The sequence below is a fragment of the Carassius gibelio genome, chromosome B18 (genome assembly GCF_023724105.1).
Source record: "Carassius gibelio isolate Cgi1373 ecotype wild population from Czech Republic chromosome B18, carGib1.2-hapl.c, whole genome shotgun sequence".
NCBI classification, from domain to species: Eukaryota; Metazoa; Chordata; class Actinopteri; order Cypriniformes; family Cyprinidae; genus Carassius; species Carassius gibelio.
Window position 1 is genome coordinate 28,270,543 of NC_068413.1, and position 72,089 is coordinate 28,342,631.

Genomic DNA, 72,089 nt, shown 5'->3' on the forward strand with positions numbered 1-72,089 from the left:
GAATGGGCAAATGGAAGCAGAGGATAGCTGTGTAAGTCCCTCTACTGTGCAGGCTGTGATTGGAGAAACTACATCAACATCCACCATAGACATTGCAAGGACCATGGGTCCATTTAAAATCCCTGTGGTAAAGTCAAATGTTTAATGTGTATTTATTATTATTATTATTATTATTAAATAAAGCATAGCAAAATCAGTTGGATGCAGTGATGTTTGAGACATTTCTTGAAATAGTAACAATTTACTGTGTTTATGTGTTTAAATTAGTGTTTATTTATTATTGTTTTATAATGATGTAATTGTTATTCTTAGTCTCCAGTATTCAATTATGTTAATCTTTATCCATGTTGAAATACCATAAACATTGCTGTCTTAAAAAAGCATCAAAAGCAGTTTTTATTCTACTTGTCTAGTTTCAGACATGCTTCCAGAGTTTCAATGGAAGCTTAATAATTTCAATTTCAATTTAAGTTATTATTATTGTTGTTTCTTCTTCTTCTTCTTTTTCAGCTTAGCCATTCAGCAACTTGTGCATGTCTCAGTAATAGACAACAGTATCCATCCTTCTTCAGGACTATCCCCAGTGATCATTATCAGAGCAGAGCTCTAGCTAAACTGGTCAAGTATTTTGGCTGGACCTGGGTTGGGGCTGTGAGAAGCAGGGGGGACTACGGCAACAATGGAATGGCCACTTTTATAGAAGCAGCCGAGAAAGAGGGCATCTGTGTCGAATACTCAGTGGCCATTTACAGAACCGATCCCAGAGAAAAGTTTTTGGAAGTCATAGAAATTATTAAAAAATCAACATCTAATGTCATAGTGGCTTTTGCAGATGGCAATGATTTGGATATTCTCATAAAAGAGCTTTACTACCAAAATGTAACTGGTTATCAGTGGGTTGGAAGTGAAGGTTGGATCACATACAGGTATGTAGCGACCCCAATTAATTATGTTGTGGTAGGGGGAGCAATAGGCTTTGCTGTGCCAAATGCATATATTCCTGGATTGAAGGAATTTATTGCGAGTAGCCGTCCCTCCTTGAGACCAGGTAACACAGGACTGGTTGAGCTGTGGGAAAATGTGTTTAACTGCATTTTAAATCCAAACACACACAATGCCTCCAAGATATGCAATGGAGAGGAATCTCTAGCAAACACAAACATACGTTTCACAGATGTGTCTGATTCTAGTCTGCTAAACAATGTCTACAAGGCAGTGTATGCTGTCGCCCATGCTATAGAAGGACTGCTGACTTGTGACAAAGGGAAGGGGCCATTCCCCAACAAGACATGTGCAGAAAAAGGGGAAATACAGCCTTGGCAGGTGTGTTCTTTTCAGATTCTGATCTTAAATTTTTTGTAATTTAAAACTGATATTAAGAGACCATGGGTATTATTATATCATTATTCTGTATAGGTGCTGCATTATCTCACTCAAGTGAACTTTACAACTAAAAATGGAGAAAACGTTTACTTTGATGAGAGTGGTGACCCAGTTGCACGTTACACTTTGGTTAATTGGCAGATAAACTATGAAGGAATAATAACATTTAACTCAATTGGCTTGTATGATGCATCCAGACCAGAAGGACAACAGATTCAAATGAAAGATAACATTGATCCAGTCTGGGCAGGAAATCAGAAAAATGTATGTATTTAGCTACATTATGTATGTATGTATTTAAATAAATAAATGCATACATATGTAAATATAGCAAGCTTTTGATTAATAGTTTTGTGCACACTAGTTCTTCTCAGACTGTTTATGTATAGTTATGCTTTGTGTGTGTGTGTGTGTGTGTGTGTGTGTGTGTGTATTTAAGGTCCCTCGTTCTGTATGCAGCAAGACCTGCTTTGCAGGCACTCGCAGAGCCTTTCTGAAAGGAAAACCTATGTGTTGCTTTGACTGCATTAACTGTGCGGATGGAGAGTTCAGCAACACCACAAGTGAGATGGAGAGTCCTCTATTATTAACAGTGACACCCATCATGCTTCTGTCTTGTCAGCCCAAAATCTGTGTGGTTTTGGGTAGACTGTAAGGCAATGTCTTAAAATAATTTTGTTTCCTCTTGTGAAATTGTCTGTGCTTTCAGATGCAGTAACATGTGTTCCATGCCCACTTGAGTACAAATCTAATGGAAACAGAACACGGTGTGAACTCAAAAACACTGAATTCCTGACATTTAAAGAAGTAATGGGTAATGTACTAGTGACATTCTCTTTGTGTGGTGGATGTCTCACAGTCACAGTTGGGTTGATTTTCTTCTACCACAGACATACGCCAATAGTAAGAGCCAACAACTCAGAGCTGAGCTTCCTGCTGCTCTTCTCACTCACGTTGTGTTTTCTCTGTTCTCTTACTTTTATTGGTCAGCCCACTGAGTGGTCATGTATGTTGCGTCACACAGCATTTGGGATCACTTTTGTTCTCTGTATCTCCTGTGTTTTGGGGAAAACAATTGTTGTGTTAATGGCCTTCAGGGCTACACTTCCAGGAAGCAGTGTCATGAAATGGTTTGGGCCTCCTCAACAGAGACTCAGTGTTTTTGCTTTTACCCTTATACAAGTGCTTATTTGTATGATTTGGTTAATAATATCACCCCCATTTTCCTACAAAAACATAAATAATTACGAAGACAAAATTATTCTTGAGTGTAATCCAGGTTCAGCTGTTGGTTTCTGGGCTGTACTGGGTTATATTGGCCTACTGGCAGTCTTGTGCTTTATTCTGGCTTTCCTGGCTCGAAAGCTGCCTGATAACTTCAATGAAGCAAAATTCATCACATTCAGTATGATCATATTCTGTGCTGTATGGATCACATTTATCCCAGCCTATCTAAGTTCTCCTGGAAAATTCACTGTAGCAGTGGAGATATTTGCTATTTTAGCATCAAGTTATGGTATGTTGTTTTGTATATTTATTCCTAAGTGTTACATAATTTTACTAAAACCAGACATGAATTCTAAAAAACTTTTGATGGGCAAAGCTTCTTCAAGGGTTCTCTGATTAAAATGACTATTTATTATTACATGTTGACATAGTAAAAAATATCCATGGACAAAACATAATAAATTGACGTTCTAAAATGCATAAAATATGAGCTGTCAGTGGTTGAAATTTCTTGTGAATCCACAGTTTGATTGAAAAAAGAATTAACATAATATTATTTACAATGAGATGTAAAATAAATTTTATATATATATATATATATATATATATATATATATGTATATATCATGGTTTCTACGATATATATATATATATATATATATATATATATATATATATATATATATATATATATATATACATATATATATATATCGTAGAAACCATGATATATATATATATATATATATATATATATATATATATATATATATATATATATATATATATATATATATATATATATCGTAGAAACCATGATCAAGAAGGTGTGTCACCCTCAATTACTAAAGTTATTTATTAATTATTTATGGGTGCCCACTTTTAAGGAGTTTTTTTTTTTTAAACCACTTAACTTTGATGAATCAAGTCTTATAAATGAGACTCAATTCGAAAATAAATAAATAAAAAATAAAGAATAAACTTTTTGTCCTTTATGGGGAAAAAAATGGACACCCTTACAAAATTTATTTGAAATACTATGTATAATTCAGAGCAATAAATCCAACACTATGCAGATTGTAAATACATACCTGAAGTGGTGAGCCAATATTTTCAATGTGGTAAACACTCATACTCCCACTCAGACACACACATACACATACACACCGAAAATCAAAGCATTATTTATTTACAAAAACTGAATGAGTCAATGGCTGCATCCAAAACCAAATATTTCCCTCAAATTCAGTAGGCAAAAAGCAGTAGGAAAAGATTATGTATGAAAGAATCCTTAGTATTCATAAAATAGAAGGTGATGATTACCTGCATTGAGTACTAATGTTCGCAAGATTCGGACGTATGTATATTTAAGTATCTGAATATGCCTACTTACATTTACATTCAGTCATTTAGCAGACACTTTTATCCAAAGCGACTTACAATGAGAACGATGTACACGTGCTATATCAAGTCTCAGTTAACGTAACACAGTACACATAGCAAGGTTTTATTTAAATAATATAATAAATAAAAAGAAAACAGATAGAATAGAAAAAGAATAGAGCATGCTAGTGTAAGAGGACTTTTTTGCTTCTGTAAATTGTATAATAAATTAAAAGAAAACAGATAGAATACAAAATATATATCATTTTTAAATAATAGAATTAGAATAAAGAATCTAGCCATGGGGGTCAAAGTCCAGTGACTTCTGTGCCGGTCCCAAGCCCGGATAAATAGAGAGGGTTGCGTCAGGAAGGGCATCCGGCATAAAACATTGCCAAATCTAACCATGCGAATCATCAGTACGAATTGCATACCGGATCGGTCGAGGCCCGGGTTAACAACGACCGCCATCGGTGCCGTTGACCTACAGGGTGCTGGTGGAAATTGGGCTACTGTTGGTCGAAAAAGTAGAGAAGGGAGGAGAGTGCACAGACAGAGAGAGAAGAGGAAAGGTAAGAGTGTAGGACTGAGAATAGGAACTCTAAATGTTGGTACCATGACAGGGAAAGGTAGAGAGCTGGCTGATATGATGGAGAGAAGGAAGGTGGATATACTGTGTGTACAGGAGACAATGTGGAAGGGTAGCAAGGCTCGTAGTATAGGAGCAGGATTCAAGCTGTTTTATTATGGTGTGGATAGTAAGAGAAATGGGGTAGGTGTGGTCCTGAAGGAGGAGTTTGTGAGGAATGTCCTGGAGGTGAAGAGAGTGTCAGACAGAGTGATGAGTCTGAAGTTAGAGATTGAAGGGGTGATGTTGAATGTTGTTAGTGGTTATTCCCCACAGGTAGGTTGTGAATTAGATGAGAAAGAGAGATTCTGGAATGAATTAGATGAGGTGATGGAGAGTATTCCCATGGGTGAAAGAGTGGTGATAGGAGCGGATTTTAATGGACATGTTGGTGAGGGGAACAGAGGGGATGAGGAGGTGATGGGCAAGTTTGGAGTTAAGGAAAGGAACCTTGAAGGGCAGATGATAGTGGACTTTGCTAAGAGGATTGACATGGCTGTGGTTAACACTTATTTTCAGAAGAGGGAGGAGCATAGAGTGACTTAAAAGAGTGGAGGTAGGAGAACACAGGTAGACTACATCCTGTGTAGAAGAGGCAATCTGAAAGAGATTAGTGACTGTAAAGTGGTAGTGGGAGAGAGTGTAGCCAGAAAGCATAGGATGGTGGTGTGTAAGATGACTTTGTTTGTCTGTAAGAAGAAGAGGTCAAAAATAGAGAAGAAAACCAAGTGGTGGAAGCTGAAAAAGGAGGAATGTTGTGAGGAATTTAGACAGAAGTTGAGACAGGCTCTGGGTGGTCAGGTAGTCCTGCCAGATGACTGGGAATATACAGCAGAAGTAATCAGGGAGACAGGGAGAAAGGTGCTGGGTGTGTCATCCGGAAGGAGGAAAGAAGATAAGGAGACTTGGTGGTGGAATGAAGAAGTTCAGGATAGTATCCAGAGGAAGAGGTTAGCCAAGAAGAAGTGGGACATGGACAGGACTGAAGAGAATAGACAGGAATACAAGGAGTTACAGCGCAGAGTGAAGAGGGAGGTGTCTAAGGCCAAGCAGAAGGCATATGACGAGTTATACACAAGGTTAGACACTAGAGAAGGAGAGAAGGACTTGTACAGGTTAGCTAGGCAGAGGGATCGAGATGGGAAGGATGTGCAGCAAGTTAGAGTTATTAAGGATAGAGATGGAAGGGTGCTCACAAGTGCGGAGAGTGTACAGAGGAGATGGAAGGAGTACTTTGAAGAGCTGATGAATGAGGAAAATGAGAGGGAAAAAAGAGTAGAAGGGGTGAACTCTGTGGAACAGAAAGTAGATAAGATTGGAAAGGATGAAGTCAGGAAGGCTTTGAAGAGGATGAAAAGTGGAAAGGCAGTTGGTCCTGACGACATCCCGGTGGAGGTCTGGAAATGTCTAGGAGAGGTAGCTGTGGAATTTTTGACTAGTTTGTTCAACAGGGTTTTAGAGCGTGAGAGGATGCCTGAGGAATGGAGAAGAAGTGTGTTAGTGCCGATCTTTAAGAATAAGGGTGATGTACAGAGTTGCAGCAACTATAGGGGGATAAAGTTGATGAGCCATACAATGAAGCTATGGGAAAAAGTAGTGGAAGCTAGGTTAAGGAAGGTAGTGGAAATTTGTGAGCAGCAGTATGGCTTCATGCCCAGAAAGAGCACAACAGATGCAATTTTTGCTCTGAGAATTTTGATGGAGAAGTATAGGGATGGTCAGAGGGAGTTGCACTGTGTGTTTGTAGACTTGGAGAAAGCGTATGACAGGGTGCCAAGAGAAGAGCTGTGGTACTGTATGAGGAAGTCAGGAGTAGCAGAGAAGTATGTCAGAGTGGTGCAGGACATGTATGAGAGGAGCCGGACAGTGGTGAGCTGTGCTGTAGGTCAGACAGAGGAGTTCAAAGTGGAGGTGGGACTGCATCAGGGATCAGCTCTGAGCCCCTTCCTGTTTGCTATAGTGATGGACCAGTTGTCAAAGGAGGTCAGACAGGAGTCTCCTTGGACAATGATGTTTGCAGATGACATTGTGATCTGTAGTGAGAGCAGGGAGCAGGTGGAGGAAAACCTGGAGAGGTGGAGGTTTGCGCTGGAGAGAAGAGGAATGAAAGTCAGTCGTAGTAAGACTGAGTACATGTGTGTAAATGAAAGGGAGGGAAGTGGAACAGTAAGGTTACAGGGTGAAGAGGTGAAGAAGGTACAGGAATTTAAGTACTTGGGGTCAACAGTCCAGAGTAATGGAGAGTGTGCGAAAGAGGTAAAGAAGCGAGTGCAGGCAGGTTGGAATGGGTGGAGAAAGGTGTCGGGAGTTCTGTGTGATAGGAAAATATCAGCGAGAATCAAGGGGAAGGTGTACAGGACAGTGGTGAGACCAGCTATGTTGTATGGTTTAGAGACAGTGGCACTGAGGAAGAGACAGTAATCAGAGCTAGAGGTAGCAGAGCTGAAAATGTTGAGGTTCTCTTTGGGAGTGACAAGATTGGACAGGATTAGGAACAAGTACATCAGAGGGACAGCTCATGTTGGACGTTTGGGAGACAAAGTTAGGGAGGCCAGATTAAGATGGTTTGGACATGTTCAGAGGAGGGAGAGTGAATATATTGGTAGGAGAATGTTGGACATGGAGCTGCCAGGCAGGAGGCAAAGAGGAAGACCAAAGAGTAGGTATATAGATGGAATTAATGAGGATTTGAAGCTAGTGGGTGAAAGTGTTGAGGATGCAGAAGATAGGGATAGGTGGACAGAGATGATTCACTGTGGCGACCCCTGAAGGGAAAAGCCGAAAGAAGAAGAAGAATTAGAATAAAGAGTGCTAGAGTCAGAGGGTCAAATAAAGATAGAAGATATGTGTTTTAGCCGATTCTTGAAAATGGCTTAGGATTCAGATTCTCAGATTGAGTTGGTCAGGTCATTCCACCAGGAGGGAACATTTAAATTAAAAGTCCTTAAAGGTGATTTTGTGCTTCTTTGGGATGACACAATCAAGCAATGTTCACTTACAAAACAAAAGCTTCTAGAGAGCACACAATTCTGAAGTAATGAATTTAGGTAAAGGGGCGCAGAGCCAGGGTTGGTTTTGTAGGCAAACAGCAATTTATATTTATATACTTATCTACTATAGAGTAGGAGAAAACAGTATGCGAAGATAATAGTATGTCTGAAACCTCAGTATTCATAAAGGAGTGGGCAAGAAATCCCTCTATGTCCTATATGGTGTGATTATTATGTTTTTGTAATGGGGCTCTTTGAGAGAAAGGGACTGAGAAGAGCCAAGAGAGAGAAGAGGGAAAAACTATGAGGAGATGGGAAATACAAGTTTGGCAAATTAATTAACACGCTCAATGGTCCTGTTCTCTTTTGTTTTTAAATAAATGTATCATTTTATTCATAAGGATGTGTTAAATTGATGATGATGATGATGATTATTATTATTATTTTTATTATTATTATTATAATTATTATTATTATTGTCCTATATGGTGTGGATAACAGCAGAGGTTTGTGGGCTGCTAAAGACCGGAGATAAAGCATTCAGATCAGCAGATAAAGCAGCCCTCAAAACAACAAAAGCCAATATGTCCAGTGGCATCAAAAATGCAAAACAGTCTTATGCTCAAAAAATCACTTCACAGACAGCAGAGACACACGAAGCCAGTGGCCAGCCATTCAGACCATCACTGACTACAACTCCCCACCACAGGACTGTGATACTGAGACATCTCTCCCGGATGCACTCAACCACTTTTCTTGTTTTGACATGCAAAATGACACACCTGCACAAAAACAATGACCAGGGACTGTGTCTGTCTGTGACTGACGTAAGAAAGACCCTATTTAGGATTAACCCACGAAAGGCTGTGGTTCCTGACCATAACCTGGCCATCTATTGAGAGTCTGTGCTGCACAGCTGACAGCTGTCCTAACTAGTGTTGTTACGGTACCAAAAGTTCAGTATTCGATAAAGATACTATTGAAAACCAATGGTTCTCAGTACCAAAGCAAAACAAAAGCATGCTAATTATTATTTATTTTTTACTATACTAACATTTAATCCAAACTTTGTACATATTTAATTTTAAAGGGCTTTTAAATTTTTAAAGGCAAGAATAACAACTAAGTTAGCTAAAAAAATAAAAATAAATAAAGCCCAGAAATATATATATATATATATATATTAAGTCAAGTCAAGTCACCTTTATTTATATAGCGCTTTAAACAAAATACATTGCGTCAAAGCAACTGAACAACATTCATTAGGAAAACAGTGTTTCAATAATGCAAAATGACAGTTAAAGGCAGTTCATCATTGAATTCAGTGATGCCATCTCTGTTCAGTTTAAATAGTGTCTGTGCATTTATTTGCAATCAAGTCAATGATATCGCTGTAGATGAAGTGACCCCAACTGAGCAAGCCAGAGGCGACGGCGGCAAGGAACTGAAACCCCATCAGCAACAGAATGGAGAAAAAAAACCTTGGGAAACGAGGCTCAGTTGGGGGGCCAGTTCTCCTCTGACCAGACGAAACCAGCAGTTCAATTCCAGGCTGCTGCAAAGTCAGATTGTGCAGAAGAATCATCTGTTTCCTGTGGCCTTGTCCTGTTGGTTGTCTGAGACAAGGTCTTTACAAGGGATCTGTATCTTGGGCTCTAGTTGTCCTGGTCTCCGCTGTCTTTCAGGGATGTAGAGGTCCTTTCTAGGTACTGATCCACCATCTGGTCTGGATACGTACTGAATCCGGGTGACTGCAGTGACCCTCTGATCTGGATACAAACTGGATCTGGTGGCTACGGTGACCTCGGTATAAAAGAGAAACAGACTAATATTAGCGTAGATGCCATTCTTCTAATGATGTAGCAAGTACATCGGGTGTTATGGGAAGTGTTCCCGGTTCTGGTTTACATAATTAATGCAGCCTAAAAAATCTTTAACAGATTTGGATATTAAAAGCATATTAGTATGTTATTTGTAAGTTAGGTAAAGAGATCAGGGGTAAAGAGTAAAGGTAAAGTAAGTTAGGTAAAGAGTTCAGGGGCCAAATAGGAAAAGGATCTGCCGCCCGCAGTTGATTTTGATATTCTTTTGAGTTTTGAGAACATAGCGGACGTAGATTATAATGTAAAAGGAGCTCATTTAAATACTGAGGTGCTAAACCATTCAGGGCTTTAATATGTAATAAGCAATATTTTAAAATCTATACGATGTTTGATAGGGAGTCAGTGCAGTGCTGACAGGACCGGGATAATATGGTCATACTTCCTGGTTCTAGTAAAAACTCTAGCTCCTGCATTTTGGACTAGCTGTAATTTGTTTACTAAGCATGCAGAACAACCACCCAATAAAGCATTACAATAATCTAACATTGAGGTCATAAATGCATGGATTAACATTTCTGCATTTGACATTGAGAGCATAGGCATATTTTTGAGATGGAAAAATGCAGTTTTACAAATGCTAGAAACGTGGCTTTCTAAGGAAAGATTGCTATCAAATAGCACACCTAGGTTCCTAACTGATGACCAAGAATTGACAGAGCAGCCATCAAGTCATAGACAGTGTTCTAGGTTATTGCATGCAGAGTTTTTAGGTCCTATAATTAACACCTCTGTCTTTTCAGAATTTAGCAATAAGAAGTTACGTTATCCAGTTTTTTTTATATCGACTATGCATTCCATTCGTTTTTCAAATTGGTGTGTTTCACCGGGCCGCAAAGAAATATAGAGCTGAGTATCATCAGCATAACAGTGAAAGCTAACACCATGTTTCCTGATGATATCTCCCAAGGGTAACATATAAAGCGTAAAGAGTAGCAGCCCTAGTACTGAGCCTTGAGGTACTACATACTGCACTTGTGATCGATATGATACCTCTTCATTCACTGCTACGGATTGATGGCGTCATATAAGTACCATTTAAACCATGCTAATGCACTTCCATTAATGCCAACAAAGTGTCCAAGTCTATGCAAAAGAATGCTTGATAACAGCCAGTTTGAAGGTTTTGGGGATCTTTAACTTCTGGAAGTGTCATGATTCTGCCCTTATGTCCTGACTTTTCTCTAGTCTTGAGGCAGGATCATGACAGATCCGTGTTTTGTGTACAAGCACATGGCCTTGTCTTTGGGCCATGTGCTTGTGTTGTCTCGTTTCTTTGCCCCGCCCTCCTTGTTATCCTAGTCTTGCCGTGATTGCCGTATCTGTGCCACCTGTTGTGTCTTAATTAGTTCCCCTATTTAGATCCTCTAGTGTGCTCTGTCTTTCGTCGGTTCATTGTCTCTTTATATGTGTTTCTACTTGTCAGCCTCATGAGAGAGTGTGTATCCTTGTCGCCCCTTTGAGAAGTCTTTGTATATCCGTGAGTGTTTATTTGTAGTTAGTGTTTTGAGTCTTTGTTTATCATGTCAACATAGTCCTGTTAAGTTATTTTGAATCTGCCCTATTCCTTGTTTTCCCCCTCGTGGGTTTTGTTTTCCCCTTTTTGTGTTTAATAAACCCTTCGTGTTGTGATTCCTGTCTGCATTTGAGTTCCTCCTTGCTGAACCATGACCGGAAGCACCTCCTTTAGGAGCTTAGATGGTATAGGGTCTAACATGGATGTTGTTGGTTTAGATGATTTAACAAGTTTATACAATTATTCCTCTCTTATGGTAGAGAATGAGTGGAACTGTTCCTCAGGGGGTCTATAGTGCAACTGTAGCTGACGGCTGAATGGTTACAATTTTATCTCTAATAGTATTGATTTTAGAAGTAAAGTGATTCATAAAGTCATTACTGTTGGGAAATTGATGTTGGGAAATGTCAACACTTGTTGAGGCTTTATTTTTCGTTAATTTAGCCACTGTATTGAATAAATACCTGGGGTTATGTTTGTTTTCTTCGGATCTAGCAGTTTTTAATGCTTTTCTGTAGGATAGGTTACTTTCCTGCCAAGCAATACGAAATCCTTCTAGTTTTGTTTTCCTCCAGCTGCGCTCCATTTTTCAGGCTGCTCTCTTTAGGGTGAGAGTATGCTCATTATACCATGGTGTCATGCTGGTTTCCTTAACCTTCCTTAAGCATAAAGGAGCAACTGTATTTAAAATGCTAGAAAAGAGAGTCCATAGTTTCTGTTACATCATCAAGTTGTTCTGAGGTTTTGGATATGCTAAGGAATTCAGATACATCAGGAAGATAACTAATAAAGCAGTCTTTTGTGGTAGAAGTGATGGTTCTTCCATACTTTTAACAAGAAGTAGAATTTACCATTTTGACTATATGAAGTTTGCACAAAACTAAATAATGATCTGAGACATAATCTCTTGGCTGCATAATTTCAACACTATCAACATCAATTCCATATGAAAGTATTTAATCTAGAGTATGATTTCGACAATGAGTAGGTCCTGAAACGTGTTTTCTAACCCCAATAGAGTTCAGAAATTTCTATAAATGCTGTTCCCAATGCATCTTTTTCAGTATCAACATGGATATTAAAATCACCGACTATTAAAACTTCATCTGCAGCCAGAACTAACTCGGATGTAAAATCAGCAAACTTTTTAATAAAGTCTGTATGGTGCCCTGGTGGACTGTATACAGTAGCCAGTACAAACATCACAGGGGATTTATCATTAACATTTGTTTCTCTGTGTTACGAATGACTAACTAAAAGGTCTACTCAAAGACCTAATAAAAGTAACCTGTAACAATTAACAGGGATCCCTCTAGGAAAGATCCCTGGGGTCCCCGCTCTCATCCCCGTTAATCTCAACCACCACACAGAAATTAAAGAGTAGATAATAAATTTATTCAATTAGATAAACAAAAGAAACATCATAACTTCGGGAGGGGGAATATGCCAAAGTAAATTACAATAAACAAAACTAATTTTATATTCAAACTAACCTGAAAATCAAATAACAAATAAAACACAAATGCTTACCTCCCTGCCAACATAAACAGGAGAAAACGAACATAACAAACAGGCAGCCACCTCCCTACCAAGCGCCACTTAAACATGGAGGGGGAGCGAAACACCGGACATAAAGCAATATAACAATCAAGCCACTATTTGAGTGAATGGTTGACAACAAATGTCTACAACAGTGATCTATCGCTAACACGGATCACACCGCAAGATCAACTATAAAAACGCCAGGAGAGCGGGGAGCCAACTTTTCCTTCCGCCGGGTGGCTTAAATACTGCCACGATCCTTCCAGTCACCAACCAGCTCAGTCCCAATCAGCGACACCTACAATCAATTAAAGAGACAGCGGGAGAGAGAGAGAGAGAGAGAGAGAGAGAGAGAGAGAGACAGGGAGACACAGACAAGAAGAAAACCTGCACACACGCTGCGGATTACCCTGGCAACATGCGAATCTATTCGTAACACCTCCACACCAAAAAGATACAAACAAAAAGTTTGTATCACAATACAAAATCTTACACTTCAGCACCATGAACTCTGGACAGCGCATCGGCAACAATATTCTGCGAGCCCTTCTTGTGTCGGATATCCAAAAAAAACTCTTGCACCATTAATGACCAACGCATTAATCGTTTATTCGAATTACACATTCTAGCCAAGAAAACCAGAGGATTGTGATCAGTGTAAACAACAATTGGAGAAACACTTCCACTCAAATACACCTCAAACTGCTGCAATGCTAAAAGTAACGCAAGAGCTTCCTTCTCGATCGTACTATACCTGCACTGACAGGGCGTAAACTTCTTCGAGAAGTAACACACTGGAAACGTTGCCGGGAATTGACTAACAAGCTCCCTATCACAAACAGGAGTACTTGTCACAATCGGACAAGGAAACACCTTGCCACCAGCCAGGTCGTTTCCTAAAATTAAACTCACACCTTCTACAGGTAGTCTTGAACGTACTCCCACTTTTACAGGACCTGAAACTAGATCAGACGTCAGGAACACAGTATGAAGTGGGACCTTTAAACAGTTCAACTCTATTCCACGGACCAAAACATCCGTCCCTGTATAGGTCTCATTTGAAAAAGGTAACGCACCTTCAAGGATGAACGACTGTGCTGACCCTGTATCCCTCAAAATAGAGATGGATCTCACTGTAGAATCAGGAGAAACTGCTACATTACCCTTAAATACAAAAGGAGTAAAAGCAGATACATTCGAAGAGTCCTCATTCTGAACATTAACCATTGGTTCACAAACAACATTGGCAACACTTTTAGGTTTCGATGCAATGTTTTTCTTCTTCCAAGCTTTGCAGTCGACAATCAGATGACTAGGATCTTAACAATAAAAACATACTCTTTTATTCTTAGAACTCTTACCCTGTTCCTTATGCTGCTCTGCAGAGCGCGTCACAGGTTTCATAAAATGTGAAAAAGGTCTGTCGGTATTTGAAAACTTTGACATACCATAACTCTGACCTGTAGCAGAAGAAAAGGCAGTCTTGTGAGTGAGCGTGTATTCATCCGCTAATACTGCGGCAGCTGAAAGAGAATTCACTTTTTGCTCATTTAAGTAAGTCACCAAATTATCTGGCAAACCACTCTTAAAATCCTCTAACAAAAACATTTCTTGCAATTGATCAAACGTAGTCGTTTTAGATGCAGCACACCATTTATCCAACAACATTCTCTTATCGCGTGCAAAACCAACAAACGTTTGCTTCGTTGATTTGGTGTAATTACGAAACTTCTGTCTGTATGCTTCGGGAACAAGTTCATAAACTCTCAACAGCAGCTTTTACTACATCATAATTTAGAGAATCTTCAATGGGTAAAGCAGAACATACCTCTTGTGCCTTACTTACTAGACTACACTGCAGCATTAACGCCCACATATCTCTCGGCCAGTTAAGCTTAGTTGCAATTCGCTCAAATGCAATGAAGTAAGCGTCAACCTCTGACTCGCGAAACGGAGGTACAAGCTTAATGTGTTTACCAGGGTCAAATGGAGTACAGCAGCAGGTCTATGTACAACATCTTCTGCAGGCTGATCAATTTGAGACACACTTAGACGCGTAGGTGAAATAACAGTTCGCGCATATTCCCTTTCTTTATTTTTTTCTTCATAAAGCATTTCAAGTTCACGCAAATGTAGTCTACTATTCTCATGCTCTTGTCGTTTAATCTGTAATTCTAGCTCTTTTAATTTAAAAAGAAGCATAGGATCTGATTTAGATGAAGTAATATCAATTGCTCCAGCCATTTCAATTCCATCACTTTTTCCCTTTTCACCCTCTAAATCAGCTTCTGCAAACAATAAACCTTGTTCAACAAGTTTAGCGTACACTTCAGTTTTAATTACTTTTTTAGCTGCAGCACTTGATACAGAAATGTTCAAAATTTCAGCAATTTGCAAAAGATCTTTCTTACGAAATGCATTAAATTGCTGTATAGTAGGTTTGGAAATAAACGCTCCGATATCTGGCTCCATACTGACTAATGCTCTTTACGTTTTTACCAACAAGATAAACTATATATATATTTTTTTTTTACCCACTGAAACAGTTAAATCACGGTCCTTTTTAGACATTCGTTAAGAATTTGTTCAAAATAACAAAAAAAAAAAAAAAACGGACGAGCCCCCATTTGTTACGAATGACTAACTAAAAGGTCTACTCAAAGACCTAATAAAAGTAACCCGTAACAATTAACAGGGATCCCTCTAGGAAAGATCCCTGGGGTCCCCGCTCTCATCCCCGTTAATCTCAACCACCACACAGGAATTAAAGAGTAGATAATAAATTTATTCAATTAGATAAACAAAAGAAACATCATAACTTCAGGAGGGGCAATATGCCAAAGTAAATTACAATAAACAAAACTAATTTTATATTCAAACTAACCTGAAAATCAAATAACAAATAAAACACAAATGCTTACCTCCCTGCCAACATAAACAGGAGAAAACAAACATAACAAACAGGCAGCCACCTCCCTACCAAGCGCCACTTAAACATGGAGGGGGAGCGAAACACCGGACATAAAGCAATATAACAATCAAGCCACTATTTGAGTGAATGGTTGACAACAAATGTCTACAACAGTGATCTATCGCTAACACGGATCACACCGCAAGATCAACTATAAAAACGCCAGGAGAGCGGGGAGCCAACGTTTCCTTCCGCCGGGTGGCTTAAATACTGCCGCGATCCTTCCAGTCACCAACCAGCTCAGTCCCAATCAGCGACACCTACAATCAATTAAAGAGACAGCGGGAGAGAGAGAGAGAGAGAGACAGGGAGACACAGACAGGAAGATAACCTACACACACGCTGCGGATTACCCTGGCAACATGCGAATCTATTCGTAACACTCTGGATAATGTTAAATGAAGCATCATTACTTCAAACGAGTTATACTTGAAACCTGGCCTCTGAGAAATCCTGAAAACATTGTTATAAATTGAAGCTATGCATCTCGTCACCACGGTAAGCAGGGAGGGGACCAGAGCATATTACAGTGTCTGACATCATGCTTGCAACTTCATACACCTCTTTAATTTTATTTTTAGTGATCTCTGACTGGCGAAGTCGAACATCATTAGCGCCGGCATGAATAACAATATTACTGTATTTACGTTTAGCATTAGCCAGCACTTTTAAATTTGCCAAGCTGTCACGCACTCTGACTCCCGGTAAACATTTGACTATGGTGGCTGGTGTCTCTAGAAAGTGATAGTAAGATAAAGATTCTAGAGAAAAAAAAAACAGCTACATGGAGCTCTGATCAGCTACAGCAAGGGCAGCAGACCAACAGGAAGTGTACAAAAATTTCCAAAAGTTTGTACATTGTAACATTGGTGCTGAAACCCGGAAGGAAGGAGGGACACTCTGCCAAAGATTCACCGCTGTGGTGAATCCGCGGTGCCATCGATCATGGCGGAGCAGTCTGCCGCCGTGGACACTCGAGGCGGTCGGCTGGAGTGAGTTGCTGGGGGGACGGACAAGCTCGCTGCCGGCTGCCCAGTATGTGGAGGGATGTTTTTTTTTATTTATGCGAGTTTGAAAATCTTAGCATCTGCAAAGTTGGGAGGTGTATTTTTGAGCCATCGTGACAGTGATTACATCATCTGGTAAGTTATAATATCAGTTAGCCTAAGTAAAATAATCAGAGAAGCATTATAATTCTTTGCTGCCTCTGTCACGGTCTACACATCTTTGCATTCATTCATGTTTGTTTTGTCTGTATCCTTGTCACATGTTGGCAGTGCTTGTTGCTGGGGCAATGCTGATCAGCTGATAAGCTAATCAACTCAGTACACCTGAAACTCACCAGGACTGCTATTTATGTGGAGTGTTTGCTCTTGTCTTTTGTCAGATCGTTTGGTGTTCTCACCTGCTGTTTTTCTGTTCCATCCAGTTGGCTCTCCGGCTTCTTGTGTTATGTTTTGTTTCTATTTGCCGTTCTCTCTCTGGATTTCCCGGACATTTGCATCAGCAGTCATCGGCCAGCCCATTTCAGTCTCCTCACTGCCAAGGTCTGCTCATCCATCTTAGACCCACAATTCTGACCATCCTATCTATTTACTCTCTGCCTTCATTCAATGAACTGTCTACTGCATTTGCTGCTTGATTCAGAAATTATTTCCTGACATAACGTTCTGACCAAGATGAATCCAGCGACTGCTTCAGAGTTGAGAGAAATTATTTCTAGCAACAATGATAAAATGGAAAGACAAGAAGAGTAGATCTTTGCCATCGGACGTGCAGTCCAGACATTGGTAGCGCAGGTATTCAATTCAAGTTTTTGTAGAGCGCTTTTTACAAAACAAATCGTTACAAAGCAACTTTACAGAAAATTATGTTTCTACAATATTTAGTAGTAGCTAGTAGTTTGTGCACATTTGACAGGATTTTAGAAAAAAAAAATATTATTATAATAATAATAATAATAATAATAATACAAGACGTAGTCAGCTAGACGATGAACTATCAATATTATTAATTAAGTTATTATATGATTCAGTCACCCATTTAGCAATAATTGTTAGTTCTGTTTGTTGATTCAGGGTTAGCATCATCTGAGGTCCTCTGAGGGTCAGCATCATCTCTTCTCAGGTGTTCTGGATCCAGATTGGAGCTTGTGTAAATCGTAGTTACATAGAATAACATAGCAAAACATAGAAACAAAATACAGACATCATTAGCATAGCTGCTGATCCAACAAAGTAAAATTAGTTTAACCCAAGCTAATGAATAAAAATGCACCTTTAATCAGATGCAACTACACTCACAATTTAAAAGATACATTATTCGAATGCTTGGCGAAAGAGATGTTTTTAATCTAGATTTAAACAGAGAGAGTGTGTCTGAACCCCGAACATTATCAGGAAGGCTATTCCAGAGTTTGGGAGCCAAATTTGAGAAAGCTCTACCTCCTTTAGTGGACTTTGCTATCCTAGGAACTACCAAAAGTCCAGCGTTTTGTGACCTTAGGGTGCGTGATGGGTTGTAACGTGGTAGAAGGCTAGTTAGGTATGCAGGAGCTAAACCATTTAGGGCCTTATAAGTAAGTAATGATAATTTGTAACTGATACGGAACTTAATAGGTAGCCAGTGCAGAGACTGTAAAATTGGGGTAATATGATCATATTTTCTTGACCTCGTAAGGACTCTAGCTGCTGCATTTTGGACTACCTGTAGCTTGTTTATTGACGAAGCAGGACAACCACCTAGAAGTGCATTACAATAGTCCAGTCTAGAGGTCATGAATGCATGAACTAGCTTTTCTGCATCAGAAACACATAACATGTTTTGTAGCTTGGCAATGTTTCTAAGATGGAAGAATGCAGTTTTTGTAACATTGGAAATATGATTTTCAAAAGACCAATTGCTGTCTAATATAACGCACAGATTTCTGACTGTAGAGGAAGTAACAGTACATCCGTCTAGTTGCAGATTGTAATCTACAAGATTCTGTGTAGTGTTTTTTGGTCCAATAATTAGTATCTCTGTCTTATCCGAATTTAATCGGAGAAAATTATTTGTCATCCAATCTTTTTACATTTTTAACACGTTCTGTTAGCTTAGATAATTGGGAAGTTTCATCTGGTCTCGTTGAGATATATAGCTGAGTATCATCAGCTTAACAGTGGAAGCTAATTCTGTATTTTCTAATAATATTACCAAGGGGCAACATGTATATTGAAAATAGAAGGGGACCTAGGACGGATCCTTGTGGCACTCTAAATTTTACTTATGATAAATGAGATGACTCCCCATTTAAGTAAACAAAATGGTAGCGATCGGACAGGTAGGATCTAAACCATCTTAGAGCCTGCCCTTGAATACCTGTATAGTTTTGTAATCGATCTATGAGTATGTCATGATCTATGGTGTCGAACGCAGCACTAAGATCAAGTAAGACTAGAAATGAGATGCAGCCTTGATCTGAAGCAAGGAGCAGGTCATTTGTAATTTTAACAAGTGCAGTTTCTGTGCTATGGTGGGGCCTAAAACCTGACTGAAATTCTTCATACAGATCATTTTTATGCAGGAAGGTGCTCAATTGAGCAGACACAACTTTTTCTAAAATTTTAGGCATAAATGGAAGATTTGAAATAGGCCTATAATTTGCCAGTACACTAGGATCTAGTTTTGGTTTCTTAATAAGAGGCTTGATAAACGCCAGCTTGAAAGGGTTTTGGGGGGATAACGACGAGTTAATGATATTGAGAAGTGGTTCTTCGGCTACAGGTAACAGCTCTTTCAGTAATTTAGTGGGTTCAGGATCTAATAAACATGTTGTTGGTTTAGTAGGTATCCAGGTTAACTTCCCAGCTGCAGCAGATTAAGACTGAGGCTGCAGTGTCTCCCACTGTGCCACTGTTCCTTCCATTACAGAACACGCCATTTGTCATCTAAAGCTGCATCTACCAACATTCAGGTGAGCCACATTTATGTAGATAATTTTTGGCTAATTGCTCTGTTTTTTGCTCCCCAGCCATTAGCATTTCCTAGAGAGCAATCTAAAGTGGCGTTGTTGGTCATGCTCTTGTCTGGTCGAGCGGGACTTTAGGGAATGGCAGTGTGGGAAAATAAGTATCCATGTTGCTTGTCATTTCAAGCATTTTCTGATGAACTCAAAGTGTTAGACTGTGCATTCGTGAAGCGGCTTGCATGCTGGCGGATCTGAAGCAAGGAAGTCATTCTGTCACAATGTAAGGGAAACTGGTCAGTTTAGCTCAAAGGGAATCATTTAAGATTTTAAAGGGAATTTGAACAGAATCACTGTTTCATGGCTGATCACTGAGATGCCCTGCGATTTACTGAATGAGCCGTTTAACATCAAATCTGCGCAGGATATTAATATCCAAAGTATAGTGAAAACACTATCAATTAGAACAGTAACAAGATCGGCAGTTTAAGACATTAACTTGTAAGCACAAAACACAAGATACTTCTCTTTTCAATATGAATAAGGCTTTATTAGATAAATCTAACATATAAACGAATCTAGCACATAAACGCACGCACTCACACATTCACACAAGCAGGAAGATCGAAAGTTATGGAAAGATGAGTTTAAGAGAATGGAAATGTGGAATCCCAAGTTTACAGCAATACGTGAAATTGCATAGACATGAACAACCATCAATCACTTAATTAACCCTCGCATTGAGTTCCTCAATGAGGTTAAAATTATATTAAATTCACCAGTACAAATGTCTGAAGGTACATTGCCTGTGTTCCCGTTGTTGTCGTTGAAAGGTGTTTTTCCCGATGTTGCTGATTGGCTGGAAGTTCAGTAGTCGCTGAAGTGACGTCTTGGGAAGCCCGTGGTTGGGCGTTGGCTGAAGACGGGGTTGTGTGGCTGGTTGAAGTTGAACGGGCACTCGAGGTCAGACGTCGGAGACTCGACGTTACAAAACTTAACTCCGAACACTAAACTCTCAAACGGAAAAGAAAAGAAGTAAAGTTTGACGAGACTAGGTGGTGTTTCTTCTCATTGTGGCTAAGTAGCAGCAGGTGCAGCCCACACAATTCTGCGTCTTCAGCCAACGCCCAACCATGGGTTTCCCAAGACGTCACTTAAACGACTACTGAACTTCCAGCCAATCAGCGACATCGGGAAACGACAACTTTTCACAGGAGACACATGTAGTACCTCCAGACATTTGTACTGGTGTATCTAATATAATTTTAACCTCATTGATGAACTCAATGCGAGGTTTAATTAAGTGATTGATGGTTATTGATCAAATACTTATTTTATGCAACAACAAAAAAGGAAATTAATAATTTAAAAATTATACAATTATATTTTCCTTTTTTTTTTTTTTTTTTTTTTTTAAGATTCTCTCTCTCACAGTGGAGGAGTACCTACAATGAAAATTACAGATCTCTCCATTTTTCGTAAGTGGGAAAACGGCAGTGTATTGAATACTTATTTGCCCCACTGTATATAAAAATCATGTTGTATCATATGAATATTCATAAGAAAATTAATGTATAATAAAATGTATTTATTTGAGGTTATAGCTTTTAAGAGTATGATGATTTAAAACACACAATGAACATGTTGCATCCTTATGTAACAATGGATTATATATAGTTATAATGTATTATAAATCACATATCTTGCCATGTTACTTATGTTACTTTACATTTAAGCAGCAAAGACATAAATATCACTCAAGGTCGAACTCTGAGACACGGCATTAAGCAAAACGTAACTCAGAACATAAAACTCTCAATGGAAAAGAAAATAAAGTAAAAGAATAGAAGTAAAGTTTGACGAGACTGGGTGGCGTTTCTTCTCATCGGGGCTAAATAGCAGTGGGTGTGCGGGTCAAAGCATGCTGGAACAACGCTCAAAGAACAAGAAATATAATGACAAAAAGCATGGCTAAAAGATAAAAAGCTAAGAGCAAAAGCTAAGAGCTAAAAGGTAAAGCTAAGAGATAAATTTGATGGTGTCCTGAGTATTTTAACTGGGCTGTGGGACACCTCCCAAATGGTGTCTTAACCAATTAGATTTTGTCTTTGCTCAGGGCATTGCATATTTCTCCACATGTTTCAACCATGCTTCTTTTGTGAATGGTAACCAGAGGAGAGGCTGATGGGCCGATGACCCCTAGCAGATGGAAGAAGGCCTTCCACACATGGGAGATAAATTGAGGGCTCCCGGTCAAAGACTATATCTTCGGGTATTCCAAAATTCCTAAAGACGTGGGTGAACAGTTGTTCCACAGTTTCGAGGGCTGTTGGTAACCCAGGAGTTAACTTGCAGGCTTTTAAGAAACAATCCACTGCCACTTTGATGCATGTGTTACCATCAGATTCAGGTAGGTCAGTTACAAAATCAACTCCTATATGTGACCAGGGCCGAAGAGGAATTGGTAGGGGTATGAGCTTGCCCACTGGAAGGTGATGAGGCATTGATGACATGGCACAGATTGAGCAACTGTGGATATGATGGTTGACATCACGGGACATACTGTGGCACCAGTACTGAACTTGGAGGGGCAAGAGGGTCCATTGGCTGCCTGGATGTCCAGAGCCGGTATATTATGCACTGAGCCCAGCGGAGCAGGTTCGGCCTGAGTGGCAGCTCTGATGTCTTTGTCGATATTCCAGAGGATGGGACTCACTATGGGGGCTGGAGAGAGAATTGGTCCGTGATTTGATGGGTTGTCGAGAGAACGGAGGCAGGACAGGACATCAGCCTTACAGTTTCTGTTTCCTGGGTGGTAGGTAATGATGAAATTAAACCGGGTGAAAAATAGAGCCCAGCAGGCCTGTGTAACAGTTGGTAAACCATGGCCTCAGAATTTGCACTGTGGGTGGAGTTTGTGTGTGTCTCGCATCAGCACTGATTGTTTCATGTGGGCGTCTACGTTAATTGTTCATCTACACCAGCTGTTACTCATTACCCGATCCCTAATTATTGCCTTACTGTATTGTCTTTCATCTTGTGTTTGTCAGAGCATTGTTTGCAGTCCCCCGTGTTAATGCCTGGTCTCTCGTTCCTGTTCTCTGTGTTCTTCTTGTTGTTGGATCATCTTTGTCTTTGGAATCCCATCCACTCCTCACCTCCCACGGATTGTACCTTTCACCCCTCGTCTCGTTCATCTCAGTTCCTGTGTCACACTCTCCTGCTGCCATTCCTAACCGCCACTTCTTGGATCACCATCTGACATTGTTACTCCCTGGATCGCCATCATACTTTGCCTCATCCACCGGTTATCCTGGTTTATGTTACTTGTGTGTTTGACTGAGTTATTAAATATCCATTTACTTGCACTTGCTTCCTCACCATCTTTCACCATTACAGCTTGCCAAGGATTGAGTCTCTTGGAAAGGTCCAGTTCTAGGGCCAGTTTTATGGCCATCAACTCCTTGTTACCGAAATTTTAGTGTCTTGGAATAATATGCGAAAGGCTGAAGGCATGGAGGCTCACCGAAGGGTCCACTGAACGACATCTCTTAGAAAACATTTATTAGAGCTGGATGTGTTTATGACTCATTATTATGATGAATCTGTTATGTTCTACTTTTAGAATATGCATGTTTTAATGAGTACTGCTAACACTAATTTAGCAAATACATTCCTTATAAGCTTTCCATTGAAAAACAGCAATCTGTCGTGAATTTGTTGAGGCTTAGACTTTTAGAATTATTATTTATATATATATATATATATATATATATATATAGTGTGTAAAGATTAATTGTGTCTCGTTTTTATTTAATCTATTCATAAACAATCACACATGCAAACAAAGAGTGTTCATTCCTGATATATTGAGCCCTATAATGCACCCAATGCAATGCGACGCAAGGCACAGCGCAAGGTGCTTGCTAGTTTCAGTCCGGCAGTCCATTTTCCCATCCAGCGCCACGTCGTTTAATTAGAAAATGCATATGTGGTCATTTTTGCACCCATGGACATGCTGGTCTAAAAAACAGGTGTGTTCAGGCGCATTTCTGGCGCAATGCTTTTTATTAAGTCTTAAGTCTGGCACAATGTTTTTTATTTGTTATTTAAAGAGCGGGTTAGTTTAGGAAGGTCCACAACGCATGTGCAAGATGCTTATTAAACACAGGGACGCACAGCAGCACACAAACATGCCAAATATAAAAAATTAAACCATTGCGATGCATAATAATTTTTTGTAGATTAATTAAATTCCGCCCTGTAAATAGCAAATCCGTCATGGGACAAGCACAACTGGCTCTTAAAGGGAATGGAAGATGAGACTCTGATTGTTTTATTGCACGTTGCACCCAAAAAACACTCATCACTCATTAAGAGAATAAGGACAACTCGTTTAGACCATGCACCCGGTGGCGCCAACCGTTTTTCCGTCGTTAAAATAGCAAAAGTGGATTTGGACATGCCCTGAGTGCACCTGAGCCGTGCGCTTTACACAGTTTGCATTTAGATCATTAAAATATGTCCCATTGAGTCCTTGCTCCACCATGACAGAACGAACTGGAAAACATGAAGACTCTTAGAAAGAAGAGTTTGCATCGTCAACCAGCCTCCACTATCTCCAGCCCCCACTACCAACAAGACAAGTCACCTTTATTTATACAGCGCTTTAAACAAAATACATTGTCAAAACAACTGAACAACATTCATTAGGAAAACAGTGTTTCAATAATGCAAAATGACAGTTAAAGGCAATTCATCATTGAATTCATTGATGTAATCTCTGTTCAGTTTAAATAGTGTCTGTGCATTTATTTGCAATCAAGTCAACAATATCGATGTAGATGAAGTGACCCCAACTAAGCAAGCCAAATGATTGGCAGCGGCAAGGAATCGAAACCCCATCGGTGACAAAATGGAGAAAAAAACCTTGGGAGAAACCAGGCTCAGTGGGGGGGGGGGGGGGCAGTTCTTCTCTGACCAGACGAAATCAGCTGTTCAATTCCAAGTCAGATTGTGCAGAGGAATCATCTGTTTCTTGTGGACTTGTCCTGGTGGTCATCTGAGACAAGGTCTTTACAAGGGAACTGTATCTTGGGCTCTAGATTTCCTGGTCTCTGCTGTCTTTCAGGGCTGTAGAGGTCCTTTCAAGGTGCCGAACCACCATCTGGTCTGGATACGTACTGGTTCCGGGTGACTGAAGTGACCCTCTGATATGGATACAGACTGGATCTGGTGGCTACGGTGACCTCGGAATGAGACCGAAACAGACTAATATTAGCATAGATGCCATTCTTTAAATGATGCAGCAAGTTCATTGAGTGTTATGGGAAGTGTTCCCAGTTCCAGTTTACCTAATTAATGGATTAATGCATATTAGTATGTTATGTGTAAGCCAGGTTAAAGAGATGGGTCTTTAATCTAGATTTAAACTGCAAGTGTTCTGCCTCCCGAACAATGTTATGTAGGTTATTCCAGAGTTAAGGCGCCAAATAGGAAAAGGATCTGCCGCCCGCAGTTGATTTTAATATTCTAGGTATTATCAAATTGAGTTTTGAGAACGCAGCAGACGTGGAGGATTATAATGTAACAGGAGATCATTCAAATACTAAGGTGCTTAAACATTCAGGGCTTTAGAAGTAATAAACAATATTTTAAAATCTATATGATGTTTGATAGGGAGCCAGTGCAGTGTTGACAGGACCGGGCTAATATGGTAATACTTCCTGGTTCTAGTAATAACTCTTCCTACTGCATTTTGGACTAGCTGTAATTTGTTTACTAAGCAGCAGAACAACCACCCAATAAAGCATTACAATTGCTTGAGGTCATACAAACAAACCTTGAGGTCATAAATGTATGGATAAACATTTCTGCATTTGACATTGAGAGCATAGGCCGTAATTTAGATATATTTTTTGAGATGGAAAAATGCAGTTTTAGAAATGCTAGAAACCTGGCTTTCTAAGGAAAGATTGCTATCAAATAGCACACCTAGGATCTTAACTGATAACGAAGAATTGACAGAGCAGCTATCAAGTCTTAGACAGTGCACTGTAAAAAATGTACTGTAGAATTTACAGGATTTTACTGGCAAAAAAGTTGCCAATAAAATCCTGTAAAAATGATGTTAATTGCTGTAAAATGATTACAGGACATTACTGCAAAGCAAATTGCAGTTAATTGCTGTATGTGAAATACAGTAGTTTGTAGTATTTTTTACAGTAACATTGAATTTTACAAGTAGTTTATTTTACAGCAATATTTTGTAAATTCACTAAAGTACAGTATTTACCTGGCAAAAAAGTTGCCAATAAAGTCCTGTAAATATATTTTACAGCATTTTGTTGTAATTTCATTAAATTACAGTATTTAACTGGCAACAAAAGTTGCCAATAAAATCATGTAAATACCCCTAAATACAATATGATGTTGTAATATTTTTTAACAATGAAACTGCTTTAAAGAATAATTTTAACAGTAAACTATAAAATACTGATATAAATGCATTATCATGAGCTCTATCTTAATACATTTACAAATGAATGAAAACCAAGTCAATGATGATGCAAATAAGTATTTATTAAAACTGGCAGAAACACATTGTAAGGCTTTTACTGGTCAAATAAAATTTTTCAGTCTTTCAACAGTTAAATCTTATCATAAAAATAGCATAGCATCACAAATAACTGTTTAAAAAAAGCCATATTCAGAGTAGAGCATTAACTTTCTATAAAAATAAAGGTCAATCAACATAATTTGTATAATTTTTTTAAACATTTAAAAATGTAAAAAATATATGTTTTAAAGAAAAGGATTCAAATAAAATGCTGGAATCAACATTAAATCACAAATTCTGTTGTTTGAGCTTATGTTCTATTAAATTAAGAATATTCCTGCAAAAGACAATTTAATAAATACATACTGAAAGTCCATCAACTTTATGAGATGAGCACACACATGAGGGTTGTCCCTCTTCTGAGACTTTTCCACTTGTTTTGCCTCTATGTGTCCGTCTTGTATCCAGGGAGTGTAGTGATTCCAAGAAAACATCTGCACATAAAAACAAGCAAAAGCATCAGGATAAAGTTAAGTATCAAATGAAACTAGCTCAATAAAATAAATGTCCAAATGCCACTTATACAATACAATCAGCATCTACCAGTACTTAAAAGGTTACTCCACCCCAAAATGAAAATCTTGCCATTAATCACTTACCTCCATGTCGTTCCAAACCCATAAAAGCTTTGTTCGTCTTCAGAACACAATTTAAGATATTCTGAATGCAACTGAGAAGATTGTGACTGTCCCATAGACTCTCCAGTAAATACCAATATCAAGGCCCAGAAAAGTATGAAAGACATCATCAGAATAGTCCATCAGTGGTTCAACAGTAACGTTATGAAGCGACGACAATACTTTTTGTATGCAAAGAAAACAAAAATAACGATTTATTCAACAATTCGCCTCCTCTGCGTCAGTGTAGTGCCATTTTTGGAGAGTATCTGTTGGGCACACACTACATAGCCTGTTCTGTGTCAGCTGGGTCACATGGACACGCTTTTTATGTTTATTTACGCTTTGATTTGAACTAAAACTGCTATGATAATGACTTTGTTGAATAAAGTTGTTCTTTTTGTTTTCTTTGCATAAAAAAAATATTCTTGTAGCTTTGAAAAATTACAGTTGAACCACTGATGGCAGATGGACTATTCTGACAATGCTTTTCATACTTTTCTGGGCTTAGACATTGTTAATTGTTAACAGTTAACAGTGATGAATGACTACATTTCATTTTGAATAAGTAACCTTTTTCGCAAATGAAATTACTTAAGTAAAACTTTTTACCTTTGAAAAAATTAATGTGTGCAAAAGATGCCTGCTCCCGGGACACACAATGTTGAGGTATGAATTCACAACCATCTGACCCTCAAATAGTCAAAAGCCACTGGGTGGACCTGAAATGAATAAATATAAGCAATAATGTAACCTACAATGCAGTATTTCAATATAAAATGTAATCTAAATTACAAGTTTATCAAATTATTTAAATAATTAATATATTACCTAATAAAATCAGCTTCAGAGTCTTGAAGCATCGAACATTTCTCCACATCAGCTGCTATTCTTTGCACCTAAAAGACATAAAGAAAATAATCTTGTGATTTCTTTAAAGCATTATGTACTGTAAATGAGACCAAAATTAATACCCCAAAAGGCATATATATTAGAATAAACAAACTATTATAAATTATATAATTTATAATTATAAATTGTAATATTACATTGTATAACTGTACCACCAATCAAATTAAATAATTAACAGTGCAAAATACAATTAATAAATGTTGGAAAAATGCAATGCCACTTATTAAACCTGAAACTAATCCGCCATTAGGTGGCAGTAAATAACTTAATGAGGGAATCAACTGAGTCATTAATTGAACCGATCTGTTCAAAATGATGAATCATTTAGCTCAAGTTTGGAGAGTTTTGATTTGAGAATGAGCAAAATAGTTTTGCTTTGGTGTTTGTTTGGAACTATATGCGTCGGTGAAATACAACAACAGTTAATATTGTGTATAAAAAAGTAAGTAACTTGTTGACTAATTGTTTATTGAACTATGTATTTGCAATCGTGATACTCAGCAAAACAGCTCACTTGTGATGCTTCTTATATGTTATAAATAAACTCAACAGTTGAACATTTAACTTACCTCATGAGTTTATGTGTGCTGTTAAGCTTTTCTGATGTTGAATGAAACATTGATATAATCAGAATCAGTCTTGCATTTCGTTGCTTCCTCAGTCTTTTTTTTTTTTTTTTTTTTAAATCAGGCTAACTCGTCCAGTCGGGCATATAAAGATGTCTTTCACTTATTATATTAAGGCGTCAAGTCAATATGGGATAATTGAACACATATAAACGAATGAAATTTCAAATGTTGCTGTTCGTCAGTTATTTAGATAGATATTAATGTTAGTTACTATGACAGTCATTCACATTAGGTTAACACTACTTTTAAATGCTCTCAATAAGAACATTTTACTTCCAAAAATCAAACATTTGGCATTCTTATCTTCAATCGTTCTCGGGCTGCTCCAGTCGGCTGGGTTTCTGAATTTGAATGATGCGCGCGCAATCCCATAATGCCACACTACAGTAAATTAGTGTAGGAAACACCTGCTTCTTGTAAATGAATTACAGTTGATGTGGAAATATACTATTAACAACTGTAAAACCTTATTTGACCCATAATGCATTGCGAATTACAGCTGCATTTTGTAAAATGTTTATACAGTAAAATTCTGTAAAATTGTGCTGTAGAAGCTACAGCAATTTTTTACAGTGTGTTCTAGGTTATTACATGCAGAGTTTTTAGTTCCTATAATTAACACCTCTGTTTTTTTCAGGATTTAGCAGTAAGAAAGTACTACTCATCCAGTTTTTTATATCGACTATGCATTCCATTAGTTTTTCAAATTGGTGTGTTTCATCGGGCCACAAAGAAATATATAGCTGAGTATCATCAGCATAACAGTGAAAGCTAACACCATGTTTCCTGATATCTCCCAAGGGTAACATATAAAGCGTGAATAGTAGCGGCCCTAGTACTGAGCCTTGAGGTACTCCAAACTGCACTTGTGATCGATATGATGCCTCTTCATTCACTGCTACGAACTGATGGCGGTCATATAAATATAATTTAAACCATGCTAATGCACTTCCATTAATGCCAACAAAGTGTTCAAGTCTATGCAAAAGAATGTTGTGGTCAATTGTGTCAGACGCAGCACTAAGATCCAATAGAATGTCTCTAGGTTACTTATGTAACCATAGTTCCTCAAGGGAACGAGACACTGCGTCGAAGCGCTATGGGGAACGCGTCTAGCGTGAGCGACTCTGAATATTGCATGTAATCAGTCCAGTGGAAGAACGTGACGTCATGGGCGGGGTGACGTAAGTGACTAGGAAGCTATAAAAGCATGTGCCACACAGCTGGCGTCAGCTTCGAGCACCAGCAAGTGCTGGCAGGGGTGCTGGGGGTATGGCCTCGAGACGCAGCGTCTCATTTCCTCAAGGAACTAGGGTTACATACATAATCTATAGATGTTCCTTTTCAGGAACTCGAGCTGCGTCAAAGCGCTGCGGGGAATGATGAACCCACGCTGCCAGACGACCACATCCCCGAAGAGCACAGCTTAGGATGAAAGGAATGAATCGCCTGGAGTCACTGGCATATCTAAGCCATAGAACTTTGCAAAAGTGGAAGGCGTGGACCATCCCGCAGCATTGCAGATGTCCAGCATGGACACACCTGCTAGAAAGGCCTTGGAGGCTGCCATACCCCGTGTAGAGTGAGCCTTGGCTCCTGACAGCGGGGGAAGACCAGAGGACTCATAGGTGGCATTGATAGTCTCAACTATCCAACGACTAATACTCTGCTTAGAAGCAGGAAAGCCCCTCTTGTGGCGACCCTAGCATACAAGCAATTGGTCCATTTTTCTCCACAGGGCAGCTCTGTGGACGTATTTGTCCAGCACTCGAACTGGACACATACAATTTAGCTTCTCTTGGTCAGGCTCCCGAAAGGGAGGGGGACAGAACGCCAGTAGCATTACAGGTTGTGGTGTGATAGAGGGAACCTTAGGATCATATCCTGCTCAAGGGTATATGAACGCTTTGGTCATGCCAGGTGCAAAATAAAAATAGGTAGCGGCCACTGAGAGGGCCTTTAAATCTCCTTCTCTCCTCAGAGCTGTAATAGCCAACAGAAAGGTGGTTTTAAGGGTCAGATGTCTGTCTGAAATGTCTTGAATTGGCTCCAATGGAGTTTTGCAAAGAGCCTCTAACACCACAACCAAGTCCCACGGGGGAATACGGGATCGTACTGGAGGTCTCAGCCTCAGCGCACCGCGGAGAAAACGTGTAACTAAGGGGTGTCTTCCCAAAACTGACCATTGAGAGGGACATGGTAGGCCACAATGGCCACCACGTAAACCTTCAGCGTGGAGTGGGTCAACCCTGCAGAGAGCCTGGCTTGTAGAAACTCCTGAACTGTACCATCTGGGCAGTTAGCTGGGTCAAGCCGGCGGTCTCTGCACCATGAGGTGAAGAGTTTCCACCTCAGGGCTGAATGGTTACAATTTTATCTCTAATAGTATCGATTTTAAAAGTAAAGTAGTTCATAAAGTCATTACTGCTGTGATGTTGGGAAATGTCAACACTTGTTTGAGGCTTTATTTTTCATTAATTTAGCCACTGTATTGAATAAATACCTGGGGTTATGTTTGTTTTCTTCTAAAAGAGAAGGTAATCGGATCTAGCAGTTTTTAATGCTTTTCTGTAGGATAGGTTACTTTCCCGCCAAGCAATACGAAATACCTCTAGTTTTGTTTTCCTCCAGCTGCACTCCATTTTTCAGGCTGGTCTCTTTAGGGTGCGAGTATGCTCATTATACCATGGTGTCAGACTGGTTTCCTTAACCTTCCTTAAGCGTAAAGGAACAACTGTATTTTCAAATGCTAGAAAAGAGAGATTCCATAGTTTCTGCTACATCATCAAGTTGTTCTGAGGTTTTGGATATACTAAGGAATTCGGATACATCAGGAAGATAACTTGACCCTCTGGAGTCAATTAACGTGTATACGCATTATGAGTCATTTTCACCTGATAACCCTGAAAAGAACTTAAATTACACTTTCAGTTTTAATTGTACAGATAAGAGCAATACATCAATCGAATCTGTAAAGGGTCTACTTTTTTTGAATACAGACATAAGAACAACAGAACTTTGTGCACTTATAAAATAAAGATAACAAACAAGGTGTGCTGTCTGCAGTCTTTGTCTGCACTGATCTTCATTTACAAACACGTCATTAAAATAAACTGTAACGAAGAGATATGAGAAAGATATCTATAGAAAGCCTGACATGTCTACTTTTAAACTAAATAAGTGCTGCCAAAAATTCTGTGATAAAGTAATCCATATGAAAACAACGCAATGTCCGTTTTTCACGTCTCCCTTCATTATATCTAATGTGACCATGCCCCTGCGCTGAACGCTGTATTCAGATTCAAACTGAAGCGCGCGGCTTGAATACGCCCATAACATAAGACAATGCAGCGAGACTGTTCTTAAAGTTATTTTTATTTTACTGTTTGCTTCGCAATGAGAGACATAATTAACCCCGAAAAGATGTGATGTGGTGAGGATTTGAGATTTGGATTTCCTCAGAAAAAAAGGATGAAGTGCTTTATTCAGCAGAGCAGTCTCAGTATTCATTCTCTTTTTATTTATTTATATACTTGTACTAGTTTTCACATAACGTGTAAACATTTTACTAGTTAGACTTTTTCCAAAGACTTTTTCCAAACTATAATTCCTGACTAAATGTATAATCAACATTATGAAGTTTCAGTAACAATATACAATACTTTACAATTCAAAAGCTTGATGTAAATAATATAAATGTAACAAATAAATGTAACTGTAACAAATGTAATAAACAATGCTGTTCTGTCAATTTACCCCCCCCCCCAATAAACCTGAACAAATATTCTCAGCTATTTTCAACATTAATAATAATAATAATAATAATAATAATAATGATAATAATAACAATATATATATATATATATTTTTAAATAAGATTGTTTAAAGGATTTCTGAAAGATTGTGAGACTGGAGTACTGAAGCAAAAAAATCAGTTTGAAAGTCAGCTTTGTTCCTAATAAACTGTTTAACTGCTCCCCCAAGTGGATATTAAATTATGTTGTGGGATAATTAAATATACTCTAAATAAACTACAAACATAAAATTATATAGACTTATTTTGTCCTCACATTCTTTCTTGTAACTCCTCCTTTTCAGTGGCACAGATGACTGAAAGGCTCATTATGCAGCTCATTATGCAGGCCTTTGTCTTCTCAGGTGTAAATCACAATGATATTCATGATAGTTGACGCCTACTCCCATATGACTTTTACAAACAAAAAGTGTCTTAGAAAATTTAAATCAATATATTGTTTTCTGTAACTGAGTAAACAAGATGGTTTTCACATAATTAAAAAAAAAAAAATTAGGCTACAAGCTCCAGTTCTCAAAAATCCCGGGAACCAATGTTCTGTATATGTTTTTATTGCCTTATTCAAGTGATTTAATTATTATTATTATTATTATTTTTTTTTTTTTTGATTACAGTGAGATTAGACTTTAGCCATTTAGGTATTTATATGAAACTGAAAAAAAGCACAAATGTCAGGGCATGGCGAAACTTCTCCAGGCCCCAAAAATACCCTTAGACTCCAGAGGGTTAAAATGCAGTCTTTTGTGGGAGAAGTGATGGTTTTTCCATACTTGAAACAGGAAGTAGAATTTACAATTTTGGCTATATGAAGTTTGCACAAAACTTATGCACAAAAAATAATGATCTGAGATATCATCACTTGGCTGCATAATTTCAACACTATCAACATCTATTTCATGTGACAGTATTAAATCTAGAGTATGATTTTGAAAATGAGTAGGTCCTGAAACGTGTTGTCTAACCCCAAAAGAGTTCAGAATGTCTATAAATGCTGATCCCAGTGCATGTTTTTTATTATCAACTTGGATATTAAAATCACCAGCTATTAAAACTTTATCTGCAGCCAGAACGCACTCGGATGTAAAATCACCAAACTCTTTAATAAAGTCGGTATGGTGCCCTGGTGGCCTGTATACAGTAGCTAGTATAAAAATCACAGGGGATTTATCATTAACATTTGTTTCTCTGGATAATGTTATATGAAGCACCATTACTTCAAACGAGTTATACTTGAAGCCTGCCCTTGAAATCCTGAAAATGTTATAAAACCACCCCCTTTGCCTTTTAGACACGTGTTTATAACAATAATCTTGGGGGGTGGGCTCATTTAAAATAATGTAATCATCAGGTTTTAGCCAGGTTTCTGTCAAACAGAGTGCATCTAGATTATGATCAGTCATCATGTTATTTACAAAAAGTGTTTTCCTAGAAAGGGATCTGATATTCAATAATCCAAGCTTTGTCATGTGTTTATCAGTATTGCATCTATTTTTTGTTTGTTGAACCTCAATTAAATTGTTACTCTTAACTTGGTTTGGATGTTTTTTTTTTATATATTTTCTAGTGCGGGGAACAGACACAGTCTCTATAGTGTGGTATCTAGGTAAAAGAGCTTCTATGTGCTGAGAATTAACTGATCAACACATGCTCCAATTTAAGACTTTGAGCTGTCGCCATCAACAGGGGACTGACGTGAGGGATTTTGCCCTGGAGTTCAGCTGTGTTGCAGAAGGGTTGGGGTTTAATGATGTGGGCCTCAAGGACCTCTTTAATTATGCCTTTTAAGAGCACCTCAACTGGTGGAGAATGAGGGTGCTAGAACACCTGACATTTGGGGGATTTGTGGAGTTCTTGGCACATCCCCCAGCTAAAGAGGCTGCAGTACTGCCAGTGGTGGCTGACAAAGCTGCAGCACCCCCAAAGGTGACTGACGTCACTGCAGCACATCTAGTGGCAGCCGACAATGCTTCTGCACCCCAGAGGTGGCAGCACCTCTGCAGCACCTTGCTCTCGTAATTGGAAGAAGGGGAGGAGTAAGAATGGGTCCCCTAGAGGCAACTGAAGATGATGTAGGTCCCCTAGAGGTGTCTCATGAGGCTGCAGCACCCCCAGCAAGGCCTGATGAGGCTGCAGTGCCCACAGTTGTGGCCGAAGAGCCCCTGTCAGGGTTCCAGATCTGGTAGAGTATGCTTGGTCTGTCCCTCTGGCCCCGTCTCTGTGTTTTTATTTTTCCTGTTGTGTGTTGTCTGTTGTTGTATCTCAGTCTTGTGTTGTCATGTCATGTTCCTGTCTTGATTTTGGTGTTCCTCGTTCTAGGGGGCAGTGTCAAGGTTCTGTCACTTCAGTCTAGTGTAATTCATGGTTTTGTTTCAGAGCCCTGATGTTCCTGTCATGCTATTGTTTTCATGTGAGTGTGCGGCTTTGAGAGTGATCAAGCCATGCACTCTCGTCTGTGAGTCCTGTTTCATGGTAGAGCATGGTGTTCAGATCCCGGCACTTATTGTCTTGTTGAATATCAGTTGTGTATCTGGATCCGGACATTCCTGGTTGTGTGACATGTCTGGTTGTGGAAGCATGAGGTTGAACCCACAATCTTTCGCCCTGCTAATGCAATGCTCTACCACTGAGCCAAAGGAACAATGTAATATGCTTTGTGTTTATCCGCATGCTTTTCTTGTTGTCTTGTGTTGTTGTTGCATGCAGCTTGTGTTATCGGCTGTTTGCTTTCATGTCCTGTTTTGTCTTGTGCATAGTAGCATGCAGCTTGGTTTTCACTGGCAGCGTGTTGTCTTGTCTAGTGTGAACACATGGCTTATGAGTTCTTTCATTAGCTGTGTGCTTGTGTCTTGTTTTGTTCAAGCACATGGCTTTTGATTGTTTTGCTGGTCATGTGCTTGGGTTTTTGTGTGAGCACATTGCTTTTAGGTATGCTTGACTTCACGCAGCACTGTGCAAACCGATCGCAAGTTTAAAATTACTCTTTAAACTTACTTAAGTCAATTATGGACAGTGGTTCCACACAACCAAATTGTGTTTTGATAACATAAATGGAATTTTTTTAATCTAAGCAAACTCCTTGTGTTGTGACAACACAATTGAATGAGGTAGAATCTATGTGAAATAGTAATGTCCAACCAACTCAATTTATTCACTTTGCTTCAACTTAAACCAGTTAAGTTAACTCAACATGTTTTGGTTTATTACAATCTAACCAAATTTGTTTCACTCTATCAACATAAGGAGGTTTGTTTCAAATTACTCATTTCAATTATGGACAGTGGTTCCACACAATTAGTTCTAGTTACTTTAACACAGTATTTTCTATTTAAAGTTACTCACTTCAACAAAGCATTTTTTGTGTGATTTGTCTTGTAATGAGACAAAAGACAAGATGTCACAAATGATCAAAGTGTATTAGTTGAACAAGCAATAAATAAGTACACACAGCAAAATACAGTTTAAACCACATTACAAAATTACACAAAATAGCAAATAAAATTCTAATTGGTATTCATGGGCAACCAATCAAACCTTATTCCAGGAACAGGAACTGGCTCCAGAAATAACTTCTTCAGTATTCCAAATGTGTACCTGAATTCGGGAGGGTTGCTCAAGTTCAGTCCATATATCAGTCCCATATATAACATGGTTTTGCAGACTGTAAACTGATATAGGTCCTGAAGAACTTTATCCTTTAACACTCCAATATCTGCTGGACTGTATTCAATGATTGAGCTTCAGATAGATTCCCACGAGTCTTCTGGATCACCTCCTGATTGCTGGCAACGTCTTTAAACTAGAAGTATTTAAAAGCATGGAGAACTCAAATTAACTTAAACAAATCATTTATTAACCTTGAAAAAAAAAAAAAAACTCATCATATACTCCATACTGCTAGGGTCTTCATTGGATACTTCAATTTCATTAGTCTGAAGATGAAAACAACAAAATTTAGACTTTGCTTTTTTTTTTCTAAAATTACATGGAAAAAAAGACAGTCATTCATCTTCTTATGGGAAATACAGGCAAGCAGTCAAGATGGGATTCTAACAAACATTACAGTGGAAAATGGTACACACATCTGGACCCTGCACGATAAGCAACAGAACTGGAATGTTCCCAGACCCAGAAACATAGTAAGGACATCAGTAAAACAGTCCATGTGACACCAGTGGTTCAACCATAATTTTACAAAGTAAACAAAAATACTTTTTTGTGCAAACAAAAACAAAACAGCAACTTTATTCAACAACTCTTCTCCAAATCGCATCTTCCACCATTATCAACAGCACATAAATAAATCATGCGCATGGTGCTGCTGACCTAGAACACACATGCGCTGAGCCTTGATTACACGTAGAGGAAAGCAATTTTCATGCCTCTAGTTACTCTCCATAATGGTGGCATATGTGATTTGGAGAAGAATTGTTGAATAAAGTCGCTATTTTTGTTTTCTTTGCACAAAATGTATTCTTGTACCTTTGTAAAAGTGTGGCTGAAGCATTGATGCCGCATGGACTGTTTTACTGATGTCCTTACTATGACTCTGGGAACATTTCAGTTCCATTGCAGCCTTCATTGAGGTTCAGAAATCTCTCGCATTTTCATACAAATAATAGGGATGCACCAATTGACCGGCCATAAATCGGAAACCGAAAGTTTTTGCTTAAAATATGCGATTGGTAATTGGCCGGTCTTTGGAATTTTTTTCGGCCGATTTTTCCGCAAGTGCGCCCGTGTGGTCCGACTACATTACTTCTGTGTGAAAGCAAACACGTCCTGGGATTGATTCCAGCATTGAACCCGGATTGGGGACTTAGCAACATTGCTGGGTTCAATCCCGGGACAAGCGCTGTGTGAACAAAAGCCAGATCTAATGCCGTGTCTAAGTGATGACGCACGTTATCATGCGACTCTTTTAGCGGCTGTTTTGAAGGAAGATCAACGTTCACTGAAAAAAAAAGTGCAAACTGTATGAAGCAGAGATCACTTAGTTCCTCACTTTCCACGGTGACACCGAGATCGTTCGCCAGATTCAGTGAAAGTATTACCTGCCTAATGTTTTCGACTCGTACATTACACGCCACGCCCTGATGTCACGTGTCGTTACGGGACCAGTATTTGCCGGAATCGCAGTGTGAAAGGGGCTTTATTGAGCTTTTCCTCAATATTGGACTGTAGACTGTGGACTGTCCTTCCTTCTTGTTTGTTGCTTAAAGATTAAAAAAAAAAAATAGAGTAATGACATGTTTATTTTTGGGTGATCTAGCAATTTAAACACACCTGAACTAGCTAATCAAGGTTCTTGGGAATTTTAAAACAAAAAAGTCTTACCTGAAGTTCCAGGCAGGTGTGTTAGAGCTGAACTCCACAGAGCACTGGCTTTCTTAGATCAGGTCTGGACACCCCCGCCTTGCATTAAAATAAATCTATCAGTTTATAGTAATACCACATATTTTGTTTTTATTGTATTAATAAACCTTATCTTATTCTATCTGTCTTGTTTTGTCAATTTCCAGTGGCCAGTGAGAGAATAATGTTTTAATACAAGGTTGTGTTGAGTGCAGCTGTTCTTACCTGTGTAGTGGGCACCAAGAGGGTTTCATTATTTGTCCAAGGACTCTTCTTCAGTATGCAAACATCTTCGTAAGTTTTGCAGTCCGGATCAAGTTTGGCAAAGATTGTTGATTCTGATGGGCCTATGGTAATTCTGTATGTCTCAAATTCTGCACAAATCTGTAAACACATGAAGTGCAATGTGTTACAAAAAAAATGTTAATCACTCACCATGTGTGAGTGATGAATAGTGTCATGTTTACCATTCCAAAAGGGAGGACCTGATTACATATCTGGAGCATTTGTATAATGTGATCAGCTCAGAGTAGTGTCCGGTTTAAAGTCATTGTATGACCACACTGCCATGTTCATAAACAAAGCTTCAAATACTTTCACTGTGCTGAGCCAGGGCTCAAACTCGGTCAGCATCTCATGGTTAGACATTTATTGATTATTTATCTTTTGCAATTAGTTAAAATATACATATTATAACAAATAAAGGTAATTACTTCCACTTTTGAAAGTCATTATGTATTACTAATAGAATTAATTTACACAAATATATTATTAATTATATTAATTTATTAATATAAATAAATATATTACACACAAAATAAGATAAGAGAGAAACTCCTATTCGCCATTTGATTAGTTATATGAGGAAGTAGCTGGTTTTAATAAAGTCTGTATCTTCCTGCAATATATTGAGTCCTCGTGACATCCTTCATTCCAGATCCTGACAGGCTTACACATAACACCCTAGCACATTTATAATATTCAAATCCATTAAAGGATTTTTAGGCTGCATTAATTAGGACAACTGGAACCGGGAATACTTCTAATATTCACACAGTGTACTTGCTAGAATGGTTTCTACGCTAATATTAGTCTGTTTCTTTCTTATTCTGAGGTCAACATTGCCACCAGATCCAGTCTGTATCCAGATCAGATGGTCACTGCAGACACCCAGATCCAGTACGTATCCAGCCCAGATGGAAGTTTAGCACCTAGAGATGACCTCGACAGCTTTGAATGTCAGCGGAGACCAGGACAGCTAGATGACACTATTTCCCTAATTAATAATGTAAAGTGTTCTGACACAATCTGTATTGTTAAAGGCACTATATAAATAAAAGTGACTTGACTATGAGTTCATAATATGTGTAGTATACTTAAAGGGTTAGTTCACCCAAAAATTATGTCATTAATAACTCACCCTTATGCTGTTCCAAACATGTAAGACCTCCTTCTATCTTCGGAACACAGTTCAAGATATTTTAGATTTAGTCCGAGAGCTCTCAGTCCCTCCAGTGAAGCTGTGAGTACGGTAAACTGTCCATGTGCAGAAAGGTAAGCAGAACATCATCAAAGTAGTCCATGTGACATCAGAGGGTCGTTTAGAATTTTTTTGAAGCATCAAAAATACATTTTGGTCTAAAAATAGCAAAAACTACGACTTTATTCAGCATTATCTTTGCTTCCGTGTCTGTTGTGAGAGAGAGTTCAAATCAAAGCAGTCTGGATATCCAGTTCGCGAACGAATCATTCAGTTCACCTAATTGAACTGAATCGTTTTAAACAGTTCGCATCTCTAATACGCATTAATCCACAAATGACTTAAGCTGTTAACTTTTTTAATGTGGCTGACACTCCCTCTAAGTTCAAACAAACCAATATCCCGGAGTAATTCATGTACTCAAACAGTACATTGACATTTTTGGGTGAACTAACCCTTTAAAATGGATAGATCCATGGATAGATCCATGCATTACAGCAGGCAGAAAAGCTAAGTGTACCCCAGGCTTCAGTCCTCCTCTGCTATTCGCATTACAATTGAAAGTGGCATGTGGTGACCCATACTCAGAATTATTGCACTGCATTTGTCCCTTCCAAAGTGCACACACACCCTGAATACACACCCGGAGCAGTGGGCAGCCATTTTTTGCTGCAGCAACCCGGGGAACATGTATTTATGTTGTTTATATTTAGCGTTTTGACCATAAAAAGCAAACATTTTCACACAGACACACACCAACGCAAGCAATTCACTCTGATCATGCAAAACGTAGCACCTCCTTCAAATGAGGTCAACATATGTAATTTCCCAGCAGATTAAAATATATCTATAAAACCTCAAAGTCCTTCTATTAGCTAATATATCAGAGCTGATACAATTGACATATGATAGTTTCCATTAAATGGGTGAATGGAGCCACTGGTTGCACTGCTACATATGGTAATATCCATCATGACCTTCTCTAAAGCTAACAAAATGGTTTGTACTCTGCGAGGGGAGCCTGTTCACCCTGAGCTATGGAAAGATGGGGCTATTATAGTTGGAGGGGTTTTCTCTTTCCATAGCAGCTGGGAAATCAGGCAACAGACATATTCAATTCTTCCACCTCCACTGAAGTGCATCAGGTATGTAAAAGCAGAGATATTGTCTAATAAGATTTTGTAAATACAAGTGCTACGCTAAATGAATTATTCATAGTTTCATTACATACTTATTTTATTTATTTATTTGTATTTTTTCACAAGTCTTAATTTTAGAGACTTCCAGTACGCACAATCCATGCTCTTCGCAATAGAGGAAATTAATAACAGTTCCACTTTGCTACCTGGGATCTCATTAGGCTACAAGATCTATGACACGTGTGGATCAGTGGCAGCTGGGGTTCGAGCAGCTATGGCCCTTGCAAATGGGTATGAGAAAGTGTCTGTTGAAGGGCCCTGCACAAAGCATGCTGAAGTGCAAGCAATTATTGGGGACACAACTTCTTCAGCTTGCATGGCGATATCAAAGGGTATTGGACCATTCAAGCTTCCATTGGTATTATTTTATGTCACAATTTATCACAATATAGTGTTTTAAAATGATATGAAAATGTAAAATTGTAATCTATGTTTTAAATAAATAATAGATGCTGCTGAATGCAATTAATGTAATTTTACTGGATGTTATGCCTAAACATATTACTTCTGTATATATTAATCTCTTAGATCAGCCACTATGCCACCTGTGAATGCCTTAGTGACAAAGTCAAATATCCCTCATTTCTTCGAACTATTGCAAGTGATCACTATCAGAGTAGAGCACTGGCAGAACTGGTTAGACACTTTGGCTGGACCTGGGTTGGAGCCTTAAGAACAGATGATGATTATGGTAACAGTGGGATGGCCACTTTTACTAAGGTAGCTGAACAGATGGGTATCTGTTTGGAATATTCTCTCCCGTTTTTCAGAACCTACCCTGAAGATAAAGTAATAAGGATAATTGAGCAGATTAAAAGCTCTACTTCACGAGTAATTGTAGGATTTCTTGCTCATTGGGACTTGGAGGTTCTGCTGCATAAATTTGTTGAACACAATATTACTGGATACCAGTGGGTAGGGACCGAAGCTTGGATATCTGATTCAGTCATTGCCAGTATGGATAAGCACCACATTCTACAAGGAGCAATTGGTCTGGCTATACCCAAAACACAAGTGACAGGTCTGCAAGAATTCATTCTAAAAATAAAACCACTGAAGTCTTCGGGAGGTGTCATTTTTACTGAGTTCTGGGAAGAACTGTTTCAATGTAAATACTCAACTAAGAATTATTCTGTGTCCATAACTCCCTGTACAGGCAATGAGGAACTGTCTCAAGTGCAAAATTTATTTACAGACATGTCACTCATGCCCATCTTCAGCAATGTGTATAAAGGAGTGTATGCTGTTGCTCATACACTTCATGACCTCCTGGGATGCAAAGAAAAATGTGACTTAAATAAACAGCCTGATCCTTCAACAGTGGGTTAACACTAATTTATTCCACTGCTATATACAATTCAGTATTCTCTAATGTTGTACATATGGACACAGTATATTTGACAATTTATTATTTGTACTGTATGTACTGTACAATACATATGACATTTTGTTGAGACTGTTTGCCTTGTCAGTCATTTTAGTCAACGATAATTTTTTTTTTGTCTTTTTTTCCCCTTCAGTTTCTGAAGCACCTGAGAAAGGTGCATTTCAAAACGAAAGATGGTGAGGAGGTTTATTTTGATGAGAATGGTGATCCAGTGGCAAAATATGACATTATAAATTGGCATCCAAGTAAAAAACAACACTATGAATTTGTTACTGTTGGGCTTTATGATGCTTCTTTTCTGGGGATAGATCGATTAGCTGTCAATATGCCATCAATTTTATGGGCAAATAATTCCACAAAGGTGAGGGAAAAAAGGAAACTTATTTTCTGAATATCAGTTTCTATAAGTAAATGACAATGCCTATATATATCTGCCACAGGTACCAGTGTCTGTGTGCAGTGAGAGCTGCCCCCCTGGCACTAGGAAGGGTGTGAAGAAAGGAAAGCCCATATGTTGTTATGACTGCATACCGTGCACAGAGGGAGAAATCAGTAACACTACAGGTAAAATCACTATATCCATAAAAGGAGAAAACAAGACACACACACACATTTGTTTTTGTGAAGAGTGGGGACATCCCATAGGCGTAATGTTTTTTTTTTTTTTTTTTTACTGTACAAACTGTATATTCTATGGCCCTACACCAACCCTACACCTAACCCTAAGCCTAACCCTCAAAGGAAACTTTGTGCATTTTTACTTTCTCAAAAAAACTCATTCTGTACGGTTTATAAGCGTTTTGAAAAATGGAGACATGGGTTATGTCCTCATAAGTCACCATCTCCTTGTAATACCTGTGCTATACCCATGTCATTATACAGAGTGAGTTGTGTCCTGATATGTCACAAAAACAAGAGCACGCACACACACACACACACACACACACACACACACATATATATATATATATATATATATATATATAATCTCTCCTGTTATTAATTATTACATCCATTAAATACAGATTCTGTAACATGTCTGCGGTGCCATCAAGACTTCTGGTCAAATATGCAAAACGATGGATGTGTTAAGAAGGAAACAGAATTTTTGTCTTATGAGGAAATCATGGGGATTTTGCTCACAACTATTTCACTTGTTGGTGCATTTATAACAATAATAATTGCAGTCATATTTTTCCGATATAAAAATACCCCAATAGTGAAAGCCAACAACTCAGAACTGAGCTTCCTGCTCCTATTTTCACTGATGTTGTGTTTTCTCTGTTCACTTACTTTCATTGGTCGGCCCACTGAGTGGTCCTGTATGTTGCGTCACACAGCATTTGGGATCACTTTTGTCCTCTGTATCTCATGTGTTCTGGGGAAAACAATAGTGGTTTTAATGGCTTTCAGGGCAACACTTCCAGGAAGTAATGTCATGAAATGGTTTGGGCCTCCTCAACAAAGACTCAGTGTTTTTTCATTTACTCTTATACAAGTGATTATTTGTGTGCTTTGGTTAACAATATACCCCCCTTTTCCATTTAAAAATCTTAACTATTTCAAAGAAAAGATAATACTAGAATGTAATGTGGGATCGGTTGTAGGTTTCTGGGCTGTGTTAGGTTATATTGGGCTGCTTGCTATTCTATGTTTCTTTTTGGCTTTTCTGGCTCGGAAACTCCCGGATAATTTTAATGAAGCCAAATTTATCACATTTAGTATGCTCATATTTTGTGCTGTTTGGATTGCTTTCATACCTGCTTATGTTAGTTCTCCTGGAAAATTCACAGTGGCAGTGGAGGTATTTGCCATTTTAGCCTCCACATATGGAATGTTATTTTGCATATTTATTCCTAAATGCTATATCATTTTATTGAAACCAGACAAGAACTCTAAAAAACATTTAATGGTCAAATAACACCCAAGAGCTACGTGAGTTTAAAATTTTAAAGTATAATAATAGTGTAGATGAAAATAAAACATACTATACACTGTTATTTTTACCATCCTGTACTTTTACCATCCTATTTTAAGTTATGTTGATTGTTATCACCATGATGGCGCTTTTCTTACTAAACAGTGTATGTTGGACCATTACATGATGAAATTAACAACATCTCTGTTTTGCCTAATAAAGTTAGAAAACATAAATGGTGAATACTTGATTGAGTAAATTGTGAATTGTTCATTCACGTACTCTATTATTGACTTACTATGGTAGCCAAGATAGCTCAATGATGAAATCACAAAGTATTTTTTTTCAGTTAGCACAGTGAATATATATACACACACACACACACACACATTGTTTGCTTTGTTTAATTTTTCATTATGTTCTTGTGGCATACAATCAAGATGAAACTGAAATGCAGACTTTAAGGTTTAATTCAAGGGGATTCAAATAAAACACACAATTATTATGCATAAAAATGACAAATAAATACAATCATACATAACGTTCATTTTAATATTTTGGTGATAATCCTTTGCAGTCAATGACTGCTATAAGTCTGGAACTCATGGACATCACCATGGACTTGGTTACCTCCTTTGTGATGGTTTGTCAAGCCTTTACTGTAGCTGACTTCAGTTGTTGCTTGTTTGTGGGTCTTTCTGCCTTTAGTTTTTCTTCAGCAAGTGAAATGTATGCTCAGTTGGTTTGACAACAGGATATCAGAATCAGAATCAGGGTGGTTGTTCTGCATGCTTAATAAGCAAACTCCAGCTTTTCCAATATATATATATATATATATATATATATATATATATATATATATATTAGGGGTGTAACGATACGCGTATTCGTATTGAACCGTTCGGTACGACGCTTTCGGTTCGGTACGCGGTACGCATTATGTATACCGAACGGTTCGTTGGAGTAATTAATTATATTTGAAAAAAAAAAAAAAAGAGAGAGAAAGAAATATAATGATATGCGTTCAACAAGGTAGCCCAATAACCCAAACAACGTAACAGGCAACGCCCCTGACACTCCCGAAGAAGAAAAAAACACCATCTTATATGTTTATGTTAGGCTACTCAGCAGGCGCTCGCTCACTCAGTACACGCTGAAGGCTCGTTGCAAAATAGCCAATGCGTTTAACAGACTAGAAATGAGAAGATCCTCCAATAACCAACAGGTCTGGTGTTTGGGTGCACTTTGGATTCCCTTTAAGCTATAATGGTGATGGCAAGAGAGTGGTGGATAAATAAACAACGGTATGTCGCATCTGCAACATGACAGGGTACACCAGCGGGATTACAAAAAAAAAACAAAAAAAAAACAGCGGGAATATCTGGGATATATGCGTCAGTACTATCTGGGAAAAGACGAAAAAAAGGAGAAACATGCACGCAGCAAACTATCCCTGCAGCATTTAGACACTATAGCTTACAGGGAATCCAACCCAAACACCAGATCTTATATTTCTGGTCTGTTAAATGCATTAGACATTTTGCAACGAGCCTTCAGCGCGTGCTGAGTGAGCGAGCGCCTTAGGGGCCGTTCACATATCGTGCCTAAAAACGCATGGAAAACGCTAAGCGCGTCTTTCTCCTGAGGCGTCTGTCTTTGCTAAGCAACAATGATGTGCTCTCTCCATGAGACGCGGAAATTTCAGCGAAGGATAAATGGATTTGCAGCTCTAAAAATCGCTTGCAGTAGCTCTGCTACTGAATTTATTTCAAAATTGCAATCCATATACAACTATGATCAGCTGTTCCTTCCTCTTGGCTGAGCTCTCAACGTTGTTACGGGAAAGGATGAAGCTGATTGGTTGGTTCTTGTCACATGACCCGCGGTGCGCTTGCGGCATTCTGAAAAGTTGAGATGTTTTTACATTTTGCTGTATCTAAAACGTATCGAACCGAACCGAACCGAACCGTGACATCAGTGTATCGTATCGAACCGAACCGTGAATTTTGTGAACCGTTACACCCCTAATATATATATATATATATATATATATATATATATATATATATATATATATATATATATATATGTATATATATATATATATATATATATGTTTTTATGTAAAATTAACTTTTAAAAGACCAACATCTTTAACTTTCATTCATGGGGATAACATGGATAATTTGATATTTGCCTATCTTTTTTTTTTCTTTTAATGTTCCTTTTACCACTAGATAGCTGCAGAGCTCCATTATTTGCAATTAGCTATTTGAATTTTTTTTAGTTGAATTCATATCTACATATTCTGAAATCACAGTTATAACAGTAGAAATGTATTTATTTTGTACTGATAATTTTTTTTTCCAATAATGTTAGAGTATGATTATAGATCATTATTATAGAACCTGAACAAGATATTACAAAGAGAAAAGTTGAGTCTTTAGAGTTTATATCAATTATCTATTTTTCGATAACACTTTATAATAAGTGCATGCTATTAATCATTAGTTAAGCATTAGGAAACAGTTAATTCATTATTTATAAAGCATGAATAGACATTTGTAAGCAGTTTATAAATACAGATATAAATGCTTTATACCTGATTTAAGAGCATATCTATAATGTATTTAATAATTGGTTTTTCATACTTTATTAATGATCAATTTATCATTTCTAAATTAAGTATAGCATTATTTACACACCAGTTATTAAGGAGTTGTCAGTGGTTCATAAGAAATTGTAAGTAAATGATTAATAAACTATTTAAAAGTGCATTCATACATCTTTTTATTCAGACATATAGTAATAGTTACTTATAGTGTTAATAAATGGTTTATTAACATGTATTTCTACTGTAATTCAGGGTTAATTCAGGTAGTTATAAAACATATGTAGTTGTTAATTAACTATTTTTGTGAGCTCATTTAAAGTGAGGACTATTTATGCCTTGTAAAGCTTTTACAAATGAGATTTAAAGGCTGTTAATATTTCTATGTTCTGTATCACTGTGTGGTGTTTGTTTCCGTTTTTTTGTTTAGAAGATAACCGAGCCTTTAAATATCCTTTATAAATGCTTTACAAGGCATAACTAGTCCTCACTTTAGATGAGCTCACATAAATAGTTAACTGTCCACTACAATATGCTTTATAACTACCTGAATTTACTACATTTCTTGTGATCTTATGAATCACTGGCAACTCCTAAATAACTGGTTTGTAATGCTATACTTCATTGAGAAATTATAAATTGATCATGAATAAAGTATGAAAATAAAATTATTAAACACATTACAGATATGCTTTTAAGTCAAGAATAAAGCATTTATACCTGTATTTATAAACTGCTTATTACTGTCTATTAATTCTTTATAAATTATGAATTATCTGTTTACTAATGCTTAATGATTAATAGAGTGCAGTTATTATAAAGTGTTACCTATTTTTCATATAATTCTGCAAATTGAATCTAAACTTCAGTTACTAACTGTAAAATAAAAAAATAAAAAGTAACAGAAATGAACAGTTATATATAACATATTTAGTACCAATACATGAAATGAACATCAGAATGCATCCTTTCATCTCTCTCTCTCTCTGTCTGTGTGTACATTGTCCATGTGTCAGTGTCACCAATTTATGTTTGTGGTGTCTCTGCATTTTTGGTTTTATTTTATTTGACAAATTATAAGAACAGTTTATAACATGCACGTGCATGTGAGCATGATCATTTTGAATGAATATGTAGATATTAATCTAACTAATATACACACACACACACACACACACACACACACAACATTCATTAGGAAAACAGTGTGTCAATGATGCAAAATAATAGTTAAAGGCAGTTCATCATTGAATTCAGTGATGTCCTTTCTGTTCAGTTAAATAGTGTCTGTGCATTTATTTGCAAGTCAACGATATCGCTGTAGTTGAAGTGACCCCAACTAAGCAAGCCAGAGGCGACAGCGGCAAGGAACCGAAACTCCATCGGTGACAGAATGGAGAAAAAAACCTTGGGAGAAACCAGGCTCAGTTGGGGGGCCAGTTCTCCTCTGACCATACAAAACCAGTAGTTCAATTCCAGGCTGCAGCAAAGTCAGATTGTGCAGAAGAATCATTTTGTTTCCTGTGGTCTTGTCCTGGTGCTCCTCTGAGACAAGGTCTTTACAGGGGATCTTTATCTGGGGCTCTAGTTGTCTCATCTGGTCTGGATACATACTGGATCCGGGTGACTGCAGTGACCCTCTGATCTGGATACAGACTGGATCTGGTGGCTACGGTGACCTCGGAATATGAGAGAAACAGACAAATATTAGCGGAGATGCCATTCTTCTAATGATGTAGCAAGTACATAGGGTGTTATGGGAAGTGTTTCCAGTTCTGGTTTACCTAATTAATGCAGCCTAAAAATCCTTTAACGGATTTGGATATTAAAAGCATATTAGTATGTTATGTGTAAACCAGGTTAAAGAGATGGGTCTTTAATCTAGATTTAAACTGCAAGAGTGTGTCTGCCTCCCGAACAATGTTAGGTAGGTTATTCCAGAGTTTAGGCGCCAAATAGGAAAATGATCTGCCACCCGCAGTTGATTTTGATATTCTAGGTATTATCAAATTACCTGAGTTTTGAGAACGTAGCGGACGTAGAGGATTATAATGTAAACGGATCTCATTCAAATATTGAGGCGCTAAACCATTCAGGGCTTTATAAGTAATAAGCAATATTTTAAAATCTAAATGATGTTTGATAGGGAGCCAGTGCAGTGTTGACAGGAACGGGCTAATATGGTCATACTTCCTGGTTCTAGTAAGAACTCTTGCTAATGCATTTTGGACTAGCTGTAGTTTGTTTACTAAGCGTGCAGAACAACCACCCAATAAAGCATTACAATAATCTAACCTTGAGGTCATAAATGCATGGATTAACATTTCTGCATTTGACATTGAGAGCATAGGCTGTAATTTAGATATATTTTTTAGATGGAAAAATTCAGTTTTACAAATGCTAGAAACTGGTCTTTCTAAGGAAAGATGGCGATCAAATAGCACACCTAGGTTCCTAACTGATGACGAAGAATTGACAGAGCAACCATCAAGTCTTAGACAGTCTTCTAGGTTATTTCAAGCGGAGTTTTTCCTATAATTAACACCTCTGTTTTTTTCAGAATTTAGCAGTAAGAAATTACTCGTCATCCAGTTCCGACTATACATTTCATTAGTTTTTCAAATTGGTGTGTTTCACCGGGCCGCAAAGAAATATAGAGCTGAGTATCATCAGCATAACAGTGAAAGCTAACACCATGTTTCCTAATGATATCTCCCAAGGGTAACATATAAAGCGTGAAGAGTAGCGGGCCTAGTACTGAGCCTTTTGGGTACATACTGCATTTGTGATCAATATGATACATCTTCATTCACTGCTACGAATTGATGGTGGTCATATAAGTACCATTTAAACCATGCTAATGCACTTGCACTGATGCCAACAAAGTGTTCAAGTCTATGCAAAAGAATGTTGTGGTCAATTGTGTCAAACGCAGCACTAAGATCCAATAAAACTAATTTAAAGATACGCACGATCAGATAATATGAGCAGATCATTTGTAACTCTAAGGAGAGCAGTCTCAGTACTATTATACGGTCTAAATCCTGACTGGAAATCCTCTGGAGTCTAAGGGTATTTTTGGGGCCTGGAGAAGTTTTGTCATGCCCTGATATTTGTGCTTTTTTCAGTTTCTTATAAATATCTAAATGGGTAAAGTCTAATATCACTGTAATCAGCACAAACTGGGCTATGATAATATGTGAAATGCATGCATGTACATGATTGTATTTTTGAGAAAAAAAAAATGTTATGCATGGTTAGTGAAAAACTAAAAATGTTAAATCACTTGAATAAGGCCATAAAACACATACAGAACATTGGTTCCAGGGAATTTTGAGAACTGGAGCTTGTAGCCTAGAATTTTTCTTTCTAAATTATGTGAAAATCATCTTGTTTACTCACTCACAGAAAACAATATATTGATTAAAATTTTCTAAGACACTTTTTGTTGGTAAAAGTCATATGTGAGTAGGCGTCAATTATCATGAATATCATTGTGATTTACACCAGAGGAGACAAAGGCCTGCATAATGAGCTGCATAATGAGCCTCTCATTCAGCTTTGCCACTGTGAGTGAGGAGTTAGAAGAAAGAATGTGAGAACAAAATAAAAGTATATAATTTTATGTTTGTAGTTTATTAAGAATATATTTAATTATCCCACAACATAATTTAATATCCACTTGGGGGAGCAGTTAAACAGTTTATTAGGAACAATCAAAGCTTACTTTCAAACAAAATTTTTGGAATCATTACTCCAGTCACACAATCCTTCAGAAATCATTTTAACAATCTTATTTTCTACCGAAAAAAAAAAAAAAAAAAAACATTTTATTATTATCATCATCATTATTATTTTTTATCATTGTTAATGTTGAAAAGAGCTGAGAATATTTTTCAGGTTTTTTTAGGGGGAATAAACTGCATTGTTTTTACATTTGTTAGAGTTATCTCTATTTGTTACATTTATATTATTTACATCTAGCTTTTGAATGGTATAGTATTGTATATTGTTATTGAAACATAATGTTTCACTTGATTATACATTTAGTCAGGAATTATAGTTTGGAAAAAGTATTTGGAAAAAGTCTAACTAGTAAAATGTTTACACGTTATGTGAAAACTAGTACAAGTATATAAATAAATAAAAAGAGACTGGTCCCACTTTATATTAAGTGGCCTTAACTACTATGTACTTACATCAAAAAATAAATACATTGTGTTCATATTGTATTGTTAATTTGTTTTGCTGCTATTGAGGTGGGAAACAGGTAAGGTTAGGGGCAGATTTGGTGGTATGGGTAAGTTTAAGGGTGTGTTAAGGTATGAGGGATGGGTCAACCATGTAATTATACATGTAATTACAGAAATTAATTACAGATGTAATTACGTGCATATATTTTTCAAATATAAGTACAATGTAAAAACATGTATGTACACAATAAGTGCATTGTACCAAATTAAGAATTTAAATGTAAGTACATAGTAGTTAAGGTGTAACGGATATGCAGATCATCGATTCATGTGTTAAATTCAGATTTTCCAAATGAAACCCTTTTTGCACTAAATGCCTGGGCCTGGCGCCAGCCTGGCTGGACTTAAATTATTTACGATACCCATGCGAGCTTCAAAGGAGACCTGAAAACCCCCCCAAATTCCTCAAACACACTGGAGACAAAGGAAACCTTTCGTAAAGTTCCTTACTTTTGTAAGTCCTTATTAATATGTATTTTTAATGTTTGTGTATTGCATAAAAATGGTTAATCCTGGGTAAATGGTTATAAAGTGTTGACTTATAAGTGGAAATGTTCTCCTCAGCCTAACTCTTTTTCTCAAATAGTCATGTGTATGTAACCCCCACCTTTGCAGGTCGTAAAACTTTACAACCACCCTGGACAACAGGAGAGAAGAGAAGCCAAATCACTGGTTTCTTCTCCCCAATGCATTCTATGGAATTTATTCATTACCTTTTTGTTTTTATGTTTTATAAATGTATTACGTATTCCTTTTTGGTACATTAGATGTTTCCCATATAAATTGGGACTATCTGGGTTTTAGCAGTGTATGTTAATCTTTAATGTGTGTAATTCTGCATTTATAGGTACCTTCGTGTTTCTATCTGTTATATATATGTACTGTTTGGTGTTCTTCGAATCGTCATGTTGTGACCGACCCATTTATCTAGAGCAAAGTAATGAAAAATGTATTTTAATCTGGAATTACAAACTTGCTAGAATAATCCCTGGAAATTGGACAAGCCCTAGATCACCAGGGGGTTGTCTCCACAGAGACAAAGGAACTTTTCCCTCCGCTTCAGATCGCGGACGTTCATTGGCTGTTCCCTCGAAAAAGGGGCGGGGACCATCTCAAGCCATAAGAACGACCGAACAAGGTCCGCTTTCGCTCTTCCTCCTTCCTCTCTTCTTCTCGTTCTTAGTCCTCGGACACGCTGCTCTCCTGTGCGACCCTCTGCGCGGCCTCGTGCCACGCTCATTTCAGCCCCCCCTCAGCACGGGGGCTGAGAGAAAAAGCCATTTTAATGGCTCCTTTAGAAGCTTTCGTTTTTGTTGTTTCTTTTCTTTTCTTTACTAAGTTTATTCAACTATTCGCCTCTCCACACAAGGAAGACGAATTCTGGAACATTGTTTGTTGAACCTTTCAAATACCGCGCGAGGACAGAACAAAGGACCACGTGCTACACGCTCAAGCCAAGATCAAACGCAGCGTGCACGCGCGTCACATGGCCTCCAGGACCACGCACGCTGTTTTCAAAAGGAACAGGGCGCAAAGCTCACACGCTCGACGCCGATCTCACACCACGCACACTGGGCCATGCAAGTATCAGTTTTCTATGGAGATTTAAATGCTGCTTTAAATTGTTGCTATGATCTGATTGTTGTTGGCTTCCAAAAGTTACTGACTATGATTTCCATACCTGAGCTCCTTATGTGATCTCATTCTATTTTCTCTCTCTCTCTCTCTCTCTCTCTCTCTCTCTCTCTCTCTCTCTCTCTCTCTCTTATTTGGATTCCGTTATGTCTTGTATAAAGCTTACTGTTTGTATTGTCGTACGCATATTTACTCTGTGTGATTTGTAGTTTGATGTATTACTAGTTGATTTATTAAAAACCCATATACTGATGATTGGCTTGGACTCCCTCGGGTTACGGTTCCAGTTCTTAGCCTCGTTGTTGTATACTTTCTCATTTTTCATGTCCTGCTTAAATTCAGCTTCAGAGAATGAAAACAGAGTTCAATAAATGTGGAATGCTACTTATACCACCACCAAACAAAGGTCTGACACTTTTGAAGGCATGGCTGAGAATATCTTTTGGTATGCAGCATACCCATCTGCAGTGAGTAGGACACATTGTAATGGCTTAAATGCTGAAATGTGAAAACCTTTTATATGTTTTTAAAAAAGTATTGAAAACCTGATATATGTGAAGTAAAATATTAGCTTTTCTTTTTTCCCTTTTATTTTAATTATTTCTTTTTTTATTATTGTATAAAGGGTCCTGGTTATTTCATTGTTTTAACAAATATTTAGAAAGATAAGGGACCATTTACATTTCTGTTTTATTGTTTTTGTTTTTATAGATCAGGAGAAAGCACATGGTTCACTGTACTATGCAATAATATGACCGTGTTACATTAAAAATGTGAAATTAATCTTTGATGTTAAAAATATGGTTTCTTGTTGATCCCTGTTAGTTGTGGGCACACAGAGCTAAAAAGTCAAACATGAGTCATAACCACTGGAAGATTTAATTTTCAATTGCTTTTATTTGTTAAGTACTGCATTACAGTATGTGTTGCTTTCATGCTTTTTTTTTTTTTGGTCAAATTGGATGGTACTTTCGACTCATTGACCAATTACAGCAAATAAATGTTTAAAAATGTAACATGTTTTGTCCGTTTATTTAATAGAATTTAGAAAATGTAAGGTGATTTATATAAAGCAATTAACAATAAGTTATTGAAAATGAGTAAAGTTTATGTATTATACAAGCTTAAATCAAAGTTCATCAGTTTTCATAAAATTTATTTAATTCATTTACGTTAACTGAACATGAAAGGTTGAAGCTTAAACAAATGTTAACTTTTGCATTGGATTTATGTGATTAAATTGGATGGAAAATTGACATCTAATTGAATTACATAAATTTTAATTTTTGGGGTTAAATATTTTTTTGAGTGTAAGGAGAGCAGTCTCAGTACTATTATACGGTCTAAATCCTGACTGGAAATCCTCTGGAGTCTAAGGGTATTTTTGGGGCCTGGAGAAGTTTTGTCATGCCCTGATATTTGTGCTTTTTTCAGTTTCTTATAAATATCTAAATGGGTAAAGTCTAATATCACTGTAATCAGCACAAACTGGGCTATGATAATATGTGAAATGCATGCATGTACATGATTGTATTTTTGAGAAAAAAAAATGTTATGCATGGTTAGTGAAAAACTAAAAATGTTAAATCACTTGAATAAGGCCATAAAACACATACAGAACATTGGTTCCAGGGAATTTTGAGAACTGGAGCTTGTAGCCTAGAATTTTTCTTTCTAAATTATGTGAAAATCATCTTGTTTACTCACTCACAGAAAACAATATATTGATTAAAATTTTCTAAGACACTTTTTGTTGGTAAAAGTCATATGTGAGTAGGCGTCAATTATCATGAATATCATTGTGATTTACACCAGAGGAGACAAAGGCCTGCATAATGAGCTGCATAATGAGCCTCTCATTCAGCTTTGCCACTGTGAGTGAGGAGTTAGAAGAAAGAATGTGAGAACAAAATAAAAGTATATAATTTTATGTTTGTAGTTTATTAAGAATATATTTAATTATCCCACAACATAATTTAATATCCACTTGGGGGAGCAGTTAAACAGTTTATTAGGAACAATCAAAGCTTACTTTCAAACAAAATTTTTGGAATCATTACTCCAGTCACACAATCCTTCAGAAATCATTTTAACAATCTTATTTTCTACCGAAAAAAAAAAAAAAAAAAAACATTTTATTATTATCATCATCATTATTATTTTTTATCATTGTTAATGTTGAAAAGAGCTGAGAATATTTTTCAGGTTTTTTTAGGGGGAATAAACTGCATTGTTTTTACATTTGTTAGAGTTATCTCTATTTGTTACATTTATATTATTTACATCTAGCTTTTGAATGGTATAGTATTGTATATTGTTATTGAAACATAATGTTTCACTTGATTATACATTTAGTCAGGAATTATAGTTTGGAAAAAGTATTTGGAAAAAGTCTAACTAGTAAAATGTTTACACGTTATGTGAAAACTAGTACAAGTATATAAATAAATAAAAAGAGACTGGTCCCACTTTATATTAAGTGGCCTTAACTACTATGTACTTACATCAAAAAATAAATACATTGTGTTCATATTGTATTGTTAATTTGTTTTGCTGCTATTGAGGTGGGAAACAGGTAAGGTTAGGGGCAGATTTGGTGGTATGGGTAAGTTTAAGGGTGTGTTAAGGTATGAGGGATGGGTCAACCATGTAATTATACATGTAATTACAGAAATTAATTACAGATGTAATTACGTGCATATATTTTTCAAATATAAGTACAATGTAAAAACATGTATGTACACAATAAGTGCATTGTACCAAATTAAGAATTTAAATGTAAGTACATAGTAGTTAAGGTGTAACGGATATGCAGATCATCGATTCATGTGTTAAATTCAGATTTTCCAAATGAAACCCTTTTTGCACTAAATGCCTGGGCCTGGCGCCAGCCTGGCTGGACTTAAATTATTTACGATACCCATGCGAGCTTCAAAGGAGACCTGAAAACCCCCCCAAATTCCTCAAACACACTGGAGACAAAGGAAACCTTTCGTAAAGTTCCTTACTTTTGTAAGTCCTTATTAATATGTATTTTTAATGTTTGTGTATTGCATAAAAATGGTTAATCCTGGGTAAATGGTTATAAAGTGTTGACTTATAAGTGGAAATGTTCTCCTCAGCCTAACTCTTTTTCTCAAATAGTCATGTGTATGTAACCCCCACCTTTGCAGGTCGTAAAACTTTACAACCACCCTGGACAACAGGAGAGAAGAGAAGCCAAATCACTGGTTTCTTCTCCCCAATGCATTCTATGGAATTTATTCATTACCTTTTTGTTTTTATGTTTTATAAATGTATTACGTATTCCTTTTTGGTACATTAGATGTTTCCCATATAAATTGGGACTATCTGGGTTTTAGCAGTGTATGTTAATCTTTAATGTGTGTAATTCTGCATTTATAGGTACCTTCGTGTTTCTATCTGTTATATATATGTACTGTTTGGTGTTCTTCGAATCGTCATGTTGTGACCGACCCATTTATCTAGAGCAGTGGTTTTCAACCTGTGGTCCGCGGCCCCCTAGTGGGCCGCGGTGGTATTGCAGGTGGGCCGCCAATTATTTTCTGTTCATTTCCGTCCATTCTAGGGCTGTGCGATTAAAAGAAAACGTCCTAAAATCACGATTTGAGCGTGCGCATATGCCTAACTCCAGGTTCACACACTGTCTGTGATGCGCCTTTTTTCTGAGCCAATGTTGACGGATCAGAGCGTTCTCACTGCGGTAAAAGGCTAGAAATAAAAATTCATATCTAACACATGAGCATAGAGTGAATTTGTTAGTGAACAGGATGCAGTTTAAGTGAGAGGAGACACGTTTTAAGTGTGCACACTCTCTCCTCGCAAAGCAGCGTGTTTCTGAGCAAGCATGACCGGTTTTGTGACAGAGCAAAGGATATCTGCTGCGAACAGAGAGATTCGCACTCGTGCATTATTTTAATGTGCTTTTGCGTTATATTTATGCGCTCTCACTGCTGACCACATACACATACTGTATACACACTGCAAACACCTGAGGCACCGCTACAATTAATGAGCTCTATGAACAATGCATGACAAAAAAGAAAAAAAAAGTCCCTGTATACAGGATATTTTTTTTTTATTATTTTTTTATTTTGCCACAAGTCTATACATTTTTTTTTACATATTCACTATAGTGATAATTTTGACTTATGTCTGTTCTAGAGATGTTACAACTTTTTGATAAAGCTCTGATTGGTTTTCTTTTGGAAATATGTTTCAAATTAATCCTGAATGCATTTATGACTGTAAAAGCACAATTGCAAAATTGATCAAAAAATCAAAAAAAAAAAATTTTCATATCGCACAGCCCTAGTTTATTCAATAAACATAGTTTAAAATCTAGCTTCTGAGTACTAAGTTATTAACCCAACAATAGCGGGGTCAGTTAATTTTTTTGAAGTGGGCCGCGCAAACATATGTGTTTGGTTGTGTGGGCCGCGAGTTGAAAAAGGTTGGGAACCACTGATCTAGAGCAAAGTAATGAAAAATGTATTTTAATCTGGAATTACAAACTTGCTAGAATAATCCCTGGAAATTGGACAAGCCCTAGATCACCAGGGGGTTGTCTCCACAGAGACAAAGGAACTTTTCCCTCCGCTTCAGATCGCGGACGTTCATTGGCTGTTCCCTCGAAAAAGGGGCGGGGACCATCTCAAGCCATAAGAACGACCGAACAAGGTCCGCTTTCGCTCTTCCTCCTTCCTCTCTTCTTCTCGTTCTTAGTCCTCGGACACGCTGCTCTCCTGTGCGACCCTCTGCGCGGCCTCGTGCCACGCTCATTTCAGCCCCCCCTCAGCACGGGGGCTGAGAGAAAAAGCCATTTTAATGGCTCCTTTAGAAGCTTTCGTTTTTGTTGTTTCTTTTCTTTTCTTTACTAAGTTTATTCAACTATTCGCCTCTCCACACAAGGAAGACGAATTCTGGAACATTGTTTGTTGAACCTTTCAAATACCGCGCGAGGACAGAACAAAGGACCACGTGCTACACGCTCAAGCCAAGATCAAACGCAGCGTGCACGCGCGTCACATGGCCTCCAGGACCACGCACGCTGTTTTTAAAAGGAACAGGGCGCAAAGCTCACACGCTCGACGCCGATCTCACACCACGCACACTGGGCCATGCAAGTATCAGTTTTCTATGGAGATTTAAATGCTGCTTTAAATTGTTGCTATGATCTGATTGTTGTTGGCTTCCAAAAGTTACTGACTATGATTTCCATACCTGAGCTCCTTATGTGATCTCATTCTATTTTCTCTCTCTCTCTCTCTCTCTCTTATTTGGATTCCGTTATGTCTTGTATAAAGCTTACTGTTTGTATTGTCGTACGCATATTTACTCTGTGTGATTTGTAGTTTGATGTATTACTAGTTGATTTATTAAAAACCCATATACTGATGATTGGCTTGGACTCCACCCCACTTACATTACGAGTCACTGAGATGTCTGATCTTTAGCTACAAGCTTTAAATTTAGAAACTAAATTTATCATAAGGATAGGATAATGTTTTCATGGCCAGAGAATATTTTTCCTTGAATTATAATAAGTGATAACTTTATTGGAAATTGATAGGTCAGTCTGGTTTGCTGGTCAAACCACTGTTTGATTTGCAGTAATTTACAGTAAGGCATATCACAACAATTGATATGGAGAATGGAATATTGACATATTAATGAGTAAATTACAGTGCCCTGTGATTATTTATTGGTATAGGCAATTGAGCTATTTTTCATAATCAATCAAATTTAATGTAACTGTCAACTGAGATATAAATTAATCATATTCCTGATTAATTATTCAAATTCCCTATATATATATATATCATTTGAGTTAATTATGTAAGACTCATTGTTGTTACAAAGGCCACTTAATATAAAGTGGGTCCAAGAGACTTACTCATGTTTATGATCTCTGCTGAATAAAGTGCTTAATTCTTTTTTCTGAGGAAATCCATTTCTCAAATCCTCAACCACATCACATCTTTTTGGTGTGAATTATGTCTTATTCCTCTCATCGCGAAGCAAACAGTAAAATAAAATAAAAACTTGAAGAACAGTCAGTAGTTATTATGCGCCAGCAAACGTCATGAATAATGATTGATGAGACCTTTGACCTATGAATTATGTCCAGATGTGGCCTTTGACCTATGAATTATGACCAGATGCGACCTTCCGGCATGCGTGAAATCGATCCGGCATGCGTGTAATTGATCCGTCATGCTTTGAGTTCCGGGAGGTGTTGTTGTTTGTTCAGCGACCAAGTGATGAATGAGTTCCCCTGAAGAATTTGTTTGAAGATATTATGGATCGTTTCCATATTCTGACTCTTCTGGACGCGTCTGTGTTAACCTACGCGACTGCGCGGTATCAGGTTGCAGCCTGTAATGCTCGAGAGCGCGCTCTCTCTCTCTGTGTGTGTGCGTCTGAGTGTGTGTGTAAACGGTGATAAAACAAGTACGTTTTGATGAAGAATAAATATAATAAACGATTTTAGCAGATCGTATCAGTGTGTGTGGGTGTGCGTGTGTATGTGTGTAGATGTGCGTGTGTGAATTTAATATGCTGTTTATATAAATCAATTCTTAACTTATTAATAAACTGCGAATAAACCAATAAAAATATAAATCCTCCAAACATTATTTTGAAAGAGCCCAGTGTGCAAGCACTAAGATTCCACAATGAGGTTCACAACATTTTGTCTTGTTTAAACTAAACAGAATCGCGAGTCCTCTATTTCTCCCTCTCTCTATCCGCCTGCGTGAGCGCATGCTCCTGTCATTTACTTTCGGTCCGCTGCGAAAGATAAAGTGAAGAAAACGTTTTAAATGCCCTACATCTCTCGCGACGGAGCGATATTACTTTAAAGTCTCCCTTTACCGCTGTTGTCCGGCGGTTCTTGTTGATATTTTAACTTAGTGTCTTATTTTCATAATGGTAGGCTATTCTTAGAATGGATAAGCAGTCTACGCAGTCATAGTTTTGTAGTTTACCATCGTATCTAACTCCGTCTCAAACGTGGCTTAAAGAGTTTTTAATTGTTTAGCTAAAATTACATCTAATTTAAATCTGAATCAGCTTTTATTCTCGTCATTTGACGTTGGGTCCATTTATTTCACAGTGATTTTAGCTACGGTGCAGACACGGCTCGTCCTATACAGTAGGTTATATCTAATTTTCAGAAAAGTGGTCCGGAGAACATTGCTGGAATCTTTACAGACAGGTCTCATGTGGCTATCTTGTTTTAAGAAGATTGTTTGAATAACATCAAGGTAGCTTGCCTGTTTCGGATTTAACCGTGACGACATGGTCGTAAAAGACATAGGGTTAGAAGTAGTCAAATGAGCCTCTGACGAATGCAAGGCGCTCACAGAGAGTTTTCTTTATGAGTTAGACCTAGACTGAAAATCAGTTGTCATAAGTTTGTTTGCAACAAAACAACTTTTAAAAAGGCACTACGAATGTCTCACAGAATCTTTACAACAGATTACACGTTCTTTCTCACTAAAATTGTATCATTACCTGTGATGTTTAAATGCACCGTATTTATGTTCACACTATGTTTTATTTGATTAAAATAAAAACAAGAGGTTCTATACAGTATTATATTATTAAGCTTTGATCAACTAATTGCTAAGCAATAATCAAATAATCAATAAGTCAAACTTATCACCCCTCGTCTGATTTGTCTCATGGCTTTTGATGATATAAATATCTTACTGACACAGAAGTTCAATATTAATGTTAAAATTGTTTAAATTTAGCTTTAATATCCACCAAATTAATGTCCACACTCAAATCCTCAGAGAAAAAAACTTAATTTATATACGTGTCTGACTTTCTCTTCAAAACGCAACAAACGTTCTTATGATTTTTTCCTTTGTTTTTTTTGTTTTTTTACCAGTTTGTCGGGAAAACACATACTGTAGTGTTATGTTTCTAAGGTAGGATGTTTGTAGTTAAATAACCTAAAGCATTTTTCATTAAAATTCTCTAACGTACACACTTAGACACATGCAGCTTCACAGAACCCCACAAACTGCAAACAACATTTTTAAGTTTGTTTTATCGAAGGATTCTGACAATGAGTTCTACCATTGTAGAAAATGTATTTTAGCACCGCAGTAAGATATGACTATGTATGTGTGATTGACCGACTTATCAGATGTACAACATATTATTACAAGTACCTGCTTACCTAGTTTATGATGAAGCTAAAAAATATAGGCATGATCTATCAATCAAATTTAGAGGAAATCAACAGCAGGACAGAGTACGAAGAGTCAATACAGAAATACAGAAAAGTATTCAATACAGATAAGTTGAGCGGGTTTGACAGAAGAAGAAACTTGAAATACACTATAGCATCTATAAAGACAGCCTTCATGCTTTCAATGTGGAACTAGCCACAGCTAGACAGAACTTATTCTCAAACCTTATTACTTAAACAATACTCAAACATAAAAACAACAATAGCAACATTTTGGAAGAAATCGTACAGCACCTTAAATCATCAACCCGCTATCTTGGCACACTTCTCACATAGTTTTTCAAAAGTGTGTTTAACTATTTAGAAGTAGATTTCTTAGGAAGTGGTGAACGCCTCACTTCTTTCTAGGTCTTTTCCAAATTTGTTGAAACTGCAGTTGTTAAACCCCTTTTGAAAAACTACTGATACTACTAGATCGGACTGCTGCGTTTGAGACTGGAAAACGGGGTCAGGCTTTCTCGGGTGGTAATCAATTGGTTCAGGTCATACTTAGAAGGGAGAGGTTATTATGTGGGTATAGAATAGCATAAGACTAACTGGATGTCCATGACATGCGGAGTCCCACAAGGCTCAGTTCTTGCTCCGCTCTTGTTTATCCTGCATATGCCCCCGCTATAGGGCAAATAATGAGAAAGAACCAAATTGCCTATCACAGCTTTACAGATGTTACCAAGGTAAACCTAGACTTGTCAACAAATGACTATAGCCCCACTGACTCCCTCTGCCGATGCATTGATGAAATTAACGATTGGATGAGCCAAAACATTCTTCGGTTAAACAAGGAGAAAACTGAAGTCGTTTAATTTGGAAACAAAGATTTATTTCTCAAGACGTATGCATACCTTGACTCTAGGGGCAAACGACTAAAAATAATTCAAGAATCTTGGTGTGATTCTGGAGTCAAAGTAATTTTTTTCTTATCCGTGCATTTACTGAATGAAATGAGCACTGTACAATGTCCGAACTGGTCGTACTGTATCTTATCAATAACCATTTTCTGTTCTTAACTTTTTTAATTCATTTTAAAAGTTTTCCTTTTTTTAAATTAATTTTTATTCCTTGTTTTACTGTTGTGATTATTATTATTATTATTTTAATGATTATTCTACTTCCATTTATCTAAAGTGATTTATCATTTTGTATGAAATGTGCTATAGTAATAAACAAGCCTTGCCTTGCCTAACATTCCTGGTCACCCTAAATACCGGTCACGCACAATGAGATGAAGACATAACTCTTTGGGTCATAAAGCACCCTGTCTAACACACCACACATTCTCTCTAGAATGGATTCATGATTCACAATGAAGACAGACTGAATATGCAGATAGCAGATGGGACTGTTTGACTCTTTCTTAAGACAAAGACAATTGTCTTACACACAACCGAATCCTAATGCTATTTCGTGGAATAACGCAACAACGGCTGATCCATTGCATGAATGTCAAGTCTATTTTATAATAGTTTTATCATATTATTCTTGAATAAAATTGTTTAGTCTAAATATGTTTTAACAAATCTTTTCATTTTATTAAATTATTATCTATTGTTTTTCCAAAGATGTTAAATTTAACGTGAATAACTAATACCTAATTCAAATGCTACAGACTTCTAGGTCGGCGGAACTAAAAATCCCCGTACAAAGCTCAGACTTCAAACATGGTCATCGGGGTCAAGACCCCAGAATGCTCATACAGGGCAGCAGTCTAAAACGTCTGTTTTCTAAATATACACATGCACAGATTCCCTATTTAAAAAGACAGGAATCTTCGCAGTATTTGTGAAATATACGTTCCTTCCCTGTGGTGACGTTGCAATTTGGCGATGTTAGCGATGAAAAGCCCGATTAATTTTCACAAACCGATTCTTTTGGGAGTTTGAGTCAATGAACCGCGTCAGAACCGATTTGTCAGATCCTTTAGAAAAAAAATGCAATGATGTCTGTAAACTTAAAATAAATTTGCGTTTCTAACAACTCAATGCCATGGTATATCAATGAAACCTTCAAATAATGTTATATGTGCCAACGCATATTGATTATTGTCTTTCATTATTTTTAGTTAATGATGTTCATGGTCACATTTTTATGCATCGATCCTTCATTTTGGATACAAGTCACGACTGACCAATTTTGACAAGCCTACAAAAAAAAAGGCGGATGTGTTCTGCATGTTTAAAATATAAGTCTATAGAAGAAATAAAGCATCCTAATAAACTCATTGATTTAGCTTCACAGCTTTAAAGTATAATCTGCAGCCACGATATGCCGTACACTCTTAAAATTGATAGTACACAACATAGGTGCAACAGGACTGATATCACATTGATGAGATGTTTTGGTTCGTGTCCTACACAGCTGTGTGTTAATAAACAAATTTTCATTAAGTTTTAATATAAAATATAATAGTTTGTTTACAATTTAGATGATTTTATTATGAAATCACACAAATAACCATGATTTGTTAACACGTTATCAATTGAAATAACACTATGTTTTCATTTCCGATCTGTCTACAAAAATGCTGAGAGACACAAGGCCTCAAAGTTATCATTTCTCTGTACATTTAAAACACTTAAAGTTAAAGATGGTGTGAAAACGCTATTTTCTTTGTACGCATCTCTAAACACGACTAAATCAGTTGTTTTAAGCAAAAACGATGATTCAGTCCGCTTTATCTAATCTTCGTGATTTAGGCGTCCGCCTTTGTTACATATTCATGTATTTGTGATTTGTTGTTTTAAGTTTTGATCTGTTGTTCTCTAGAGGGCGAGTGTGTTCTGTCTTTGTTTTATTAGGGACTGATTGCCGGCACCTGTGGATGCTGTATGTTTGGCATAAGAAGTTCGAGCAGCCAGATCTGTGCGGCGGGCGAGGTGTTCGGCGGCGGCTCTGTGGGCCTTATTGTCGTGTCCTATTCCCCTTAATTTTCCTATTGTTATGTTTGCCATTTTTGTTAATAAATTCCCTATTGTACGAGCTGTGTTGTCTATGTCCTCTCGTGTGTTATGGCTGTGGTCGTAACATAATTGGGTGCTCGTCCGAAATTATGTTTTTTTTTTTTCTTTTTTTTCTTGTGTGGAGGAAAATTTGTGACGTATCTTGCCCGTCCTGGAAAGTGTTTGGTGTAACTGCGGTGGTCCCACGTGAGTATTTGCCCTATATTTTTGTAGTCGCCGGGTAGGTTGGACCTGCCACTTTGTTATTTTGTCTTTTTTATTTTTGGTGGTTATTCGGAGTGGGGGTACGTTTTAGTTCACGTGTGATTGATCTTGTTAATGGGATCAGTTCGCAGGTGGGCATGAGTTTAGCGTTTAAAGTCGCCCCGAGCCCCTAACACCACTGAAGACTAGATAAAATTGTTATAGGGTAAATGCATTTATTTATTTTAGTGGGATCGCTGTTAGTTGCAATTAGTTTGTAAGCCGCATTTGTTTAGTTGCGTAAGTGATCATTAATTAGTGAGTGAGAGCTAGTTATTTGTACGTGCATGTAGAGGTTACATTAGTGTTATTCGAGTGCGGATAACAGTTTGTTGAAATGGCTTCGGTGGTGGATGTTTTTCAGGAATCTCCTTCTGAGGAACTGCTTTCATTGTATACAAAAGAGCAGTTGTTGCAGATAGCAGAGTTTTATAAAATAGAAATAACCTTTAAGGATAAGAATTTAAAGGAAACTTTGCGGAGCATACTGAAAAGTAATCTTGTTAAGTTGGGTGTTTTAGAAAAGCCCTTAGTAGAAGAAATTGCTGGTCCTTCTGTGGGAGATCATGCTTTTCGTTTGAGAGAATTAGCTTTGAGAGAAAAAGAGTTGGAGTTCGAAAATGCAAAATTAGAGTTACGAAATCGTGAATTGGATCATGAGTTTGCATTAAAACGAATGGAATTAGAAATGGCCAATAAGAAGGGTGCTGCTGTCTCTGAATTTGATGTGGGACGAAATCGTAGGATGGTTCCTCCTTTTTGCGAAAGGGATGTTGAGAAATACTTTAGTCATTTTGAGAGGGTTGCTACTACTTTAAAGTGGCCTGCAGATTTTTGGTGTTTGCTGCTGCAATGTGTTATCACTGGTAAGGCACAAGAAGCTTATTCTGCCTTGACTATAGACGAAGCAGCAGATTATGAAACCGTGAGTTTTGTTCCAGAAAACGGGTATGACTTTAACTGGGCGTTGTGCCGTCTGGCTTTAAGAAATCATGAGGTCATCAACTTTTAACATCTCTTAATTTTTCACAATTCTAAATGTTTGTTTAGCTTAAATATTAGTTTTTTTTATATATAGAGAGACTCGTTTCAGCTACGTCAAACTTATATTTAATGATAGCTACAGGTTTCAGGTAGTTGGGCGAACACTTGACAGAGTTTTACTCTAACAGTCCTCAGCATTATCTTCTAATAAAATATTTCATTGTATGGCACAAAGACAAATTCTGTAACAGTGTCTCATAAATACGTTGATATGTATGTAAACGTACAAATATTTATAATGACAATGAGTACAATATAGCCTAACGACACAAGCACAAATGCTTGTTCTATAACTCTTTCACACACACTAGTCTTATTCCTCGTAAGTAAGCCTACAATCGCTAGCTATCTTGATTATACCTAGTGAATAAAGGCACTACAGCGAGGGTTACACTTTGAAACAAGAACAATTTTATATGTCTCCATGATTTGGTTAGTTCTTTCTATTTGAATTAGTTTACTGCAGTTTCGCCACTCTTGTATTATTTTCCCATCTAACCGTAATCGCTAGGCCTCGTGCTTTGTTTCCTAGTTTTTGATGTCATGTTAGAGATGTAAGAGGACAATTTTTCTGTGAATTTGTATGACTTAATGAAATATTGCTTTAACCCTTCATCTTCTTTCGAGACATTTACGTTGTATCATTATACTATCCTAGTCTATATCAGGTATAAGGTACAAGATTAATTATTTCTTAATAATTCTCGTTAATACCCTCGTACATTCTATTCCCGTTAGACTATCCAGGACTTGTTGCATCTATCATACTCAATTGTAAGTCTCTTCGGACTTATGCAAAATCCAAAAATTGAACTCGGAGAAAAGAATAATGAGTAGAGTGATTCAAACTTTTATTTTTAACGATACATTGTTGAATTTACATGCATACAATGAAGTAATGAAGAAAATGATCAAATTGTTATTACAAATTAATTTAAAAAAAAGGAAAACTTTTAAAATGAATTAAAAAAGTTAAGAACAGAAAATGGTAATTGATAAGATACAGTTCGACCAGTTCGCACATTTCACAGTGCTCATTTCATTCAGTAAATGCACGGCTAAGAAAAAAATTACTCTGACTCCAGAATCACACCAAGATTCTTGAATTATTTTTAGTCGTTTGCCCCTACAGCCAAGGTATGCATATGTCTTGAGAAATAAATCTTTGTTTCCAAATTAAACGACTTCAGTTTTCTCCTTGTTTAACCGGAGAATGTTTTGGCTCATCCAATCCTTAATTTCATTAATGCATCGGCAGAGGGAGTCAGTGGGGCTGTAGTCATTTGGTGACAAGTCTAGGTTTACCTTGGTAACATCTGTAAAGCTGTGATAGGCAATTTGGTTCTTTCTCATTATTTGCCCTATAGCGGGGGCATATGCAGGATAAACAAGAGCGGAGCAAGAACTGAGCCTTGTGGGACTCCTCATGTCATGGACATCCAGTTAGTCTTATGCTATCCTATACCCACATAATAACCTCTCCCTTCTAAGTATGACCTGAACCAATTGATTACCACCCGAGAAAGCCTGACCCCGTTTTCCAGTCTCAAACGCAGCAGTCCGATCTAGTAGTATCAGCACAGATATTTTATCAGAATCAGTATTTAAGCTAATATAATTTATTATCTTAATGTCACTTACTTGTAATGTAACTTAATGAGCACTGTCTTTGTGCTGTGATGCGGTTGGAGACCAGATTGAGAGATGTCCCAGGAATCCATTTGAATTTAAGTAGCTGGTTGGCTGATTAAAAACTACCTTTTTTAATTAAAAATAGTTCTGCCTGTAAAAGGAAGATTTGATATTGGTCTATAGTTGCTCAATATGGCGTTATCAAGACTGCTCTTTTTCAAAAGGGGTTTAACAACTGCAGTTTCAACAAATTTGGAAAAGACCTAGAAAGAATTGAGGCGTTCACCACTTCCTAAGACATCTACTTCTAAATAGTTAAACACACTTTTGAAAAACTATGTGAGAAGTGTGCCAATATAGCGGGTTGATGATTTAAGGTGCTGTACGATTTCTTCCAAAATGTTGCTATTGTTGTTTTTATGTTTGAGTATTGTTTAAGTAATAAGGTTTGAGAATAAGTTCTGTCTAGCTGTGGCTAGTTCCACATTGAAAGCATGAAGGCTGTCTTTATAGATGCTATAGTGTATTTCAAGTTTCTTCTTCTGTCAAACCCGCTCAACTTATCTGTATTGAATACATTTTCTACAATGGTAGAACTCGTTGTTAGAATCCTTCGAATTGGTTCCAGGCTTGTTTTATGTTAAAACTCTATTTGTCAAACTAGTCTTAAGCAACATTATTCACATTTTTAGAGTTAAACAGGTTAATGAGCTCTTTCAGCATCTATGCTTGTTATAATGCTTAAAATAATTCCTTTAGGTTCTAAGCTACAGCTCGATGATAAAACAAACTTAAAAATGTTGTTTGCAGTTTGTGGGGGTCTGTGAAAGCTGTATGTGTCTAAGTGTGTACGTTAGATAATTTGAATGAAAAATGCTTTAGGTTATTTAACTACAAACATCCTTCCTTAGAAACATAACACTACAGTATGTGTTTTCCCCGACAAACTGGTAAAAAAATAAAATCATAAGAACTTTTGTTGCGTTTTGAAGAGAAAGTCAGACACGTATTTAAATTAAGTTATATATATTCATTAATATGAGAGAATCATGATGAATTTATGAGTTTATGTATTTATACTGTTTCATGTATACTCACTGCTAGTCGTAGACGTATTCAAGAGAAATGTACAGTATAGACTCGATTGTTTTAATCAATCTAAAGCTTTTAGTCTGTAATTTCAAATATCATAGAGACTTAGACAAATGAAAATAGAATGTATAGAATATTTTTTCTCTAAGGATTTGAGTGTGGACATTATTTTGGTGGACATTAAAGCTAAAAAAGATTACATTTAAAACAATTTTAACATTAATATTGAACTTCTGTGTCAGTAAGATATTTATATCATCAAAAGCCATGAGACAAATCAGACGAGGGGTGATAAGTTTGACTTATTGATTATTCGATTATTGCTTAGCAATTAGTTGATCAAAGCTAAATAATATAATACTGTATAGAACCTCTTGTTTTTATTTTAATCAAATAAAACATCATAGTGTGAACATAAATACAGTGCATTTAAACATCACAGTTAATGATACAATTTTAGTGAGAAAGAACGTGTAATCTGTTGTAAAGATTCTGTGAAACATTCGTAGTGCCTTTTTAAAAGTTGTTTTGTTGCAAACAAACTTATGACAACTGATTTTCAGTCTAGGTCTAACTCATAAAGAAAACTCTCTGTGAGCGCCTTGCATTCGTCAGAGGCTCATTTGACTACTTCTAACCCTATGTCTTTTACGACCATGTCGTCACGGTTAAATCCGAAACAGGCAAGCTACCTTGATGTTATTCAAACAATCTTCTTAAAACAAGATAGCCACATGAGACCTGTCTGTAAAGATTCCAGCAATGTTCTCCGGACCACTTTTCTGAAAATTAGATATAACCTCTATAGGACGAGCCGTGTCTGCACCGTAGCTAAAATCACTGTGAAATAAATGGACCCAACGTCAAATGACGAGAATAAAAGCTGATTCAGATTTAAATTAGATGTAATTTTAGCTAAACTATTAAAAACGCTTTGAGCCACGTTTGAGACTGAGTTAGATACGATGGTCAAAACTATGACTGCGTAGACTGCTTATCCATTCTAAGAATAGCCTACCATTATGAAAATAAGACACGAAGTTAAAATATCAACAAGAACCGCCGGACAACAGCTGTAAAGGGAGACTTTAAAGTAATATCGCTCCGTTGCGCGAGATGTAGGGCATTTAAAACGTTTTCTTCACTTTATCTTTCGCAGCGGACCGAAAGTAAATGACAGGAGCTTGCGCTCACGCAGGCGGATAGAGAGAGGGAGAAATAGAGGACTCGCGATTCTGTTTAGTTTAAACAAGACAAAATGTTGTAAACCTCATTGAGGAATCTCAGTGCTTGCACACTGGGCTCTTTCAAGATAATGTTTGGAGGATCTATATTTTTATTGGTTTATTTGCAGTTTATTAATAAGTTTAGAATTGATTAATATAAACAGCATATTAAATTCACACACGCACATCTACACACATACACACACACACACACCCACACACACTGATACGATCTGCTAAAATCGTTTATTATATTTATTCTTCATCAAAACGTACTTGTTTTATCACAGTTTACACACACACTCAGACGCACACACAGAGAGAGAGAGAGAGAGAGCGCGCTCTCGAGCATTACAGGCTGCAACCTGATACCGCGCAGTCGCGTAGGTTAACACAGACGCGTCCAGAAGAGTCCGAATATGGAAACGATCCATAATATCTTCAAACAAATTCTTCAGGGGAACTCATTCATCATTTGGTCGCTGAACAAACAACAACACCTCCCGGAACTCAAAGCATGACGGATCAATTTCACGCATGCCGGAAGGTCGCATCTGGACATAATTCATAGGTCAAAGGCCACATCTGGACATAATTCATAGGTCAAAGGTCTCATCAATCATTATTCATGACGTTTGCTGGTGCATAATAACTACTACAGTCTCGCTGCTTTTTCTCGTGTGGACGTATTTAAGCCGCGTGCTTCAGTTTGAATCTGAATAGCGCATTAAGCACGGGGGGCGTGGTCACATTAGATATAATGAATGGAGACATGAAAAACAGACATTGCGTTGTTTTCATATGGATAACTCAGAATATTTGTTTTTGGCAGCACTTGTTTAGTTTAAAAGTAGACGTCAGGCTTTCTATAGATATCTCTCTCATGTCATCGTTGAGTATTCACCGAGTTACAGTTCATTTTAATGACGTGTTTGTACATGACGATCAGCGGAGACAAAGGCTGCAGACAGCGCACCTTGTTTGTTATCTTTATTTTATAATTGCACAAAGGTTTTTTGTTATTATGTCTGTATCCAAAAAAAAACTAGACCCTTTACAGATTCGATTGATGTATTGCTCTTATCTGTTCGATTAAAACTGAGAGTGTAATTTAAGTTCTTTTCGGGGTTATCAGGAGAAAATGACTCAAAACGCATATATGCGTTAATCGACTCGAAAGGGTTAAAATCAACAACTATTAAAACTTTATCTGCAGCCAGAACTAACTCGGATGTAAAATCACCAAACTCTTTAATAAAGTCTGTATGGTGCCCTGCTGGCCTGTATACAGTAGCCAGTACAAACATAACAGGTGATTTATCATTAAAGAGCCAGTAAGATGAAAATTCTAAGCTTCCTATCACTGTTTATAAGTCCTGTACATTAGGTTTAAATCCATCCAAGGTTAAAAAACACTGTCCTTTTGTCAAAATAACATTTTAAAATTACCTAAATTCTCAGAGATCCCCAAACGGTTCGCGCAAAGCTGTTCAAAAGATTCAGTTTCCTAAAACCCCACCTTTAGGTAGCATACTGTGTTCTGATTGGTCAACTAATTGGTTCTTCTGATCTTCATTCTTTAGCAGTGAAAATAAAACAAACCTGCCTTTACAATTAAAAACACACTGTCTCCTCGACATGATGCTATCACACCAACCAGAGTGTCTGTGTGGGGGCGTGGGGCAGGTCAGAGTTCCGTTTCTCTCTAGACGGTAGGCGGAGATTATTATGTAAAGTGTTCCTAGTGACGTACATAGAGATGGGCAAAAGATTTGAAATCTATAACGACTCGTTTCAGCGATTCAGAGTCAACTCCTTTAGAAGCCAATAACTTTATAAATCGTGTACTTTTTGGTTTAATTACTTTGCACATTGTTTACACAGATGGACAGCTACATCATACACTGTAATACAGGTAATTTTTGATTTCCCATCTGTGTGGCTCTTTAACATTTTTTTCTCTGGATAATGTTAAATGAAGCACCATTACTTCAAACGAGTTATACTTGAAGCCTGCCCTCTGAGAAATCCTGAAAACGTTGTTATAAATTGAAGCAACACCTCCACCTTTGCCTTTTAAACGCGGCTCATGTTTATAACAGTAATCTTGGGGGGTAGACTCATTTAAAATAATGTAATCATCAGGTTTTAGCCAGGTTTCTGTCAAACAGAGTACATCTATATTATGATCAGTGATCATATTATTTACAAAGATTATTCAATAAGCCAAGCTTTATCATTTGTTCATCCATATTGCTTCTGTTTTTTATTTGTTGAACCTCAATTAAATTTGTAATTTTAACTTGGTTTGGACGTTTTTTTGTATTTTCTAGTTCGGGGAACAGACACAGTCTCTATAGTGTGATATCTAGGTGAAAAAGTCTCTATGTGCTGAGAATTAACTGACCTCTGTGACGGGAGGCAGCTAGCAGATGGTCGGTTTAGCCAGTCTGTCTGCTTCCTGACCTGGGCCCCAGTTAGTCAAGTATAAACACTAAGACTATTTCTAGAGATAAGCACGGAATAATAAACGGAAGTCATAACACAGTTCCTTGGAAAGGCGATGTCCACTCTGGTGGTCCAGGAGTGCCGTTTCTGGTTCAGCCTGGTCGGTATGAGAGACGTTGACAAAGTGCACTCTCGACACTCCCATCTCCCAGGCTGTCCCGTGTGGCGATGCTGTCAGGGGCTGTGCCCAGCAGTTCCTGACAGAACAATAGCAGACTGAGACCATACAGCACATCTCGCCCCGACGTGATCCAGACTGTTCTCCCTGTCCCACCGTGTCTTCACGAAGGTCGCGGAGGGCGCCCCTTCCCCACTCTCTCGACGACTGGCTTATTATGGCCCAGTCCTGAGAGGAGATGTGCGATCACAGGTACTTGGTGCTCCGGCACCTCAGTCAGTTGGGGCTTCAGGTCAACCGAGAGAAGAGCGAGATCTCCCCGGTGCAGAGAATCTCTTATCTCAGTATGGAGTTAGACTCTGTGAGTATGATGGCACGGCTCACCAGCGAGCGTGCCCAGTCAGTGCTGAACTGCCTGAGTTCCTTCAGAGGCAGGACAGTGGTACCACTGAAAAATTTTCAGAGGCTCCTGGGGCACATGGCATCCGCAGCCGCAGGCATGGCGCTGTGGTACACATCGTGTCACAATTACACCGATGTGTCGCCGCCTATTTAGCCCCTGGCGTGCCCTTAGAAAAAGTGTCCCTGCATGTTTTTGTCACAACAGATGCCTCCAACATGGGCTCAGACGCGACATGCAACGGGCAGGCAGTTTCAGGGTCCTGGACAGGACCTTGACTGCTTTGGCACATCAACTGTCTGGAGTTGCTGGCAGTGCATCTGGCTTATAGCGGTTTTGGCCGCTGTTGCTAGACAGGCGCGTGTTGTTCTGCACGGACAATACTGCGGCCGTTTTGTACATCAACCGACAGGGCGGTCTACGATCACGTTGCATGTCTCAACTCGCCCGCTATCTCCTCTTCTGGAGTCAGACACGGCTCAAGTTGCTGCGTGCTATACACATCCCGGGGGAGCTCAATCGTGCAGCCGATGCGCTGTCACGACAGCTCACCTTTCCCAGGGAATGGCAACTTCTTCCCCAGATGGTCCAGTTGATCTCGAGTCATTTCAGGAAAGCCCAGGTAGACCTGTTTGCTTCCCACGAGTCCTCCCTCTGCCAGCTGTACTGTTCCCTGTCCCATGGATGTAC

At 37.7% G+C, this 72,089-nt stretch overlaps 2 protein-coding genes and 1 long non-coding RNA gene across 7 annotated transcripts in view; all 3 read left to right on the plus strand.

The window, feature by feature from the left end:
• Positions 1-3,083, plus strand: part of LOC127977340 (extracellular calcium-sensing receptor) — a 4,056-nt gene extending 973 nt beyond the window's left edge. The window contains exons 2-7 of one of the 3 annotated variants that reach the window (XM_052582216.1): positions 1-127; positions 511-926; positions 1,191-1,323; positions 1,417-1,647; positions 1,823-1,946; positions 2,093-3,083. The exon at positions 1-127 is cut by the window's left edge and continues 159 nt beyond it. In XM_052582216.1, the coding sequence (XP_052438176.1) occupies positions 1-127; positions 511-926; positions 1,191-1,323; positions 1,417-1,647; positions 1,823-1,946; positions 2,093-3,006 (1,945 nt within the window). In that variant the 3' untranslated portion in view covers positions 3,007-3,083. Of the gene's footprint in view, positions 128-510; positions 1,324-1,416; positions 1,648-1,822; positions 1,947-2,092 lie in introns of all 3 variants that reach the window. The other 2 variants (XM_052582214.1, XM_052582215.1) reach the window with 2 other exon arrangements.
• A 13,833-nt stretch (positions 3,084-16,916) lies between these two features.
• Positions 16,917-22,834, plus strand: LOC127977427 (uncharacterized). 3 transcript variants are annotated; one of them, XR_008158181.1, is made up of 5 exons: positions 16,917-17,067; positions 19,346-19,475; positions 21,915-22,094; positions 22,169-22,281; positions 22,517-22,834. It is a non-coding gene; the product is annotated as an uncharacterized LOC127977427 (long non-coding RNA). The 3 variants fall into 3 exon arrangements; XR_008158182.1 differs by having other exon boundaries at positions 19,349-19,475; positions 22,169-22,285; XR_008158180.1 differs by having other exon boundaries at positions 19,349-19,475.
• A 16,985-nt stretch (positions 22,835-39,819) lies between these two features.
• LOC127977364 (extracellular calcium-sensing receptor-like) lies at positions 39,820-43,396 on the plus strand. The gene is made up of 6 exons (XM_052582237.1): positions 39,820-40,034; positions 40,155-40,446; positions 40,617-41,408; positions 41,609-41,836; positions 41,916-42,039; positions 42,501-43,396. Exons 1-6 carry the CDS (start codon positions 39,820-39,822, stop codon positions 43,394-43,396), a joined length of 2,547 nt encoding a protein of 848 aa, XP_052438197.1.
• Positions 43,397-72,089: the final 28,693 nt, after the last annotated feature.

Bases quoted from the DNA above. Each gene is read 5' to 3' on its own strand.
- LOC127977364 (XM_052582237.1), top strand. From the start codon at position 39,820: ATGGAGCCACTGGTTGCACTGCTACATATGGTAATATCCATCATGACC. The intron at 41,837-41,915 runs GTGAGGGAAAAA...TATCTGCCACAG, and splicing joins GGGCAAATAATTCCACAAAG to GTACCAGTGTCTGTGTGCAG. The intron at 42,040-42,500 runs GTAAAATCACTA...CATTAAATACAG, and splicing joins AGAAATCAGTAACACTACAG to ATTCTGTAACATGTCTGCGG.